The following is a 72,089-nucleotide window of genomic DNA, read 5'->3' on the forward strand; positions in this document are numbered from 1 at the left end:
GACAGACAGACAGACAGACAGACAGACAGACAGACCGACAGACAGACAGACCGACAGACAGACAGACAGACAGACAGACAGACAGACAGACAGACAGACCGACAGACAGACAGACAAACAGATACAGACAGACAGACAGACAGAGAGACAGAGTTGCTCCTGCCAAGCGAGTGAACAAGCTCAGCCACCCGAGCCAGTCAGCCAAGCGGAGGAAAGGCATTGATTGGCGCCTCATTGATTCTTGCCCCAGGTATCTGATTTGTGTCAATCAGGATGACGCGGACACAGACTGTGTAGTGTACCATCCTGTGATGCTGCAGCCATGGCGGCCTTAATATATTCACTCAGTAACTACATGGGGCACTGTGTGGATAACGAAACAATAGGCTACATCTCACACCCTATATGCATGCACAGGTACCAGGGGTGGGGAATCCATGAGCCCTTGATGCAGTCTAATCTGGCCCCCGACCCCGACATCATTTTAATGATATGCAGCTTTACATGAAATATGACATGTTATGTAAAGAAATGTTAGAAATTACATGTGTAATACATAAGATTTAGTGAGGATCTACATCCTAATACATAAGGATCTAGTGAAGGTGCGGGCTGTTGTAAAGGTTGTATAGGCCTAAAGTGCTGGGGGAAATCTGCACCGCAAATGTATAAAAACTGAAGTGGTCCCTGGAATGAAAAAGGTTCCCCAGCCCTGCTATATACAGTAGTGGGTAGTCTATAATGTCCCTCATGTCAGTAATGAGGGATCATATCACACAAAGGCTGACTGTGTGAACTGTACCATTCTTGTGAACGCACCACATTGTTGCACACTGTGTAGGCAACAGAACAATGCAACCCACACCCTATGGACTACAGTATGTAGTGTGAACACATGAACATTTGAATAACGGCCATACTCATAACGGTGACCATAACATGAAAGAGTTAAGGTCCATTTCTTTCATTACATATTTTTTACGGTTCATCCACCCAATGAAAGCAACTAGCTCCCTCATGTCTTTCAGAAAAAACATGTACTGTTCATCCAACCACAACATAAATTTACTCCAGGCCAGGATGATTGCGCTTGCATATTCGTCTTCGCATTGCTTGGGGAGGTTGGGGAGGTTGTAACTTTGTAGGGCAAGTAATTCATAACATTTATTTGGCCTCATTCTCATCCTATCACTGGAGAAAATGGATTCAACTGAACATAAATCCACTAGTAACAACTAGTAAAAAAGACCAACTTACTAGCCACTTTGACCCATTAGTGTCTTTGGCTAGTAAGCATGGCCGTAACTACCATTGAGGACACAGAGGTCATGTCCTCTGTATTTTTTTTCCTGTAATGTAAAATGTATCTATTGATGAAAAATGATATATGATCAACAATTATAAATTCAGTCTGCATACGCCACCCCCATTTATCCTCAAGGCAGTGATTAATGAAAACAAACTTAAGAGTTTGACTGAAGTGTTTGAAGCATTCTAAATGTACAGTATGCAGTACAGCATGCAGTATTTGACCTCGGTATTTGAAAATGTCTGGTTACGGCCCTGCTAGTAAGATTAATATCTATTACCCCTTTTGGCTGGTGATGGAGTTCATTTAGAGCCCTGTACACAGCAAATGTGTGGCGAGACAGCAAGTGACTCACTCCCCACTCAGCGCTTGATGACTTTCTCCTTCTGACCACAAGAGAGCATCTGAGAGACCTCTGATCTGTCTGCTTCACTCTGGCTGCTCTACACTCTGCTTCTTTTCTCTCTGTCTTTCTGTGACATTTTCTCACCCTCTTTCTCTCTCCCACTCTTTCTCTCTCACCCTCTTTCTCTCTCTCTCTCTCTCTCTCTCTCTCTCTCTCTCTCTCTCTCTCTCTCTCTCTTTCTCTCTCTCTCTCCTCTTCAATTTTCTCACTTTCTCTTCTATAATTTCTCCTCTTCCTTTCATATCCCCCTCTTTTCTCTCCTCCTCCTCTCTCTTTTCTATTATTTCCATGTCAGTGCACAGGGTTGCAGACAGGCAGGCCAATCGAAAAAATCCTCAAATGCCACTTCCTCCTCGAGAACAACGAGAGACAGATGAAGTGAAGCATAATAGATTACCCAGCTCCAATGCTTACATTAACACACACACACGCACGCACGCACGCACGCACGCACACACACACACACACACACACACACACACACACACACACACACACACACACACACACACACACACACACACACACACACACACACACACACACACACACGCATATAGCCCATACGCCAGCTCATTTAGGGGCAGATTGGTTTTGGTAATTAGCACAAGGCTCTTAATAAGCTCTGAAGGGAGCTGGTTCATGAACGCCCTCCTGGGGGAAGACTTTTGAAGGAAAAGATTTCTATTCCCCCATCGCATGGCACAGCACTGACTTAACTTATTTATCACTATCATTATATTTTTAGGCAAACCTGATCTTTTTAAAGACTCCCTCCTTCTATTCCTGCAGTTAGGGATTCTATCCACTGGTTAACACACTCACTCTCACACAACACACAAGTCAAGCTGACCCAACAGTACAGCATAACCCAACAACAGAGAAAAGAGGAGTTGTGCACCAGCTCTATAGTGATAGATCTGTCTGGGGCTCAATCCAAAATGCTCACTCCGCCACTGCATAGCCTGCAGTAAGTGCATAATGTACAGTATAGAGAACAAACTATTGTAACTCACACCCTATGATGGGGGGGGGGGGTGTAAATGTGAGAGTGCACATTTTTGGACACGGCCTGCAGGCGAAGAGTAGAGTGGAACAGCAGTAGCAAGCACTGCGGCAATAATGCAAAACAACAACACAAAAATGAACAAAACAATGCAACTCGCGTCCCATGTAGTCGCACTAGGTAGTGTACAAGTGCATATTTTTGGACACGGCCTGCAGGAGAAGAGTGGAGTGGAGTGGAGCAGTCCCAGTACCAGCAAGAAGCAAGAACAAGAGCAAAGCACTGCGGCAGCAGCAGCAGCAGCAGCATATAAAATGGTGATATAGCACCCAGTATTCCTCACACAAAATGGCTGCTACAAAAGCAGCTAAGGGGAAGAGAAAAAAAAAGCACAAAAAAAAAATCCATAGCGCTGACTGAAAAAAATGATTTATACCCTGCAGCGTTTTATTTGTCTGTCAAATATTTAGCAACCACATGTTGACATACGTACAGTCGGTGCAGTGTGGTGTGCACTCTGATTATTTTAATGACGCATGGCACAAACAAGCTCACAAAGCACACATGGATTCGTGACAGATTAACATTCAACTGATTTAAACAGTCGAGAGGTAGGAATACTACGCAATGCGGCACCTTCGCTAGGACCCCGATATTCAGTTCGGAACTTTCCAGCTGCAGTTGCAAACCTTTCTTTTTGTCTCTTACACACAGAGAGCACAATTTACAGAAAAGGCCATTTTTCACAGTCCAGCTACCAGAAAGAAATCAACTCTGACTAACAAAAGTCTACTAGTTGGCAACTTCAGGCTGCATTGCGCAGAGGACAAAATCAAGGTTGTGTGTGTGTGTGTGTGTGTGTGTGTGTGTGTGTGTGTGTGTGTGTGTGTGTGTGTGTGTGTGTGTGTGTGTGTGTGTGCGGTCGGGCGAGTGCTATGTGTGTGTGTGTGTGTGTGTGTGTGTGTGTGTGTGTGTGTGCGCGCGTGCGGGTGGGTACTGTGTGTGTGCGTCTGAATGTGTGTGCACTTACAGTATACTGTGTCCGTGTGTGTGTGTGCCGTGAGTATGTGTGGGTGTGTGTGTGTGTGTGTGTGTGTATGTGTGTGTGCGTGCGTGTGTGTGAGTGAGTGCGGGCGGGCGAGCACTGTGTGTGTGTGTGTGTGTGTGTGTGTGTGTGTGTGTGTGTGTGTGTGTGTGTGTGTGTGTGTGTGTGTGTGTGTGTGTGTGTGTGTGCGTGCGGGTGTGTACTGTGTGTGCCCTTAAGCATGAATGTATGTGTGTGTGTATGTGTCTGAATGTGTACAATTATACTCTGTGTGTGTGTGTGTGTGTGTGTGTGTGTGTGTGTGTGTGTGTGTGTGTGTGTGTGTGTGTGTGTGTGTGTGTGTGTGTATTTGTGTGTGTGTGTGTGTGTGTGTGTGTGTGCGCACGTGCGCGTGCGGGCGTGTACTGTGTGCGTGTGCACATGCATGTATGCGAGTGTGTGTGTGTGTGTGTGTGTGTGTGAGAGAGAGAGAGTCTGTGAACAAAGGAACCTGCAGACTGGTAGGATTGGCTGTGGATTAAAAAGGGGGATCACTGCGCCTTTAAGAGCTGATGCAAGGCTTGCGAATGGAATTATATGGAAATGAGAGACGATGTAAACTGCAGAGTTTTTGCAGGCAGACCCCGCCGCTGGCCCTCTGTAAAAGAAGGAGAGAGTAAAGGGGAGGAGAAGAGGAGGAGAGGGGAGGAGAAGAGGAGAAGAGGGGAGAAGAGAGAGGAAAGGAGTGGAGGAGAGCGGAAATGAGAGAGGAGAGGAGAGGAGAGGAGAGGAGAGGAGAGGAGAGGAGAGGAGAGGAGAGGAGAGATGAGAAAAGCAATGGAGAGGGGTGGAAAGGAGAGAGAGAGAGAGAGAGAGAGAGGAGAGGAACGCAGTGGAGAGGAGAGGAGAAGAGAGGAGAGGGGAGGAAAAGTGAGGGGAGGAAAAGTGAGGAGAGGGGAGGGGAAAAGAGGAGAGTTCAGGAAAGGAGAGGAGAGGAGAGGAGAGGAGAGGAGAAATCAAGCAGGTTGGTGCATAAGGCAGAGCACTAGTCATGGCCCACAGTTACCTACACACAAAGTGCAGAGGGATGTGTGTGTGTGTGTGTGTGTGTGTGTGTGTGTGTGTGTGTGTGTGTGTGTGTGTGTGTGTGTGTGTGTGTGTGTGTGTGTGTGTGTGTGTGTGTGTGTGTGCGCATGATTGTGTGTGTGTGTGTGTGTGTGTGTGTGTGTGTGTGTGTGTGTGTGTGTGTGTGTGTCTTTGTGTGTGAGAGAGAAAGACAGGCAGGGATGAGGAGAGGGAGGGATGGAGAGGGGGAGAGAGAGAAAAAAAGGAAGCTGACATTTTTGGTCTAGTGTGTGAGAGTCTGCTCTTTTCATCTATTTTTCACCCTAAAGTACTACTTCAATATGATACACCTGAATATTTCTCATACGCTTCGCCACCCAACCCCCCCCCCCCCTCTCTCTCATACATACTGTACGTACGTATACAGACACCCACACACACCCACACATGAATACCATGCACGTCGGGTCAGTTAGAGATGATGTTACGTAGTCATTGGAGTGGAAGGGAGGCATGTCTGAGTTGGTCTGGTCTCCACAGGAAATGCAGTACCCGGAGTAATGGAGGTCGGTAGCCTGCTCTATACCAGGCAGCAACCATCCTCAGCAGCCCTCCCCTCCAACCTAACCACCCTCTCTAACTTCCTAGGACTACACGTACACAGTACATTTCAAGTGTTCTTTCAACATGTAGAGAGTGGTGAGACCAACCAGAAAAATGTTAATGTCCACAGTCGAAAGTGTTGTATTAATCAGGCACCATCTCCAGCACCACTCTCACTCTCTCTCTTTCTTTTTCCCTCTCTCTCTCTTTGTTTCTCTCTCTCCCTCTCTATGACTACAAATACTCTCTGCCCTTCTCAACCCCCTCTCTTGCTTGTTCTCTTTCAGCCTTCCTCATCCTCTCTTGTTCTCTTTCTCACCCACCCCACCTCACTCTCCCTAGCTTGAGGTCCTCTCTCTCTTCTCTCTCTCTCTCTCTCTCTCTCTCTCTCTCTCTCTCTCTCTCTCTCTCTCTCTCTCTCCTTATGACTACATATACAGAGTCATTTTTATACACAGTGTTAATTCAACACTTGAGGAGTAGGACCAACTACATAGGAGTGTTACATTTTGATTATCTAAGTGCAACATTTACTGCGTCCTGAGGCCTAGGTCCACCTGCCAAAGACCATCCTAAATCGCCTTTGAAACAACCAGACCCTCAATAAACCAAGTCCTGTCATTTTCTTTCTTTCTACTTTTTTTTTTAGAACAACAATTGTACTTCAGGCTAACCAATGACGAGCTGTACATTACGTACGATCCGAGTTGCCATGGCAACAAGGAGCCAATGAGACGGGGGCAAAAGCTTATAGCTTTGTCTGTGTGCATGGAAGGGGGTTCACTTCGGTACACACAAACCCAGTCTGCCAGCCAGCCTCTCTGCCTTGCTGCCTGCTCTACTCTGCGTGTCTGTGTCTGCATGCTGACTCTAGTGATTTCTCTCTCTAATGGAGTGGCCAAGGCTGTGTACTGTATTTGGGGCAATCTCAAGTTAGCACTTTTTGATAATTATATATAGGAAGCACAAGCACCCACGTATGTAAAGGTCTGTCACACAGTATCCCAGCAACCCCCTCTTCAATGCTTTCAACCAGACGATCCCATCTGATTTCAATAATGTTTTATTTAAACTCAGAGTCGTGTGCGTGTGTTTTCTATATTCTATAGTTGGGATATTGAGCTATATAAATAAATTAGATTGACTGATACATTAGCATAGAAACAGTGTCATAAAAATATTCAGATACACACTATCAATAATCATGTGCAGGAATCAATACATTGCCACAGTACTGGTACATGGCTGCTGCTAGCACAGGCTCACTCACTCACTCATATGGCTATTATTGTTGTCATATTCATATAAACACCATGTGTACCATAATACTAATACTACGGATATACCTGATAATAAGCTTACTTGTGTATCATTATGAGAACTATATAGGTGGTATCATCAAATAGTATAGTATATCACGGTATAATAATAATAATAATTATATTATTATAATTGTATTATATATATTGTATCATCTGTTACAGTGTAAAACCATGTTAACAGTGTGACGTGCGGAAATGTCATCGGCGCTCTAAGTTGGTGGCGCAATTACAGCAGAGCCCTCCCTCCCTCCTCACATAACAGAGTCTTAGGGAGGGTGACAAAATGATTAGCCCCCTGGTTATTAATAGCCGATAGTGTACCCTTTATGAGCCACCACTTAAAACAAGCTATGTGATTAGTTGTTAACTAGTTGACAGTTTCCTTGAGAGATTTTGGCCCTTTTCTCCATTTCAAATTCTGGAGCGGAAATGTCACCGGAGCCTCAAGTTGGTGGCACAATTACACACCGCATGCAGCCGCTCCCTCCTGTCCTCACATAACGGAGTCTCAGCGAGGGAGGGTGGTGACAGAAGTGCCATGGCAATTAACAGCTTAGGAAGTGGGGGCTTGGCAACCTTCCCTCCTCTTGTAACATGGGCAGGCCAACAGCCTACCGTGCTGGAGTGGTTCCCATTTCCCAAGCCCAATCTCGACCCAGTTGATGCGTTCACGGCTCACGCTGAAAATTTGAGCGTTCACGATGCGATGCAAATAGAAAAATACTTGTTTTTTTCTCTATGAACTGTGTCAACAACCTGGACGTCTGTGGGTTCATCTGGGCGACACATGGTCACATGGGGAATAGTATACACCCAAGTAGGTGGTTCGCAGGAAAGCACTTAACCCGTTAAGACACGCCATTATAAATTTGCTGTTACCAGAATGGCAATGATCAAGTTGCAGTGCATTACTAAAGGCCTTGTGTTACCTCATGGATTTGTAGTGCTATGGTACTTAACTTTTCAATGTTTATTACAGTGGGCCACTGGACGTACGGTACGGCATGCATTAAGGGGTTACGTTCCAAGCGTAACTGGTGCAGGAACGGGCACCAGCACCACTGTGACTGGCCTGAAAACAGTAATGGAGTCTCAGCAAGGGTGATGGCGGTGCCATGGCAATTAGAGGCTTAGGAAGTGGGGGCTTGGGCCTGAATGGATGGCACTGAGCCTGGGACAAAGTCAACTCAGAGGCCCCACCACCCCGACACACACACCACACCACCCAATACATATACAATGCAATGAAGACCCACTTCTGTCACCCCCTCTGCATGGGCCTGGGTAAACTGACCCCTTTGTGGTGCTGGGCCTGGGACAAAGTCATCTTGAATTCCCCCCCACCCCGACCCTAAGATCCAATGTAATGGGGAGCCAATTATGGGCCTCCCTCTCCCTGGGCCTGGGTAAACTGACCCCTTTTTCCCTCACTGCCTGCTCCCCTGGTGACAAGGGTGCCATGCCAATTAGGGGCTTAGGAAGTGGGGGCCTGGCTGGATGCTGCTGGCTGGCTGGTCGGCACAAAGCATCTTTATCCACTGGCTTCCTGCTCCTGCTCCAGCTCCAGCCTGCTGGCATGGCTCTTTGTTGCTCTGCCACACACACACTCATACGCATGCATGCACACACACACACACACACACACACACACACACACACACACACACACACACACACACACACACACACACACACACACACACACACACACACACACACACACACACTCTCTCTCTCTCTCTCTCTCTCTCTCTCTCTCTCTCTCTCTCTCTCTCTCTCTCTCACACACACACACAGACACACAAAGGCACACACTCTCTCTCACACACACTGTATCATCATCTCTGTACACACACAGACAGACAGACAGACACACACGTACCCATGCACACACGCACACACACAAACACACCTCCCTCTCTTTTCCTCCTTCTGTTGCTCTAGCTTGTATTTTATTCACAAAAACGTTCTTTCTTGCCATTGGACTTTTAGATCTTAATGTCTCATGGGGTTTGCCTCTTGTTGTTTCCAGTGTTGTTCACACATACTCTTGCCACCCTGATCATTTACTCTGCCTCTGTGCAGCCATGTGTCTGTCTCAGTCCCAATAGGTCGGAGGCTTGGTAGGGTGCTCAGTGCCTGCCCTGCCTTACAATTAGCGCACACTGCACAGAGCCTGCTCCAGAACCGCTGTCCCCCACTGACACGCACGCACGCACGCATGTGCGCACACACACACGCACACACATACACACACACACACAAATACATTGTGCGAACACATCACTCCAGTCTACACACCGACTTGTAAGCAAACTGCCCATCTTTTCTAACTTGTTCGTCGCTGTGGCAACAGGTCACCTTAACACTTGGCACAAAAAATAGATCCTTTCTGTTTTTGGGAGATATATTTGGCATCCCAGCGTACCTCGGAGAGTTCGATTTACTGAGTGCCAAAATAAAAGACTCGTCTCTTGCCAAGAGAGAGAAGACCACCCAGGCTTGTGCCAAGGTCCGTTAACTTTAATATCTGCTGTAAATACTTCTGAACATTCATGCAGTCAACTGGACAAAGTGGAGTTTTGCTTTTGAGATCTATATATGTATGCTGTGTAGGCGATCCGTGTTTGGTGGCCCTTTCATGCGGATGGGATCACCAGCGATTGCATTCAACATCATAACAACATTGCTATGCCATTGCAGAGAGTCATAAGTAACTGATTACTTCTGATTGGTCATCATCATTTTGTTGACAATAAGGTTATAACAGAGCGCATGAAAGGGTTCACTCCTCTGCTGGGTGATCTGTATAGTGTTCTATAGAGAGAATGACCTATGCAGTGTACAACAGTACGCTACTGTGTTGCACTAATATATGCCTACATACAGGAAACTACTGTACATTGTGAATATATTGTGAATGACTCAACGTTTCGGACACAGCCATGGACATACCCAAAAGAGGACAAGAGGCGGTAATAGGGCCACATAGCACATTCACGTGCACAGCATTTGAAGCCCAATTTATGCATCCTACAAAACATATTCCGCAAGATCAATTCTTCCCCGGACAAAAAAAAAGTTGGTTGCTTTATCTCCCCGAGCCAGTACCCAATAATGCTCAGCTTGACCCAGGCTCATTATCGGTTGCTGGGGCAACACAGTCCTGAATCAGATTCATTATCGGTTGCTGAGACTCACTACATGGTCCTATAACAGTCCAGTCCGGAGCATAGCTGGATTGGCCGTATGGCACACAGGGCATTGGCTCGGTGGACTGTTGATGATTTTGGCATGACCCTATCCTCAAAGGTAACAGTTCTCATGCAACTACAGCAGGTCCATCCGAAATAGTCAAATACAAAAACAATAATTATCAAAAACCAAGAATTATTCTGGGTGCTGCGGTCAAAATAGCTCCTATTACATGACTGAAAATGTTGTCACAGGCTTCATTGTCTCTCTCAACGTCTAGTAAACCGGTCTTGGCTGAAAATGCCCGGCTCATTCTTTTCACCCAGACCAGCCCAGCCCAGCGCTGGTTCAGGGTCAGACTGAAGATCGATATATTGTGGTGAAGTGCTTTGTCATGGACACTCTGCAGAAGAGAGCAGATACGCTTAACATGGCGGGGTCTTACTAGGTCTGATTTCAACTCAGTGTATCATTATTTCGCTAGTCTTAACTGATGTAACCTACTCGGACAACTACCAGTTTTCTGGTTATTGCTGTACATTTAGCTGTTAATGATTCTATTAGTGTTCTGCTCAAAAAATCCCTTCTATCATTCTACAACTACATTCTACATCCTTCTATCTTCTACATCTTCTATCATTACACAAGACATTAGCAAATCTTCTCAGCTGTAACAGCCACAGTAGCAGCAGCACTTGCAATGCATACACAATATAATAAACTACTAGTGGAGCAGCAAAATGCAACAAGCAGGATTCTGGTGTTTCTCTAGCTGCATGGCCAAGGGTCTAATTGCATGGAAACAACACTATTCCCTGAGAGGGGGGATATGAATTTGTGGAAGCAAGCAAGCCAGCACGCATGCATGTTTGCATTTGGTGATGTTGTGGAGTGACTCAGCGAATGTATGTATGGTGCAGGCGGGTGGGGTTTAGAGAGGGGGGGGGGGACTAGTCTATGGGTTGCTCTGTGTGCTTAAATTCGGTTAAGCGCTGATTTCATTGCAGCGGTCTCAGAACATTAAAAGCAGCTTATGCAAGAGACTTGGATTATTTAACGGCACAGGGTGTGCTTGTCCTATATGCCTCGACCATGTCCTAGAGCTCCGAAGCAACTACCGGTACATACAGTATTTGCCCTTGTCATCCATAAACTAACAACTAGACTTATTTAAGGCTTGTACATGTTGCACAGCTTGTTCAGAAGACTCCCTTTGGTGCAGGTCTAATTCATCATGGATAGTACGTGCAAATCCACACACAGCTCCAGAAACTGGTCCAATTACAGTAGATTTTTTTTTACAAAATTAGGCAGACAGACAGACAGGAGAGGGGGGTAGGGAATGCGAAGGGAAAGCGAAAGAGAGACAGAGTGAATGATGAAGAGAGTGAAAGTGAGACATCAAAAAACAATAATAGAGAGAAGAGGGAATCAGAGAGAGTGAGACAGGGAGAAATAGTCATAGATAGAGACAGACAGACACAAAGAAGAGAAGAGAGAGAGAGAGAGAGAGAGAGAGAGACAGACAGACAGACATACAGAGGGAGAGAGATGAAGGCCATGTTAGTTTCCCTTTAAGCCACACTCGTGTATGGATTACCGATAACGATCCCGCTAAGCAGCCCTGTGCTGTGCTGTGCTGCGCTAGCTAGCTAGCCCTGTGTGGTGCAGAGTGCTGCCTACACACAGAGGGGCATGCAGGGATACCTCAGCCCTCACTCCCCTGTAAAATGGGTCATCCCGCGGCGCGCACAGTCAGACAGCACAGCCCAACACAGACTACTTGAGCCTGACCATACCAGACTGCTGAGCAGGCGCAGAGAGAGAGAGAGAGAGAGAGAGAGAGAGAGAGAGAGAGAGAGAGAGAGAGAGAGAGAGAGAGAGAGAGAGAGAGAGAGAGAGAGAGAGAGGGAGGGGGTGGGAAACAAGAAATAACCATGCAGTATTTGAAAATGAGAAAAAAAACTAAATGGTGACAGACTGGATTACCTTCTGCCCAATGTCACTGGTATGAAAAAGGCCAGCTCTTTTGCTCTTGTACTATGAAAAAAAGAAAGTGGTAAAAGAAGAAGAAAAAAGCTGGGGAAGGACAGTGAAAATTGCTAAATGAATACTGTGTGGTGTTAAGGGGACGAATTGAGGCCTTCCCTTTCCCTTTTGCAAAGATAACAGCTTTTAAAAAGCGTCCGTGTGTAATTACACAGCAAATTAGGTCATTGCCATCTGTAGTTATGCAGTGGAATTACACAAATCACTTTGAAATAAATCTTCACTGCTTGTGAAGGCTAAATTACCGCCTACGCTATTTACAGGGAACTGCCGCAGTCTGCCTGCTGTTTGCTTCGTGAATGGTGAGAGCCTTGTCTAGGTATCCTGCTGAGAAAATGCATGTGAAGGGACATTTATGCTCTCTAGCTAAAAAAATAATTAAAAAATGTCTTTAAAAAGGACCGGCACCTCATTTTGGTTATGAATAGGAACCGATCGCTACAATTTTGTCAGCACTGCACACTGCACAAAACCTGCAAGCAATGCTAATCATGGTGTTTGTAACTTTTCCATGGTTGTTCCCCTCTTCTTTTTTAAAGATTTTTTTTTGCCTTTTCATGCACGAAATTTCCTTGCTCCTAGTATTCCGCATTCAGCTGTCAGCTTTATTAAAAGAAAATGAAAGACTTTAACTCAGCCACAAAGTGGTAGGCCACATGAACTGACAGTGAGGGGTCAGTGGGATGCAGAGGCAAATAGTGCAAAAGAGTTGATCGACCTTCTGCACAGTCAATTGCCACAGAGCCCAAAACTACATGTAACCTTCAGATTAGACCAAGTACGCAGAGAGCTTCATGAAATGGATTTCCATGGCCCTGCCGTGGCCAACCAGGGCACTCGTCTACCATGCGGCTGACCCGGGTTCGATTCCCGGCCCGGGTCCTTTGCCAACCCCTCCCCGTCTCTCTCTCCCCATTCGCTTCCTGTCCACCTCTCACACTGTCCTGTCAAATAAAGTCAAAAAAATCTTTGAAAAAATTAAATAAATGGGTTTCCACGGCTGAGCAGCTGCATCCAAAACATACAGTACATCACCAGTGTAATGAAAACCGTTGGATGGTGTTAAGCATGCCACCACTGGACTCTGGAACAGTGGAGACATGCTCTCTGATGAATCATGCCTTTCCATCTGGCAATCTGATGGATGAGTATGGGTTTGGAGGTTGCCAGTAGAACGGTACATTTTGGACTGCATTGTGCCGATTGAGAAACTTATAGGGTTTTCACACCTATGCATATGTGAACGCTCCAAAGTGTACCCAGAGCCCTCGGAAGTGAACTGTACTGAGACCTTTATCAACGATTGTCTCAGTACAGTTCGCTTATGTGTCCTGACAAGTTACAATTGTGACTGGGTGTATTCACTTGAGGAGAGCTCTAGAGGACCTGGTGTGATAAAAAAAAAGGACTGACACACCATAAAAGCCTAACTGGACCAGAAAGAGCAGCCGGTTCTTTTTGTAATACACTCACAGTATAAACAAAAACAGAACTAAGTCCTTCTGCTGTCGGTTCACTTTTTGGTCCACTTAAAGAGGACTGAGTTTGGTTCACTTTAAGGGGACTAGCTATGAAAATACCCTTAGTGGAGGAGGAATTATGGTGTGATGTTGTTTTTCAGGAGTTGGGTTTGGCCCCATAGTTCCATTGAAAGGAACTATGAATGTCTCAGGAAACCAACAACTGACATGGGACCAACAATTGACATGGGACAATTCCTGGCATGCTCCCAGCGTTTTGGAAACCGTTTGGAGAGGTCATATGTGAGGCAAGCCAGGTGAGGGAATACTTTTGGTAAGATAGCATGTTCTGCTCTGATCTGAGATGAATACATACAGTACATACATTGTAAATAGTATATACAGCTCCATTTTGTATCTGCATAACTGCATTTCCAGGTTTCATTTGTGTAACTGCACTTGGATTGTGTAAGCACTAATCACACAAGCAACTCAAATTGGAAAAATGTGGAAGAGCTTGGTCAGTTCAAACTTCAGCCGTGTTTGGTACTAAATGTCAGGCTGGGTGAGCTAAATGCTAAGTAAGTAACGCCATACTCTAGACCAGGGGTCAGGAACCTATGGCTCTAGAGCCACATGTGGCTCTTTTGGGAACTGTATATGGCTCTTGCTTATCTAGGGTTTACAGCCATCCCTTGAAATACAGAATCGTCCCATATTTATAAATAAAATTATGGGTTCCATATTGAGTTGAAATGGGACAAGGGAGGTTAAAAAGTGTTAAAATGCACGAAATTACATCTAAGAAATACAATATTTTCCCAGACCCTTGCCATAATGAAGTTGACAGTTGGCATTACATACCTGTTATCAATAAAACTAATAACTTGACAGTACACTCTAAAATTGTTGGGCATATTTGAAATACATGCTTTTAATTGCATTCAGTGTTTTTTAAATGATATGGCTCTCATGAAAATGTCCTTTCAAAAATTTGCCGTTTATGGCTCTTTCCACCAAAAAGGTTCCCGACCCCTGCTCTAGACGGATTACACGTACAGACTAGAGACCAGAGGTATACATATGAACTTGTCTCAGATCAGACAACAACATATTGGAGAAATGGAGGACTATTGACATATATTGTTTATTAAAGCAAGGCTCTAAATTAAGACTAGACAATTGGCCAAATGCAGGTGAAAATTCAGTTTGGCTAGTAGAAAATTAATTTAGAGCCTGGATTATATTGTTATGATAGGCCTACACTCTCAATGTGGTGTACTGTTCCTTTAATGTAAACACAATAACATCTGAGGTTGTTATTTATGAGTCAGTCAGCCACTCCTGAGTCTCTTTCTCTCCAGGATGATGGTGTTTTAGGGATGCTCTATGTGAGGCTGTCTTGTTCCTATCAGTCCAGCCTCCAAAATGACTCATAACAGATGCCAACTAGCAGAGTTTGGCGGTAAAATGTTATTAAACCTCTCTCCTGAAGCCTCAGTAGCGGTAGTAGTAGTAGTCGGTAGTGTTGAGCTATAGCTCAGCGGTGTCGTGACTTGACTGATAGGGTAGGTTGTGGGTTCGAGCCCCGAGTGGCAGAATGCGCAAGATGACCTCGGTTACACTCAGGATGGACACTGCATTCAGCTCACGTCCCAACTTATCTTCCACACCTGCAGGGTGTAGTAGTGACTAATCAGATTTTTTTTCTTTTCTTTTCTCTTTCTTTCTTTCTTTCTTTCTTTCTTTTTTTCTTTTAAAAAAGAATTCATATGAAAATAATACATGGCATTGCATGAAAAGTCTGATGAAGAGCACATGCTCAAAAATGTTGGTCCCCTATGCCAATCCTTACTGATAGAAATATATTTGCTGAGGGAATGGAAGTGAGCCAAGTTCCTTTTTTCTTTTTAGATGCTTCTACCCTGCCCACTCCTTTCTATAATAGATGTTTCAACATTTACATTTATTAGCCATGTCCACAGTATAAAAATACAGTTGCCAGGAATGTACTTTGGTGAGCCCACACATTCAACAATGCAAATAGACAACACAAAACTTCAGGGCTTCAGGATGTTAAAGCCCTTTTACTTTATGCATCCAGGACATCCGCCTCTAGATAGGAGCAAAACCTCAGAGCACATCCCTAACACATCAGCATCCTGTACATGTACTAAGAGACTATAGGAGGGGCTCTCTCAGAGATCACGGTCTCAGATGCTATTGTCCTTACATTAAAAAACAGCAAATAAAACATTTCAACAATCACACAGCTCAGTCCCTTAACGTCCCTCCCCATACAACGTTTGCGGAGCTAACAAAGCCGAGATTTTTCATCAATGCAAGAAGACCAGTACATTCTTGGCTGCCCAAAAAAGGAAGTGCTGCATTGTCTAAGTGCTGCCTGGCAAAGAATCCTTTACACAAAAGACCCGCAGGACAGTTTGAGTACATGCAAAAAAAGAGAGATTTGTGCCTTTATGCAATTCAATTCAATTCAATGTTAATTCAACTCCTAGAGAGCTAATGTAGGTTGAGTGTTGGTCCCACAGTACTAAGTGCTGAATTAACACCGTATATACTGCATATATATTACTGTGGAGCATCAACGTAAAAAAAAAACACTGAATGGAATAACAGAATCAGGAAACAGAAGAAAGCACAGATTTAATCAAGGTTTTGCAGGTTTTACACACTCATACACACAATGAAGCCCATTCACCTGCTAGGCCAAAACAAGGATATCCTGCTGGGGGGGGTTTGGGGACGACCTTGTTACGAAGGGATAGATCAAAAGCACAATGTGACTGTGATTCTGCTGCGCACTTGTTTGCAGCCCAGCTCAGTTCGCCCACGCGCATACATGTCTACACACTATACATGCAGAAGACACACATGCACCCATAGACATAGAGTACATACATAAAGACATAAACACACACATAAACACACATACACACACACACACACACACACACACACACACACACACACACACACACACATACACACACACACACACACACACACACACACACACACACACACACACACACACACCACACACACACACACACACATACACACACACACACACACATACACATACACATACACATACACATACACATACACATACACATACACATACACATACACATACACACACAGTATATACTGTATGTACACACACACACACACACACACACACACACACACACACACACAGCACTGTGCATAAACTGACTACTAGGACTGAAGAAAAAGAAGGAGTCCTGGATGAATGCCAAGCGGAACTATTAATCACATAGAGTCTCAGTCCCTTCAGCAGCGGTGGACAGGGGTCTTTATCCCCGGAATGCAATAAAAAGTAAGGCCACGGAAAAGGTGGGAGGAACAGCAAAGGGAGAGAAATGCTTCTCTCTCTTTCTTCCCCCCCCCTCGCTTTCATTCTACCCTCTCTCTTTCTCTCTCTCTCTTTCTCTCTCTCTCTCTCTCTCTCTCTCTTTCTTTCCTCCTTCCCTCTCTCTTTTATTCTACCCTCTCTCTTTCGCGCTCTCTCTCTTTCTCTTTTCAGATCCTCCTCTATAAGTCTTTGCTCAGGAAAAATGCAAAAGAGAGAACCGATGCACTGCACTGCACTTTCTTTCACTCTTTCTTCACAAGTCTTTCTCAGGAAGAATGTATCGCAGCTCTTTTTATTTTCTCACTCTCCTCATCCCTCTCTTTCTGTATAAGTCTTTGTCAGGAAGAATGCAATGCACCCCTCTTTCTTTCCTCTATCCTCATCGCTCTCTTTCTCTTTCTATATACTGAGTCTTTGTCAGGAAGAATGCAATGCACCTCTTTTAATTTTCTCAATCTCCTCATCCCTCTCTTTCTGTATAAGTCTTTGTCAGGAGGAATGCAATGCACCTCTCTTTCTTCTTTTCTCTCTTTCTCTTCATCCATCCCTTTCTTTCTCTATAGGTCTTTCTCAGCTCTCCCAGCTGCTGAAAGAGCCAGTGCTCTCCGGAGCTCTTGAGGTGTGACAGGCAGAAGTAGAAGGTCCTTGAATACTAATGGGATTTTCTTCCCTTCCGTCCGTCCATCTCTCTCTCTCTCTCTCTCTCCTATTCCGTCTCTTTCTCCCCCCCTTCTTTTTCTCTTTCATTCATTCTAGCCATTGCCACCATCGCTGCTGCCTGCTGTCTCTCTCTCTCTCTCTCTCTCTCTCTCTCTCTCTCTCTCTCTTTCTCTCTCTCTCTCTCTCTCTCTCTCTCTCTCTCTCTCTCTCTCTCTCTCTCTCTCTCTCTCTCTCTCTCTCTCTCTCTCTCTCTCTCACTCACTCACTCACTCACTCACTCACTCACTCACTCACTCACTCACTCACTCACTCACTCTCTCCCTTTTTTTCTTTCTCTTTTTTGTTCATTCTCACCATTGCTATCGCTGCCCGCTAACTGACGGATTGAGGGGCAGTGAAGCGAGCCCTCGTGATCCCTTTCAGGTGGCCGTGTGAGCAGGCAAGCAGGGCCCCTGTGAGACCACCACTCTGCTCTACTCTGCTTCGGAGGGAACACCCTTTCTCATACCCCACTACACCACCCCACCCCACCCCACCTTCCCCCTCTCCCTCTCCTCCTACCACCCTCTCCTCACTACCACCTCTGACTCCACAGGGAGCTGTTGGACACCTGTGCCCAGAGGTGACAGCAGTGGTTGTAGTAGTAGCCCACCAGCTGCGGTTGACTGCTTGTTCTCAGGTCAGCACTCCAACAGCCCACCACCCCTCCTCTAATCGCCTCACCAGTCCCCTCCCGCCCCCTACGCCACAACCTCCTCATCCCCTCCCCACCTCTGTGCGCGCCTCCACCCACCTCCTCCTCCTCATCTCCTCACCAGTCACCACCTCTGTACCTACCTACCTCCCTCATCGCCTCACCCCCCACCCCGTTCCCCTCCCCTCCTGGACAAATAGAATGGGAATTACCGGTGGCCCGGCCGGCCAGAGAAAAAAAAGCGTGGCTGCCAAAGCACGGCTGACAAAGGGAATAATTGCCCGGAGAATAGAGCGATTCCAGACACAAGGAAGGCACTGTTCAGGGTCGGTGAGAATTCCCTCGCCCGAGTCGAGTCCTGACTGAGGTTCTCTCTCTCGAAATCTCTTTTTTTTCTCTCCGCTTGCTGTATGCCGGACTTCTTCTGGGACCTGCCCGGATTTGCACTGGCTAGCAACGGCAGTGACCCCCACCGTATCCCAAAGGGCCAAACTCTCTGCCTGCAACTGATAAACGGATAAAACTGACACTAAACTGAGCTCTTCTCTACAAGTTTTTTTCTTCTTCAGGGCATTTCGAGATGAACCTATTTCTGTGGAGTAACTTAATAAAAATACGCGTCTATATATATAGACAGAGGACTGGGACTACTTAAGTGATCTCTCAACCTTGTGCGTAATATAAACACATTCCGACCATTACTCCGAAATCAAAACCACCTCTCCTTCAGGCTCCTTCTACTTGAAAAAGCAATGGAATGAGAAAATATAGAGGAGGAGGAAAGAACGAAGGAAAGAAGAAGAAAGAGCAAAAGAATGGAAGTGAAGAAGGGAAGACTTCCCTGAGCCAGATAGATGGGTATTCTGACAAGAGGGGCAAAGCAAGCACAGCACACACTGGCTTTATTTGCACATGTATATTGCGAGGCAGTGTAGTGGATCTTTGCTTGCTTGCCTTCTCCCCCTGTGCAGTGGTGTGCTGTGCTGTGAGGAGGGATAGTGGTGCAGGCTCCGCATTCCAAGCGGGTTATTGCATGGAAATCAAATGTTTTCCTTCGTCTGGTCAAAATTGAAACACAAGATGGAATAGAATGGCATGCATACAGATCACACAATAATGAATCTCTGTGGTGGTGCATTTTTTTCCCTTGTTGTTGACCGAGAACGTTTAAAGGGGATTAGAAAGTGCACTGCTGTGGTATATGAGGTTTCTTTTTACTCTCTCTCCTTCATTTAAAATAAACAGTGACCTCACACAAACATTTCAGACATTTTTTGGAAACCTGGCTAGGCGGAGCGACCTAGTATGAGCCGTGCAGCATGTAATGAAAACAATATCTTGAGTGGGGTTGTGTGACACTGGTGATAGATTTCCCCTTATGAGTGTGTGTGAGTGTGTGTGTGTGTGTGTGTGTGTGTGTGTGTGTGTGTGTGTGTGTGTGTGTGTGTGTGTGTGAGTGTGTGTGTGTGTGTGTGTGGCATGCACGTGCATGCGTCTGTGTATATGTGTGTGTGTGTGTGTGTGTGTATGTGTAATACTGTGTTTGTGTGTTCCATTTATAACCAGTGGAAAACGCATTCACTTTGCGAAAGGTATGCAGCACATACTGTATGACTCAGTCAATAGGTGAGTGGTGTTCGTGTGTGTGTGTGCGTGTGTGTGCAGTCGAAGCAGACCTAAATCCCTTTATGTGGCCTGACACTTTGGAGCCACGGTCCTATTTTAAGATGTAGCTTTTTGGAGGCTGATATGGATGGCACTGCACTGAATCTGAGAGCAGATGAACACTTGATTGGTTGCAGTGATGGGCAACATTAGCTAAAATCCAGGCCAATTCAATCCACATTTTCCAAATGACCTGTTTTTACCTGTCCAATTGAACTAGGTGGTTATTCAACCAGAAAATCACCTGGTTGCATTGGACAGGTAAAACCAAGTAATTTGAAATATGTGGAGCTGGATTGCAAGTACTACATGCAGGTTGGCTGGTTGGTTGTGGCAGTGGTTATTAGGGTGAAGGGGATATGGGGATCAGAATGTTCTTGCGGTGACTTGTGACTATCATTGTTGTAAAGGCTAGGTTGGAAAGTTGCATGTAAAATCACAGCTGAGCCCTGTCGTGGCCCGACGGTGGGGCGCTCGTCTGCTATGTGGCCGACCAGGGTTCGATTCCCGGTCCAGGTCCTTTGCCGGCCCTTCCCCGTCTCTCTCTCCCCACTCGGTCCAGTCACAATCCTCACTGTACTATCATAAATAAAGTCAGAAAGACCAAAAAAATATCTAAAAAATAAAATAAAATCACAGCTGAAGTGCACATGAGCATTTCTCCAGGGACAACAATCAAATCAATACCCTAATGTATCTAAATAACTGTTAGCCACTTTGTATGAAAGTGTCAGCGGTGTAATGTTGGCTGTGATGGTATACAATGGAGTGAGATGCAGTTGTCAAATCAAATCATTCTTTGGCTGACTGGAAATTGTGAAAGCCTGACCAATACAACACAAGCCTGGCTGCCGAGTCCCCAGTCCCAAGTTCCTACCATGCATCCATGCAGAAGAGAAGAGAAGAGAAGAGAAGAGAAGAGAAGAGAAGAGAAGAGAAGAGAAGAGAAGAGAAGAGAAGAGAAGAGAAGAGAAGAGAAGAGAAGAGAAGAGAAGAGAAGAGAAGAGAAGAGAAGAGAGTGCCAGTGGGGAACATGGGGCATTCCACACGTCCCTGCCTCAGCAAACACCAGCATGCGCAAGGCAAACTCAGACCAAAGGTCCAGTGTGGGAAAAAAGCCCTTACTACTGTACCACTCTCCTAGACTTCCAGATGAGCACGCCAACGGGCCTATTCACCCTTTGATGAAAACACTCCACTATATTATAACAACATCATTACTACTATGGCATTGTCATTCTGGTGTTTAAGTCTGTTTTGGTGTTAAAGTTAAAGATAGTGTGAGTATATCCAAAACAACAGTTATCAAGGTGCAGTACATAGTGTGAGGGGGTGGTCTGCACACTGAGTGTAAGCTCCAAAAAATACTTAAAATCCCACAAATGGCAATGTTTCGATCCACTACTGGGCTTGAAGAAGATCCCACAAATGGATGGAAATGTTGCCGCTTGTAGAAATAAAAAAGTGCCAACGTTATTTCGGGCCGGGCCATGGTAGTCAAGAAGCTTGACGCTTTCCCCTTACCTATCAATTGCATTAATGAAGTGGTCCAGCTGTGTCTCCTCAGCTTATCATCTTTCTTTGTTGGCAGTTGGCCACACACCTTTGGCAAGCCTTTTAAATTGAACCCTGTTCTCCTCAACCATGTTGCTTGCTAGATTTTTGCTACCCACCTCCTCCCCTGCTCCACCTTGTCATGTAGACTATGGCATGGAATTTTCTCTTGTCATGTCACCTGCTCTGTTCATGGGGGAATATCTATGCACATCTCTGCCTGTCCCTAACAATCCTACTGCCCCTTGACTCTCTGATTTTTCAGGGTGCTAATGGTCAGTCAGGGGACTCCTCTGAACAGAGCCACACCGCCATAGCTTTCAATAAGGAAACTTCATTTCAAATCTTCTCTTGTGTTTCTTGACTAAAATGGTTCTGACAGAAGTATATTTTCAGGGGGTTATAGGCTACCCAGTGTGCAGAGACCACTGGCTCACATTAGTGTTTTGAAGAGAACAAGGTTATGATAGAGGCTCTGCAAGAAAGGGTTGATCTCATGGCAACTGTACTTGTGTGCTTAAAAACACTCGCCCTCACATGTAGGTGAAGATGGTGGTGTGGTGTGGTGTGTGTTCACATGTTCACGATGCTATGTCCTCTTTTAGATAGACGGGAGAGCTGGGGTGGGACTGCACTTGGACTGAGCTCACACAGAGAGAAAGGGAGAGTCTTTGATTGTAATCGGCTACTTTCCCCTGCCAGTAGCATTACATGGGCAATCAATATGATCTCCTTCCTATATGCAATATCCCATAATCAATTTGGAGGGAAAGTGGATTAATGGCCTGTGGTCTTCTTGAACGACTGGAGAAAACCTGATCACGAGAAGCATTACAGTATGCAGACCATGCTGGGAAGATAAGAGAGATATCCTATATATGGATGGCAGGCACACAATCTATCTAGCCTGTATTTCCAAAGGGCTTCAGTTACTGTTCATCAGTGGTCTCCAAATGGCGGCGCATGGGCCAACTCCGGCCCGGGCATGACAAACATTTGGCCCATCATGAGGTTGTAACAAATGACAAGATACTGTATACGTGTGGTATCTGTGGCCATACGCTCGGATGATTTGTTTGGCCCTCAGCATCATTTGCGCTACGTAATTTGGCCCTTGGAAGAAAATAATTGGAGACCACTGCTGTATATCTTCCATTGTTCAATGTAAAAGGGAGTAGCCGTGGCCTAATGGTTAGGAAGGTGGTATGAAGATCAGAGGGTTGCATGTTTGAATCCCACCGCTGCCTCTCCCTACAATTCCATCCAGGACTGAAGTGCCATTGAGCAAGGCACCTATATTACTTGAGGGACTGAAACCAATTCCCTGCAAATAACTGCAATTCGCTTTGGATAAAAGCATCAGTTACATAACATCAGCTAATGTATTGTAATGTAAAATCTTGGAGGATTCCTGCATATAAAACTCTAGATAGTGAAGACAATGCATGCTTTGAAGATGGTATGGCAAAGTGGGGGAAATGCAGCAAGGAGACATAAGTCTATAATAATTATGAATAGTGTTAAAAAAACACTCAGATGTTGCCTTGTAATAATAATAATAATGATGATGATGACAATGCTTAATAATATCAACAGCAATAGGCTACATTTCAATTATTTATTTTTTATTAAAAAAAACACAATAAAATTACTTCAAAACACATTATTTCCATTAGTACCATTTCCCCGTTGAAGCAGCCAATAAACTGGGCTATTCAATTCACCTGTTTTCTACTTCGCACTCCCAGGGCAATTACTCTGTCCAGACAGCCAAAAAGCTGTCTACGTATCGCCAGTCTCGACACCAGAGCAGGCGCAACAGAGACGAGAGCGGTGAAAGCGGTAAGTGTCGGGCTCTGGGGGGAACTGCCTGTCTACGCCTCATATTCCTGTTATTACTGTTCAAGTGTCTACCTCTCGGCAGTCAAGGTTAACAAGCCACCCGTGCCCGCAGTGTCTGAGACTGAGTGCCTGGGAGGGAGGAGGAGGGGAGGATGGGGAGAGGGAGGGGGCGGTTATAGGGCGGGTGAGAGTGCGACTACTGTACTGTATATACTGTAATTATGCAGAGCACAGCATAGCACAGAATTTATCTCACGCGCGCGCCCCGGCAATAGGCTGGCGGCAACATTTTCCCCACCACTGAAATATTGTGCCTAATCATTCCAAGTTATACAGAGTTCACGTCTGAAAATGCTCAAATTCAGGCAACTAGCAGTCGTGACAGGTATTCTTGATAGTTAAGCCCCCACAGTTTTATGCTACGACTTAAAGCTACCCAAATGAAACATCTTAAAAACACTGTCCTTCGCTTCAACGCCTATTCACCTAGGGGTACCAAAGTGGGTTGGGCAGCGCAGTGTTCACTGTGAATGGAGGACAGCCTATACAACGACACAGTGGAGGCGAAAATGTCAAATAGCCTAACTACATAGCTGTTGACGCTAAAAGATGCCACTGTCGCATAACTCCTACCTTTCTCTCCATCGCTGCAATGCAGTCTGTTCTCTCGGCAGCAAGAATGATATGGAGACAAGAGACGGTCTGTCTGGCGGTTGCTCAGGCAATGAAGTTCCTCGCAGATTCTGACAACGGTCTTTCCTCGCTCCCGCTTCTTTTACGCAGTGATAAACGAATGGCTGGCTAGTGGCTCGATAGAGAGAGAGAGGGATGGTGCCGGTTCTGGTGAGACGAAGTGCGGTTGAAAGTGAGGCGCAGGCGCGAGCACCGCTGGAGACGGGTTAAAATGAAATTAAGGCTCAAGAGGGACCGTCACCAAATTACTACCCGTTTTGTACTTTTCCACTCCCCAGATATTTTAGAGATGTAGCAAAATATAGTTGACGAATGACTGAACATACAGGCTCGTGCCATAATCGAGCCACATTCAAATTAATCCGGTGATCTTTGCGCACAAGAAATACAAGGGGTTAAGTAGATGAAGTTAGGGGCTGTCTGAAAAGAGTGGGACGACATACTTTTTTGGGGGTTTCGTGGTGTTCGAGTGGGTCATAAAACACACTTTGAAAAGGGCAGGTGTTCACTTGTCCATTGTACCGCATAGGCTCAATGCGTCTATAATTTATTTTACGTGTTGCATCCAGAAGCCCACGTCTTCCCCCTGACAGTGTAGTGTGGCTATGGACTAATAGTTTGTGCTGTTGGATGAGATGGAGGGAAGGACAGGGGTATGTTTGTATTACCATTCAACACTGGTTTTCCCTATGCATCTTTTAAAAGCACTTTCATCAGTTCAGTCATTGCCTGCCTACAAAAAGTTAGTGCGTTAGGCCTATGTCACATGACATGCACTTTTAGATCAAAACTGAAGTGATACAACGCAAATGCAAAAACATGGAGGCTTTCAATTTCAATAATCTATTTAATCTGTAGTTTACACATAATTCATTTACAGCAGGGAACCACTCGTCGGCTCTCTCACATCAAACCTCCTCACAGTCACCACCCCCTAGTGGTCAGTCTCGGCAGCTCTCGATGATTGCTCAACAGAGAATCCCTCCACAGCCCGGTAATTGCATAATAATTAGACATGCGGAACATTCAAGAGTTTAATAACTAGGTCTCACTAGGGACCCTGTCCTCATTTACAGTGTGAAAACAAAGCACATGGGCTCTGTGTTAAAACTAAATGAAATGTGGCCTTCATATGTGATCAGTGAAATGTATTGGCTGTGGCTGCCGTAGAGCTAAGGCGAGGATGATGTGGTCACTTGATGGAATTTCCACATGACTGTCTTAAGTAAATGCACTACAATCAATGACATGAATGGTACTGCATCATCAACGACTGAAAAAAGTGCCTCACTTATGGAAGATCTAGTAGTGAATTTACAAACCTCTAAATTGGCACCTCAAAATTTGTGCTCATGTTCACTAAACTCAGAAATTACAGTAAGCCATAGTCAATTCAAGTTGAGTCAATTTGTTGGACGGTACCAACATTATTGCAGTGGGAATAGGCTACCATCTGTCAGGACTGCAAAAAGTTGTCTTGGTTGTCCAAATCTGATTGCTGTTGGTTTGGAACATGGGAGACTTTGCTTTCAGAGCAGCTTGGTTTGACGTTGAGTGGTCGATGTGGTTGGTTTGGCCCTCAGTCTTGGACGTCAAAGTAATCAATGGCAGGCTCTTCCTTTGTTGGCTTTAGCCAGCTGATGCTGCTGGTCTCACTCCTACTGCACAGAGTGAAGAAGGAAAAGAAGAAAGCAAGAGGGGAAATCAATTAAAATTGAAACTATGAAAACCATTTTCTCCTCATAGTACCTGTACATATCATAATATTGTGCAAATTACATGTTCAGCCCAGAACCAATATACCAATATTAACATAATAAACAAGTCACAAAATAGCCTCAGCATTTAGTTTAGTTGTACAGGGAACTGTATAATGACAACAGAAGTGTCTTGAAGCCTGCATAGTAAGGCAGGCATGTTGGCATTATAAGAGTGACATTGGAGCTTTTGGAGCATCATTTGTAGCTTTCCATTCGATTAAAATGCCCTCAATTTGCAAGCTGCCACTGCATTTATGTCTGGGTAAAGAATGGCATAATGTGGTAGTTATTGCAGACAATTGACAAGGTAGAGATGAAACATGGGGTTACTCTTCTGGGATCCCTGTAACGTCAGGTGTACAAACCTTTAGGAGACCATCAGAGTCAGGAATGAATGGAGTTCCCTTAGCGCTATGGATGGCGGTAGCAAACATCGTATGCAAGCCGCCACTTAACGCCACAGAAGACAGAAGAAGGAGATCACGCCCCTTATGAGACCGGACTTGATTCCATTCTTTTGCGCTGGTGATGCGTGCTATGATGTATCTAGGTATTCCACAGAGCCATGAAAGTAAGAGTTAGGCTAATCCCATTGACCTCAGTGTGCCATTTTTAAACAAAGATGGTGGCTCACAGAGCCCTTCACACACAGATCGCCATTGACATAGTTCCAAAATAGTTCCAGAAAGTAAGTGTTGAACACAGAAAGAGCAGTAAAGATACATGTAATTCATTTGATTTCATTTTTGAGTCATCTTTGCTTGTTATGTAGTGGTTCTGCGTTAGTCTCTAGCGAAAAGAAAGCAGCTGGCTTAAATTATTTAAATTATTTACGCAAATCACATCACCAACCGAATTACTGTACCCCGGTTGTCACAGGTAGTCACAGGCAGTCATGAGTAAGCGGTTAGAGCGTCAGACTTGTAGCCCAAAGGTTGCCGTTTGACTCCCGACCCGCCAGGTTGTTGGGGGGAGTAATTAACCAGTGCTCTCCCGCATCCTCCTCCATGACTGGGGTACTCTGAGCATGGTGCAGTCACACTGCTCCCTTGGGGCGCCATTGGGGGCTGCCCCCTTGCAAGGGTGAAGCATAAATGCAATTTCGTTGTGTGCAGTGTGCACTTGTGTGCTGTGGAGTGCTGTGTCACAATGACAATGGGAGTTGGAGTTTCCTAGTTGGACTGGAGTTTCCCTTGCCTGGTTAACAACAGACCTAATCACAAGTGAGATTAGGTCTGGGGAGTTGCCTATTGTAAATTCCATAGGGGAGAGAATACTTGGCTATTATGACACACTGCCCTGCTCTCTGATTGGGCAGAGAAACTGTTAAGGTCGGAATGCTTGGATTGTGTAGAACTAAAGGCAGTGTGGGAGTTCCCAGGCTAGAGTTTCCCAGTTTGGCTGTAACTCTGAATTCCATGGCTCCGGTATTCCATACTGATGGTTATTGCTGGTGCTGAGGGGCTGCAACTACTTCCCTGCAGCACGTGGGGCCTGGATAAGAATCGATGCAACCAGGTGATGCCGCTTCTTACAGCAATGAAAGTGATGAGGGGAAGGATTTTGTAAACTTTGAAGAATGCTTTGTGTGTTTTTTTTAATCACATTGTGTAGCTAACATCGAGGTTAATCCTATAAAGCTAGCTTGTCTTAATAGGGGCGGGAGGATCCTTTTAAATCAGGTTGGAGTACATACGACTCGCTGCCTAGCGTGTTTGGCTTACTCACTTGCTGCTGTGCTGCTTGATGTGGGCGATGGGCGGAGGGGCTCGCGCACTGGTCTCCCTCACGATCAGCGCCGTCAGGGTGGAGTTCGGGCAGGCGGACTTCCCCCTGCAGACGAAGGGCAAAGGAAACCAACCCCCAACAACCCGCAAATTAAAGGCTGGCTTGCAGCAAGAGAAAGTGGTGAGCACAACCACTGTCATCCCGCTAATTATGCAGTACTGCACGACACACAGTGACACAAGGTGCACTACCAGTGCAGTGACGATTAAAAGGAGATTTCAAGTCAATTTTAACAATCAGTTGTATTGCTCACGGTACCCTTGACCTGTCAGGAGGACCCAACCGTCCTGACCATTGTAATGGAGGCAAAGGTTTGTTTAAAGTTTTCTTAAAAAAACAACACATAACATACCCCAAATACCATCCCAAAAGTTATTGCTGTGTTGTAAAATGTCGTGGCTTAATTTTTTGTTATGTAAACCCATTTAAACCCACCATGCCAGGGTCTTGGTGAAGGGCTGAACAAAACAAATGCAGCATTGTAGGGCAGTGAGAAGTCAGGGGTAGTGTGGGCACTTCAAATGCATGCTAAAATTGGCAGGAATTCTCCTTTAAGGAACGTTCATAGAACATGAAGATTGAGATTCTTCAATGAATAATCCAAAAGCCCTCTCACCAGTATGACGTGGCATCAATATATTTTGGGAAATTATTAAAATAGCAGCAGAGTGCACTGGTGCACTGTACCAGAAGGTGAAGGTGCTCATTGAAAATTGAAATGTATTACTAAGTTATTATAATCAGGCTAAATATTTAAGTACTGCACAATTCACACAGCACAACATGACAATATTTTTGTTTTTTCTTAAAATAGCAAGCTGATCGAGCCTAAGAACTTTAATTTCAGCTAATGCACAACCACTTACATACATCATGTTTGTGCTTGACGTCTATGCGGCATTATGTGCCTTGCCTTCCACTTTCTATTTATAGCTCAGGCAGCCCTAAAGGCCCCCGGAGTCCACCAAAATGGTACTTTTCTATTTTTACATTTTGTATCAATCTGTGTAACTGCATTACGGGTCTGGGAAGAAGAAGTGTAATTTAATTTCTATATATATACTGCAGCACATTTGTCAGATTTGACAACGTAGAGCCGAGTGTGTCCTTGACTTAAAACTTTGACTTTCACTTGACTTTGCGACTCTTCCCCTGAAGAGACCACTGTGGTGTACAGTTGTACATTATATAGGGTGTGAGCTGCATCATCTCGTTTCTTTTGTAGCACGTTAGGCAGTGAACACTTTGGAAATGGCTTGAGTGTATCTGCTCTTGGACGTAGTGGTTCTGGGATCTGCTTCTCATCATATGAGGACTTCATAATGAGGAGGATGATGTTGGGCTTGGGTTCAGTGTCCTAGCTGACACCAGAGATATTCTATAGAGATATGCCAACATAATAGGTTTCTATGAGCACCTAACGCGACCAGGTTCCGGTCTGCCTAAAGGGGCGTGTCATAATGCTCCTACAATGAATAGAACAGTCCTTAGGTCTGCCTAGGTCTGCCTAAGGGGGGCCATAATAGAACCAGGAAACAATGGGCCAATGGAACCTCTCTCTCTCTACTCTCTCTGCTGACACTCTCCCCTACCATCATAGCCTAGCGAGCTGAACCCCTACAGCTGAAAGCTGACAAGGGGCGTCTAGATTTCTAGGCTACTACCATCACCTTCTAGATCATATTTACAGCTGAATCCTAAAGGCCCCCAAATTCACCAAACGTTACTTTTCTGGATAACACTTTATTTTAAAGGGGCTTTAATTACGGTGTACTTACTCATTAGCTACAGTGTAATAACTGGTGTAATAGCATGTCATTGACAGTATATATTTGGCCATTTTTTGGTCTTTTTGGGTCCAACCTTGGCTCCACTTTTGGCTTCAACAATGAAATAGAATTTTGGCGTCCATTCTATTTACTGTCAATGTAACATGTACATGTACATGTACAAGTACAGCTGTAGTACATGATATTACATCATATATTTTATGTATCTAAATACCATAATGACAACTAGAAATGCACTCTGAGAGTGCAGACCTCCGCCAAGGAAGCTGTTTAATAGAACATTTGACTATGTTTTTCAAAGTCTTTCTGCCTTGTTTTTGTGGAGTTAGAAACGTCAATGTCAAAACTCACCCTATCCCATAAGGGTGAGGAAAAACATAACCTCCTTGGCGGGGGTAAGAAAACCTAACCTCCTTGGCGGTGGTAATAATGACCGTAATGCACTATAAAGTGGTTTTATAATTCTTTGCCAAAGAGATGAATTCTTCCAGGGAGGCAAAGGGCTGAACTGAGGCACCCTTGGTATGTACATACACAAAAAATACACCTTTTTTACCCTTTTCTTTTCTCTTTCTGTATTGGTATTCTAGAACTTTCTTACAAGTGGGCTCTTGGGAGAAATTGACTTCGCTACTCCTCCCCTAAAAACACCACGGTCATGTCCAAAATATTCACTCTTGCACTGCATTGCTTATTATCTACATAGGGACCCAGTGAACACTCCGGCTATGGCCAGATATGCTTCTCACCGTAGCAGCCCGCTCTCGTAGCCAATACCATCACAATGATGGACCTTCTAGCTGTTGGGACACTGTTGTGCGTCTCTTCTTAGCAGTGTTTATATGCCGATGGGTGTTTATCGGCTTCTCACCGTATGGCAGTGATGACGACATTGCGTTTGGGCTCGCTGTCGTAGCTGACGCTCTCCACGGTGTAGACCTCGGCCAGCTCGTGAACGATGCGCCGGTGCTCTCGACTCATGGGAGGGAAACAGTGGCTACGCTTTGGCTGCTTGCCCTGACACACACACACACACACACACACACACACACACACACACACACACACACACACACACACACACACACACACACACACACACACACACACACACACACACACACACGCACACACACGCACAAATAACCACCTTTTAATACATACCAAGTACTACGACTGTATGGCTGTTCATTGTGAGGTATACAGTTTTCTGTATCTCCTACTATAGAAGTCCTTCAAAAGCAACCCACTTTTTATCTTTTTATCTCTAAATTTGGTACTTTTTCATTACACCATACAACACTGAAACGGACAAAAAAACAAAATAAAGCAAGCACCCTATGCCCTTACCTTGTTTGCCAGTTCAACAAGGTTTTTAATTTCCGTCTCGACTTCACTGACAAATTTAAATTCTTTCCTGAGCAAGGGAAAAGACAAGAAGACTATTACAATATGCCGACATGTCTCTGGGTTAAGTGATGGTGAAGGACTACAACACAAAATGTGTGTTCAATACAAATAAAACACACACGCACACACAAACACACACACAAGCACTGATGGACTACAAAGTAGTATGCATGAAGGTTGATATTGGCAAAGGGCAAAAATTAGAAAGATCACATTGTGTACATTTTTCTATTGCGTCAGTGGTTTTCAATTGGCATTTTCAAGTTGGCGAAACCCATGACATGCCATGACAAATGCCATGCAGGATGAAAGGTGATAGAAGAAGTGAAAAATGACCTTGCATCGTCCTTGAGTGAGTCGCTGTACTTGGAGGTGGTCCTGGTGTTGAACGGGTCAACTGATTGGTCAATCTGCAGGGCTTCAGCCAATCTCCTGCAAGCGCACATTAGAACAACAAACTGTACCTGTGTGTGTACACCCCATTCACCTTTATCTATACTGACCCACATGTAGCCAGAACGTGGGTCATGTCTGACATTTCCACTCCCTCAGTTTGCTCCTGGCAATGTGCACTATGTAGTGATCAGGTGTTTAATATTGACAAAGTGTAGTGAATTTCGTCAATATGAAATACTTAACATTTGTAAGATGTCTGAAAAAGATCTATGATTGATTTATCAAGGAATTCCCCTTTAGGCAGACCTAGGCAGACCTAAGGCCTGTTCTATTCAATGCTAGGAGTATTATGACACGCTCCTTTAGGCAGACCGGAACCTGGTCATGTTAGGTGCCCATAGCAACCTATTACATTGGCATATCTCTATACTTAAAGAATCTCTGCAGTGTGCAAATCCTTCCCCCTTTTACACAGTGTTCGTATTGAGCCATCGACTCATTGAGTTACAGTACTTACTTGTTCCTTTCCTGGGTGGCACACTCCTCATCGCATTCTAACCTGTGAAACACACACACAGACGTTTAGGCACTTTGTAACGTTTGTTTTTAGATTACGGTGTTTAATGGTGCAAGCTAAGTGATTTGTCAAACTGAATAGAACGCTTATTTTGAAACGTATTTATTTTTAAAAATTCATAATCAGGCGCTTTTTCGTATTTCGTAGTGGCCTAATGGACATACAGCCAATAATGTTAGAAGTGCGTTTCTTCAAGATTTTACCAAAAAAAGGTAACCAAACATGGGCTAGTTAATGGTAAATGGACTGCATTTATATAGCGCCTTTCCAACACACCGTATACGGGTCTACACCAATACATGTTTGTATAAGGTTTGTATAAGTCTGAGGAAGAGAGCCTCCTGCTGAGATGTTTATTTGTTTAATGAGAAACTAGAGCAGTGGTTCTCAACCTTTTTTGTACAAACGCCCCCTTGACCTCATCATAGGCCGTCCAATGCCCCCTCGACCTCATCATTAGCCTGCCAACGCCCTTCTTGGTATTGAAGAATAAAATAGACTGATGCTCCCCCAATGAGAACTAAATCCCACCCCCACTCAGCTGTATCTTTATCAACGCCCCCCTAAGGCTTCCCAACGCCCCCAGGGGGGCTGTAGCGCCCCCGTTGAGAAACACTAAACTGGAGGATAACCTACTTTGTCTGCTTGACCTCCTTCTTAGGGATGAGCTGCCCGATGTCCACACTCTCCCCCAGCTGCATGTCAGACATCTTACTGGCCATGGCAATGGCTGCATACCTGTGGCCATCACACACACACACACACACACACACACACACACACACACACACACACACACACACACACACACACACACACACACACACGTTATAACAAGTACAATCTTAGAAGTGCTGAGAGGGTGAGAGGAAAGGGAAAAGATGTCATGTATTGTTAGCTGACCTCTGAAAAGAGTTGGTTGCCTCTGTGCATGACACCGTCTCCTTCTTGCGCCCACAGTCGCACTGTAGCACCACCTGCAGGATAGACAGACACACGACATGACCACATCCAAAAAGCCTTTGCCCCACTCTAGTGGCGCATTCAGGCCGACTGAGAACCGTGCTGGTGCCCATTCCTGCACCCAATTTCAAACCGGCAGTCGTGTTCACGCAACAGAAACTAGCGTCCGCGAACCGGAAAGTTACAAAATCCTTGTTTTTTCTCCGCGAACCGTGACGACAACGTGGCCGTCAGCAGGTTCATCCGGGTAACACAGTCACGTGCGGAAAAAGTTCAGATTTCAGAGCACGGTATGAACACTGGCGGTTCGCAGATCAGCAATTTGGTGCCGAACGTAACTGGTGCGGGCACCGGCACCGGCTCCACTCTTGTCGGCCTAAAAACCCTATAGGTGTGCTCAGGCTGACTGAGAACCGTGCCAGTGCCCATTCCCGCATCTAATTTCGATCAGGCCGACCGAAAACAACGTAGACGTTAATAGGTTCATCAAGGTAACACACAGTCTTTTGAGGAAAAGTTCAGAACCCAGTATGACTGCAGATAAGCACTTTAGGTCCTAACGTAACTGGTGCGGAAACAGACACGGTAATGTTCTGGTTGGCCTGAAAACAATAACTCTGCCCTGCCCCTGCACTACAGGTTAGTTGGCATAGGGCTGAGCAGAGGATGACTGCGATTCTGTACAACTGAGGTAAATCACCATAGTCAAGGCCATTGTTTTCAATGGAACATGATTGGAAGTAGTCTCTCAAAGCTAATGTCATCTTTGACAAGAATGCTAATTCTGTAGCTATAATTTCGTAGTGGCCTAATGGACATACAGCCAATAATGTTAGTAATGCGTTTCTTCAAGATTTTACCAAAAAAAGGTAACCAAACATGGGCTAGTTAATGGTAAATGGACTGCATTTATATAGCGCCTTTCCACTCCGTCGAGCACTCAAAGGGTCTAAACGATCTGAATAGTTTCTTTGCCCGCTTTGAAGCACAAAATGACACTCACCCACAGAAAACTCCCCCTCCCCCCCATGATCAACCCCTTTACCTGTCCTCTGCCAGTGTTAAGAGGACACTGGCCACCATCAACCCACGCAAAGCAGCTGGCCCAGACAACATACCAGGCCGAGTGTTGAAGGATTGTGCAGAAGAGCTGAAGGATGTCTTCACAGACATCTTTAACATCTCTCTGGAGCAAGCAGTCATCCCATCACTTTTCAAAGCTGCTACCATCATACCTGTGCCGAAGAAATCATCACCATCATGCTTCAATGACTACCGTCCTGTAGCACTGACGCCCATAATCATGAAGTGCTTCGAACGGCTAGTCCTGTCACACATCAAAGCCACCCTACCCCCCCACCCTAGACCCCTACCAGTTCGCATACCGAGCCAAGCGATCCACGGAGGATGCAATTTGCTCTGCCCTCCATCCAGCCCTCACCCACTTGGACAATAAAGACTCATATGTGAGAATGCTGTTCATTGACTTCAGTTCAGCATTCAATACCATAATACCACAACAACTCATCAGAAAACTGGACAAACTAGGTTTCAGCACCTCCCTCTGCAACTGGCTGCTGGACTTCCTGATGCAAAGACCTCAAGCAGTACGGTTAGGGAACAACACCTCGAGCACCCTGGACCCTGAGCACGGGGGCTCCGCAAGGCTGTGTTCTCAGCCCCCTGCTGTTCACGCTGCTGACACAACGACTTGCACAACGACCCACAGCACTAACCATCTAGTGAAGTTTGCGGATGATACAACACTGGTGGGCCTCATCACCAAGGGCGATTGAGACTCACTTACAGAGAAGAAGTAGAACCTGCTGGCCAGATGGTGCAAAGACAACAACCTCCTGCTGAATGTCAAACAAGACCATGGAGATTGTTGTCAACTTCCAAAGGGTCCATAAAACAACTGCCACCACTGACCATCGACGGCGATGCTGTGGAGAGAGTGAGCAGCACCAAGTTCCTTGGAGTGCACATCAGCGACGACCTCTCTTGGACCACCAACACTACATCACTGGCGAAGAAGGCCCATCAGCGTCTCTACTTCCTGCGCAAACTAAAGAAGGCAAGTGCTACACCCTCCATCATGACAACATTCTACAGAGGAACCATAGAGAGCGTCGTGTCCAACTGCATCACAGTGTGGGGAGGAAGCTGCACGGAGAAAAACAGGAAGACACTCCAGCGTGTTGTGAACACAGCGAAGAAGATCATTGGAGTACCACTCCCCTCCCTGCAGGACATTTACACCACACGCCTCACCCGGAAAGCACTGATGATCATCAAAGACACAAGCCACCCTGCACACAAACTGTTCAGCCTCCTGCCCTCTGGAAAGAGGTACAGGCGCCTCCGTTCCCGTACCACCCGGCTGGCGAGCAGCACAATGCACCAAGCGATCATGATGCTGAACACTCATACCCACTCTCCCTCCACTGTCAGCCTCTAGCCAGCAAGGCCACTGACAAACCCCCCCCCCCACTGTCAGCCTCTAGCCAGCAAGGCCACTGACAACCCCCCTCCCCATCCCCCACCACCATATCTGCGACTGAACATTCCACCTGCACTTACTATACTTGTGAATGAACTTTCAACCTGCACTAACTCAAAACATGCACACACACACACACACACACACACACACACACACACACACACACACACAAGCACACTGCACTTTCTGCACTAAACCCAACATACACACATGACCACACACACACACATACACACACACACACACACACACACACACACACACACACACACACACACACACACACACACACGAACACACACACAAGACGCACACCGCACCTTCTACCTGCACTACACACATACACACACACACACACACACACACACACACACAACACACACACACACACACACACACACACACACACACACACACACACACACACACACACACACACACACACACACACACACACACACACACACACACACACACTGCTGCTGGTGTACTTGACAGACCTTTTTATATTTATTTATTTTCTTCAAAATGCTACTATTACCATGTCAGAACGCTATAAAGGACTTTTTTTAGGAAAAGCACAAAAAACACAACAAATACCTCTTAATGTATGTCCTCTACAAGTCTTCTGTTGTCCAGTCTTGCACTTTAAATGTCTGTATGAGCACTGTCTATGTCCATACTGTCTTAAGTCCATGTATAAGTACTGTCTATGTCTATACTGTCTATGTCCTTACCTTAATTAGTCTATGTCTGTATGGGAAAGCAAGAAATGTAATTTCAAATTCTTTGTATGACCAGTGCATGTAAAGAAATTGACAATAAAACCTACTTGACTTGACTTGACTTGACTTTCCACTCCGTCGAGCACTCAAAGGGCTTTACATTGTATGCCTCACATTCACCCATTCACACTCACATTCACACACCGGTGGCCGTGGCTGCCACGCAGGGTACCACCCTGCCACCAGGAGCAACTTAGGGTTAAATATCTTGCTCAAGGACACAACGATGGAGTCAGGTCGAGCGGGGCTCGAACCTGCACAACCTTTGGGTTGCCGAACGGCTCCTCTACCACCTGAGCTACCAACGCCCTGTTGTTAGTTAACGGTTATTTTCACCGCCATAATAATCCAAACAGTCGTTTTGTCGGGCATCATCTTGCCCTCTTCAGTGACCTGCATACCCCCCCAACCAATATAATGGGGACCCAATGCTGCCATTCCCCTCCCCCGCCTCCTTGGGCCCAGGACAACAGACCCCTTTGTCCGCCCCCGGTAGCTTCCCTGCCTACCTTGGCGGTGCAGGTGTTGCGTGGGCAGGGCTTGCCCTGGTGGCAGGGGGCGGTGCAGGGGTGTCGGCACTCGGGCCGGGGCAGCACGCAGGGCTGGCGGCACGCCTCCCCCTCCACCAGACAGTCGCCGCGGTGACAGAGTCGCTTGCACGGGTGCGAGCCGCACGGCAACACCTTGTTGCACGGCAACCCGCAGGAGATGTCCTGGAGGTGACATGCAATGTTGCTCCTTTGCTGGAGGTAGAGAGAGAGAGAGAGAGAGAGAGAGAGAGAGAGAGAGAGGGAGGGAGGGAGGGAGGGAGAGGGGGAGGTAGAGAGAGAGGTAGAGAGAGAGAGAGAACAATTGTACTTAAGTTCTCATCATGTTTGTAAATTTGTAAAAACGAGATAATGAGAAAAGCTCAGGCCAACAAGATAGGGATAAATGTGTAGAAGCTGAAATGCTTATGAAATCTTACAGTAGAAGTAAAATAAATGTAATAAAGCAATAATGAATCTATCTATACATTCTATATAAATATATATATATATATATATATATATATATGTATATATTCTATATATATAAACTAATAATTCCTTAATTTAATGCATTAATAACAAATAAACTAAATGACCAGCTCACCTCATGCATCCCCATACACCATTTCTTCATGAGGAAAGTACACGGGGGACACTTCTCCTCGCTGTGGCAGTTGTGGAAGACTGAGGAAAAGAAAGGACAGACAGGACAACCTTTTATATTAACCAAAAAAATAAAAACACACACACAGTAGGATGTAAATCATAGAGCCATGGAGGCCATCTTATTATTCGATGTAATTATTTGCGATACTTAAGAACGGCTCACGATACAATAGAATACGATTCGATTTTTTTCCAATTACTTTTCCTCTTCTATTATGCTATGGAGCTAGGGCATTGGGCAGGGGACAGCGATTCGATTATTTTCGATACTTAAGAATGCCCCATGATACGATGCGATTCGATTCAATCCTCAGATTATATCGCGACATATGAATGCATTTCGATTATTATTTACACCCCTAACACACGGCGGAAAACAAAGCCTGAATAAGAGAGTTTTATGATATTAAAGCTCGCACACACACACACACACACGCACGCGCGCACGCGCACGCGCACACGCACACGCACACGCACACGCACACACACACACACACAAACACACAACCACAGACTACTGAGAACCAGATGGAGATGGAGTGCGATCAGGTACTGTACCTGGGTGGTCGCAGTCATGCTGCCGGGCGCAGGGGTTCTTGCACTCTGGGGGCTTAGTGCCACAGGGGATGGGGGGGTACTGCACCGTCTCCCCACAGTGGCACGTCAGCTCATCAAAACCTGGTACACACACACAGACACACAGACACAGACACACAGACACACAGACACAGAGACACAGACACAGACACAGACACAGACACACACACACAGACACACACACAGACACACACACAGACACACACACAGACACACACACAGACACACACACACACACACACACACACACACACACACAGAAACGCAAGTGCAAAAACCCAATACGGCTGTTAGACAAAGCTCTGTCGTATTACACAGAATGAATGTTTGAATGTAAGACATAAAAACACAACTTGTCTTGTTATATAGTGTTGTTCTATTGGCCTTGTTATACGGCAGCTGAGCTAAGCTGAGCTGAAGTGAATGTCTGCATGTCACTGAACTCACTGGTTTGCCAGCAGGGCTGACAGTTTCCACGGTGACAAGGCTCCTGGCAGCGATGCAGACCACAGTTGAGTTTATAACCGCAGATCAAAGAGCACTTATGCTCCATGTCCTGCACACATACACACAGACACACACACACACGATCAGTCAAGCAGTAAAATAACCTCAAAGATATTATATGGCACAGCAGTGGTGCTTTTCTTTTTTTCTTTTTATACTGACAAAAACATAAACAAATAGGATTCAATGCCGACTGGAGTAACCTCGAGCTCGACATGTGCTTTCATTTATGGTAGAGGAATGCTTCCTTTTTACATACTGCCTGAAATGTATGTATGCAAATCATTACGCGGTGTAGAGTGTGTGTGGTAACTGGACTGATGAACACACCATGCTAATTTCATGCCACTTGCAACGTGAAGAGGGATCCATCAAAGTTACTCATCAGATAGGACCAATGACTGTATACTACCAACCAACTACCATCCTTGTAATGCCATGTACGTAGGTGTGTAGGAGGCTGTAGTACAGGGGTCAGGAACCTATGGCTCTAGAGCCACATGTGGCTCTTTTGGGAACTGTATATGGCTCTTACTTATCTAGGGTCGCCAACCATCCCTTGAAATATGGAACCGTCCTGTATTTATAAATAAAAGTGCGGGTTCCATATTGAGTTGAAACGGAACAAGGGAGGTTAAAAGTGTTAAAATGCAGGAAATTACATTCAAAAAATACAAAATTCTGCCAGACCTTCACCATAATGAAGTTGACAAGTTGGCAACGTTATCAATAAAAGCAATAACTTGACAGTACACTCTAAAATTGTTGTGCTTAATTGTACATGCTTTTGATTGTATTCAGTGTTTTTAATATTGTATGGCTCTCGTGAAAATTTCTTTTTAAAAATTTGGCGTTTATGGCTCTCTCCACCAAAAAGGTTCCTGACCCCTGGTGTAGTAGATATGCACTTTGAGTATCTCTATGATGGCACTTTATGCATGTATGTATGAATGTGTTTTTTGTTTTGTATTTTGGCGTCATGTTTATCAGTGTTGTGTGTGTATGTGGCAGCTATGTATGTCCAAGACCAATTTCCTTCTGGACCATTAAAAAGAATCTTGAATCTTGTATGCAGTTGTTGGATAGGACAGATCACTCAACAGTGGCGTCCTCACCGCCACAATTAATAACCTGAACCAATGTCATCAACAGAGGGCGCTAAAACACGCACTCATTGGAAAATACACACTAGTGGCAACATCACATGCATTTAGCATTGGCCAGGCCAGGGAGCCAGATGGCCATCTCGACTTGATTGCTCTTGATTCACTATTGCCTCAGACAGAACAAGAATACGTTTCATCCTTTGAAACCTAATACAGTGAGTGGGGGTAATGCAGAAGATGCCACCAGTACCAAATCTTTCCTGTGGTGGTTGGCAATGCTACTCAACTGAAGAGCTCATTTCATTGGAAATTGGACATGGACAGATGTGTTTCTCTCAGATCAGAGATGCAATGTGTGCTTTTTTCCCCCACAACACCAGGTTGGGAGGTTGAAAATGCCCTTATGCTATGGCCATTTTTAACTTGTACATGTTGTTTGACCTTTGGGTGCCTTGAGACACATATACGCTGCATTCAGGCAATTGAGATTTTAGCTCTTTAAATAAAAATGTGGGTATGTTACAGCTGATTGAACACCTTCTAATGCAAGATGGTGGTCTTAGGGTTTAAATACAATCATGTTTCATGTTTTTATGTGCATCAGAGGCAAAGATATTGAGGTTTTTTATCTGAGGACAACTTTCCCAACAAGGGCTTAGGCATTCAGCAGGCATTTTTTGCAGGTGCTTTAGGCATCAATGCGTTAATTCACAACCTTTCAGTCTTTGACCTTCATCACGTTCTTCATGAAGGTTGCCTGATCTAAGACCGAAGCGAAGCCAGTTGCTTTCAATCTCACTGTACATCTGCATATATGTGTTATACAGGTTTGTAGTGAATACCTTATAGGGCTGGGCAATATGACGATATATATCGTTATCGTGATATAAAAGTGTATATCGTGACCTTTCTCCTATATCGTTTATATCGTGATAGTAATTTTATTAATTTTATACAATTGAATATCATTTAATTACATTTCATGTTGTCACAATACACATTATAAGTTAATGTAACTGTAAAAATAAGAATAAAAAGATCCATTTTAAAGAAAGGTTGTTTTGCGACATGAAAAAATAAAGGGCAAATAAAGAGAATAACTGAAAACGTATGAAATTGTGCTATATCGTGATATATATCGTTATCGTTATATAAAGTAATCCATATCCTGATATTTTTTTTTCCATATCGCCCAGCCCTAATACCTTATATTTCTGTAGTTCATATAGCACATGTGAATACTGGCAATGGAAGGCTTTGTATTCGATTCTATTTAATAGCCTTTTGTGTTCAATTATAATGCTGGTGACTCCCATTCAGTCAGACCCATCGGACACTCACCACACAGCACAGCTCCCCACATTTGTGCCGTCCACACGACCGCTTCTTGTTGCACTTTTTCTCGCAGACAAAACTCATGTCCTCTGAAAATACATACACAAAATCAGCACACAGGTAAACAAACAAAAAATACATATATGAATAAATAATTAGTACAACTAAGACAAAACATTACATTAACTATACAAGTGAAGTGGTGCGAAATTGGCTTTCAAATGTGTGAAAAAAGGAGAGGAAATAGTAAACACACCTTCTGTTTGGATGCTTGAGCACGGCACCTCCTGCAAACGAGATAGGGAGTTGTGGTCATAAAGACATAACTATCTGATTACACAAGACTGACGACGCAGGCTGACGTCAAACCCAAACGAGAGACAACGCTGTTGATGTTGGGTGGGAGCTTGCAATGTACAAACAAGAAAGGAAGTCTGCTCACAGTTTTCTTTTAGCACCTGCCAGATGATGTATTGGTAGGTAGTGCAACTCTCTTGGACCAGTTCAGGTCATCAGACTCATGCAGTCTGCAGGTGCATGGTGAGCACAGGAGCTGAGCTGAAATAGCGTGGGCACATATTCTTTTTTTTAATATTAGTATTTGTTAGTTTGGGGCAGTCGTGGCAAAGTGGGTAAGAAGATGGGCTTTAGATCAGAGAGTTGTAGGTTCGAATCCCACCCTTCCACTCCCTATCTCACCCCATGGCTGAGGTGCCCTTCAGCAAGGCACCTAACCCCACACTGCTTCAGGGACTGTAATCAATACCCTGTAATTAAAAATAATTAATTTGCGTCAGCTAAGTTTAATGCAACTTTTCATAAGCCACCACATACTGTATAGTATTTGGCTTCACCACCAGAACTACAACATCCAGGCCCAGATTGTGTGACATAAGAGTCTGGAAGCTGCAATCTTAAATGGCGTCAAAGAGCAGGTAACATTAGCCAGGCCGTGCCCTCCTAGTGACGCAACACCTTCAGTGTTGCTTATAGTCAGGCCAAGAGTAATACAAATAAACACATTTCAGAGCTCCCGAAAAATCAGGAACTGCTCCCACTTTGTTGAGAAGTATACCACCATTCACAAACCAAGGGAGGCGGGTCGACCATACCGTTTGGGAAATGTTAATTGTTATGCTCTTGGTCAGACCAGGTCTCGAAGAGATTTCAAAGCTGATGATAAAATCAGGCTAGGTAACGTAACATGCATTGGTTGTTAGACCGTGGCCCACGCACCTTGGTCTTGGATCCGCAGCGGCATTTGATGGTGGAGGAGAGGGAGCAGGGCCCACACACATCCTCGTGGCACAGCTTCTCACACATGTGGATGATGTCTGCAGATAGAATACAGAGTTACTCATACATACAGTACACATTGAAACTATTTTGATAACACACACTCCTTCTCACATGTGGATGATGTCTGCAGAGAAGATCACACACTCAGCTGACACATTTAACCTCCATTAGTCAACACACACACACACACACACACGAGACAAACACAGAGTGCAGAGGTATAACACACTACGTTACTCATTCATACACACAATCAGGCTTCAAACACACACACACACACACACACACACACACACACACACACACACACACACACACACACACACACACACACACACACACACACACACACACACACACACACACACACACACACACACACACACACACACACACACACACACCTGTAGATCCGCAGGGTAGTGGTTTCCCGCAGGTCTTCCCGCATGAGGGTATGGCGTCCTGGCAGCTGTGCCTCTCTGGGTAGCCCAGCTCCAGCAGCTTGGCCAGGGCAGTCTGCCCGCAGGGGCACGTGCGCACCAGCCGCGGGGAGCGCGGGCACGACTGGCACGGCCCCGAGTGGCACACCTGGTCACATCTGTGGTGCTGGCAGTCCAGCATCCTGACACACACAAAACACATGCAAACACACACACACACACACACACACACACACACACACACACACACACACACACACACACACACACACACACACACACACACACACACACACACACACACACACACACACACACCAGAGAGGACAATCATTATTATTTGTATGTGGTTGGCAAACTGATAAACCAACGTAAAGCAAACTTGAAACATGTTAAATTACATCGGCTACTTGTTAGCTTTGTTCGGTTTTTGTGTACATGCACAGTTACTTGCAACTTGCTTGCAAATACATATTGGTTTGAGGGGAGGGCAGGAAGGGAGGAAGGACAAAATAACAAAAGATAGAAAGCCCTAACTGAGTTCACAAAAAAAGCTGAAAAGGGTGGAATTCAGTTACTCACTTTCCACAGAGCTTCTGACAAGAGAAGTGTCCAGTGCCGTCAAAGTGTTCCTTGTCTGTTCCGCAAGGAACCTCCCGCAGTACCACGCCACAGAAGCACACTGCAGACACAAGCACACTGATAAGACACCTTTGAAATTAGCAAACACTAGGATAGGATAGGATGAGCCTTTATTGTCTCTTCAAGAGAGAGATTTGGTATGGGCACAGAGAGTCTAAGCGTTTACACAGAGAGCACATATCAACACATTAGACAAACACAAAAACACACTTAACATGCAGGACTGGACCACAAAACATGTAAACATGTAGCCTACATCCAAACATGCACATATACACACAATTATATCATACCATGACTCTTTCAACCCCCCCCCCCCCCCCCCCCCCACCCCCACACACACACACACACACACATACTCCCCAATTCAATAGACCTAGAATAATCCTGAGTATACACCCTTAGCAGCGTGGAACTAGGAAGACCCCCCCCCCACACACACACACACACACCTACCTACTATTTAAACCGGTTTGTCTTACAATTAGGTATCCTAATTCCACTACGCATTTTTTAATATACAGTATTTTGGGGGCATTTTGCAGGACAGTGAAGAGAGACAAGAAAGCAGTGGGAGAGTGATGGGGAAGGATTGGGCAAATGATTAAAGCTGGATTCAAACCTGGGTCCCCATGGGCAATAATGCCTACAGTATACACGGTGCGGCTACACTGTGGCGGTAACAACATCTATGAAAAACTTAGGCAACTGGAGCAAGATGTTTGCGCGCAGGGTTGGGTCACGCCAAAAGGCTAAGCACAAAGGCTAACATTCGTATCCATGGTGCAGCCCTAGCAGGAGTGGGAAGTATTGTTTCTACCTGCCCAGGGACTGCAGATGGAAATGAGCTGTATTAGCTTTAATCTGGCACAAGTCATCTTTTTTACTTTCATAAGCAATGACTCCTGTGTGTGGTCCCCGTTTGAACTAAACTACGGAAAACAGGGGGTCCTGCAGGGGGAGCCCTTGGGGTGTTGAGAAGGACACAGAGGATGAGAGGGGGCAGTCAGTTTCAAACAGGAGGCAATAGTGCAGCTTATTTTGTTTAATTGGGCGGCATTGGGAGGCTTATGATGAGATCGTTGAGATAGATGAGATCTGGGGTGCGTTTCTCATCATCGTTGTTAACTAAGTTAGCAACTTACTTGGTTGCAATGCAATTTCCCATTGGAAACCTAGTAAGTTGCTAAATGGTTAGCAAAGACGCTTTTGAGAAACGGGGTCCTGAGCGTTTGTTCAAAAAAAGTGTTGAGAACCACTGATGTAGATAAATAAGCGGACAACCCCTCACCTTGCTGGACCCGGAGCTGGCAGGGTTGGCAGGGGCCGCTGTGACACACCTGGGCGCAGTTGTGCTCCGAGCAGGTCAGCGTCGCACCACACACCTCATCACAGCGCACCGCCACCGACTGGCTACAACGCACCGACTGGCTGCACGTCCCCACACGCACACACACACACACGCACGCACGCACGCAGGCACACGCATTTCAAAAAATTATTGTGAGACAGATAACTGAGGATTATACAGAAAAAAACACAGATGGACACAAAATGCAAAAGACTTGATTTCATGACAAAATGTTATGTTTATTCCTATGTCCATCTCTTTATTCATTCGGATATTCAGCTTTTGAGTGTGCTTTTGATAATGCTCAAGTAACATCCTGCACATTGAGTGCGTATACATGCAGTTCAGTATCCCGAATATGATCGGGATATTAAGTATCCCGAATTTGCGTTTGCGCATATAAACACTTCAGTATCCCGAATAAGCCCTTATTCGGGATACTGAGAAATCGGGATATGCTAGGTGGAGTTTTCCGAAAGAAGCCGGGATACTGACGCATGTATACACCTTATCCCGAATACAGGGGCTTCCCATGGAACGCTGTTGCTGGTATCCAGGCTACACGCATTTGAAGAGAATTCTATAACGGCCAAGAATGTAGACTGGGATATAACGTTCTGTGCGCATATAAACACCTTATCCCGATTATGATCATAACCGGGATAAGCCTCATATTCGGGATACTGAACTGCATGTAAACGCACTCACTGTGTGTTTGTGTGCTCTACAATAGACCAAAGAAACAAGCTTTGACCAGCGGGAGGAGTGTTAGTATGTTACCTGTGATGATGACGTAATCAACCGGCCGGATATAGATCGGTCGGGCTTACTGCTGTACTGTTCACCCGGTGACTCTCAGTAAGCACTGCACTAAACTGAAACCTCGCGTTTGTGATTCTTGTACCTCTCTCCTAACTGGCGAAGTGTCTTTGTGGCTGTGTCTTGTAGTTCCTTACCTGGTCTTGCCACAAGTACAGGATTTGGACACGAAGGCAGGGCACTGAGGACAAGGCCCTGGATGACAGAGGCTGTTGGATAAGGCAGGAGGGACAGCGAGGGAATAACGAGAGGGGGGTAGACATCAATTATTTGGTTATTCTGCAATATAGCACACAGTAATCTCCTCTTGAACACAGATTGAATGCACATAGCTAGGATGACCCAAATAGCAAAAAGGATCATCTTCACTGTGGTCTGTTGCGATGAGTCGATGGTAAAGCAAAACTGTGTCAACAAAGAGTCGCCAGCATCCTTTATTAGCCAATAAATAAATAAATAAACTAATTCATATAAATGTAGGGTCAGGGTTTGTATCTACAGTTTGATGCATCCAACGGCATACTGTATTTATTCAAGAGTGAGACAGGGAGACCAGACAGACGGGGAGCAGCATCTGAGTCGGCTTGCCAATTTATCTCGCCTATTGACCATTTCAAAAGGAGCACGAGTGCCGTAGTCACGGGGGTTGCTATGGCAACAGAACGTGATTGGAAGAGAGAAGCCAGATGTCAGGTCAGGCCAAGGCCGGGTGAAGTCGGAATTGAGCTCATTCAAGTTCAGGCAGGCACTGCATCAGCTATAACCCAAAACCCCTCCACACCCCACCCAAAACCCCTTCAACATATTTCTTATATTTCTGTCTTCTTTTTCATGATTGGAAGAGATTTTTTTTCCTCAGTGATGTAGATCGTACAGACAGAGGTATCAGACACATAGACAACAAAGGTTACCATGGTGGGACTGGTAGTCGCGGTGACCAGGCAATTTACCATGAGAGGGCAAGCCACTTTTACACTGTCAACTATACAGATGAAAAATATGAAAGAGGACTGATGTTTCGACTTGCACCTTTATAAATACATTTATACCAAGAGTGACTTGAGGTGCCCGAGCGCAGAGGACATACTGCGGTACAAGGGGTTATACCATGGCTAAGACATGCCGTTATGACCCTGAACACAAACACATTTAGCACACAGACTGCCAGTGAATAATGATGTTACCATTTTCAATGAGAAAAGCTGATTAATACGGATTCATTTTGTAACAGAGTATAATGAGGACCACCTAAAGGGGTCTACGTGTGTTGCAATGGCTTGGAACGCGATTCAGCCAATCACAATCAAAGTAACCAAACAAACGGTTCCAGACCGTGTGAGGCTTTAGCACAGGCATGCCACACCAAGGCCAATGCGCTGACACAGCAGGGCTCTTGCAGCCGGGGAGCGCACATGCTATGTCCTCTGTGTTCCTGGCATACCGTTGAAGCACTCAGAGTTACATGTAATAGAAATTGTACTGTAAAAATATAGACTATTGCAATGAATATAATCATTAGGATTATTATTACAAATTGCAGCTGTTATCATTATGCCTGCTATTATAACAATGTTAGAAGTACTACTGCAATATAATATAATATAATATAATATAATATAATATAATATAATATAATATAATATAATATAATTACATGTTGCAGGGGTGATGTTAGAAGTACTACGACTATAACTCTAATATGATATAATATAATTACATGTTGCAGGGGTGATTGCAGTTGGCCCCACTCCTCTTCTTGCCACACATGTCTCCACAGCTGTGAGGGATCTCCGTCCTCTGCCACTCCGGATTGGTCACTTTGCCTATTGAAGAAATAAACCATGATAGTGTGAGCCGCAGCAACAAGAAACTACTTTGAGCTCACAACTACACAGGGCATCAGCTGAATGCAAATACTTGTAATTAGATCCACATTTGAAGACCAATTCAGTTCATTCTCTGCAAGCTACTTTGCACATCTATGGCTGCCTGCATTACATAACCGTTCTTATGGCAATAATGTTAAAAAGGTGCTTCCCGGCTCATTTAGACCATAGAACATGATTCAATGTCTGTTGCAATGTTTTCTCTGACTACACGGTGCAATTTGCAGTGAACAAATCAACATTCAGGATTACGTAGCGCATTGTCTACTGAGAGCTCACCACAGAAGCACATGTAGGAATCTGAAGCACATGTAGGAATTCATTCATTCATTCATTCATTCATTCATTCATTCATTCATTCATTCACCACAGAGTGCACTACGTGGGAAACATTACAATGTAATTCACACTTGACACTAGGGGTGGGCGATATGACGATATTAAATCGTGAATCGTGATATTGAGTAAAAGATCGTCTCGAATCTGCCAAAGTGGAGAAATCGTATAGATCGTCTTGCAGTGAGGATGTTTATTATCAGTATCAGAGTGACGTTTTCTCACTTGTGTTGTTGTCTTCACTTTATTCTTTACATTATTGTATTCCAATTGTACACTTTATGAGAGTCTCATCAGTGTGTTAACATTTTATTGACTGCAAATTACAAATTGCAAGTATATGAAAGTTGTTTTTTGTTGTTTTTATTTTTTGGATGGAAGATCGTGATAAAAAAATCGAAATCGAGATTTCATGTTAAAAAATCGTGATACAACATTTTTGCCATATCGCCCACCCCTACTTGACACCCAAAACAGTGAAAGATGTGGTTAACATATCGGACACGGTTCATGTTGCTATTTGCAGGGCTTCTGAGTACTCACCACAGAAGCACGTGTAAGAGTTGGGCGCTCTGAACGCCACGTGCTGACAGGCTGGACACCTCCATCCCTCACTACCATCTGTGGAATAACAAACAGAATGGAGAAGAACAGTATAAAATGCCTTCTAATGCCACTAAAAACATGTACATCAAAAACTAAATAACAAGATTGAGAGCAATCTCTCTTTATCAGCGCAACATGGAGACAGGTCAAAAGTCTTTAGGGCATTATTCTCTTCAATGAAATAATAACTGAAAAACAGCATTTTATGTTTGCTTAAGTCATCCTTGTTTATTGTTTTTATCTGTTTGTTTATCTCAAAATGTGATAAAAAGTAAAACATCAGTAGGGGGGGAAACATCTGCACGGCGCTGAAATTAATTGGTTAATGTTTACCATCGGCCTGTGAGGCAGGGGAGCGCGCCCACTTCTTGATGCAGTTGAGGTGGAAGACGTGGAAGCAGTTCTGGCAGCTCCAGACGGGAGCCATGACTCTGATCACCTCGCAGCACACCATACACTCATACTTCTCCTCGCTCAGCTGCTCGATCAGACAACCTGGACAACAGAGTTAATACCATGCGTTATAATATCCATGATGATAACTCTCTTCCTGCATTTTAGCCCCTCCTGACTCTGAGCACACGAGGTGCTCAATACTCATACTTCTCCTCACTCAGCTGCTCAACCAGACAGCCTGGAAAACACAGAGTTAACGCAAAGACGCAAGCATTATAACATACATATAATCAAGGCTCTAAATTAACACCAGCCAACCGGCCAAATACTGGGGAAATTTCAGTTTGGCTGGTGAAAAAGACCAACTTGACAGCCACTTTCACCCATCAGTGAGTGTGTGTTTGGCTAGTAAAATTAACATATACTTGCCATTTTGGCTGGTGATGAAAAAAGTTAATTTAGAGCCCTGCATATAATATCCATATTACTCCCTTCTCTCCATGACCAGCTTACACTGACACTCATCACACAATACACTCTTAATTCTCTTGAATCTATTTACCCCCAAAACTTCCCACCCCCATCTGACTACATTCCACCCCACATTACCCATTCTAGCTCCTCTTCAAGTCGCCATCCTACAACTGCATTCCATTAAAACCTTGATACATATTACACTCCAAATATGACATTGAAGTGCTCCTCAGACCTGCACTTAACACCTTCCCGCAACATAGGCATAACAATCCAATAACAGCGTAATAACATATCTATATCTATATATCTCTATCTCTATCTCTATATCTATATATATATATATCATAAGCAAGCATATAAGAATAATGAGTGAGTTTAAGACTGCACGTAAGAGGGAACAAAAGTACATTCCTATCATCATTCACCCATCTCTTTCTCTTTCATTCTGTCCCTCTTGTTTCCCTCTGAGCTCTCCACTTTTCCACCGTCTCGCCTCACCTGTCTGGGTCTCCTTGTTCTTGGGCACATGATCCACACGCCTCTTGTGACCACCACCACCACCACCACCACCTCCAGCTGATACTGATGATCTGGTCTCCGCTCCCCCAGCCGAGTGCCTCTGTCCTCGGTCGTGCAGCGGCACCCGTCTCCCATTTCCATGTCCATGGCCCTGGCCTCTCCCAGCCCCAGCCCCACCGCAAGCCCTCCAGCTGGGCTCCTCCTGGGAGTTAGGCAAGGGGCTCCTGGGGGGAGAGGATGCCCCTCTCTGGGCCCCCTTGTCTCCTCTCCGCGGGCCCCTCTCCCGGTCCGACTGGGGCTGCCGCTCCCTCCAGTTGTCCCTGTTGTGCCGCTGGTCCCGGTCCCCGGGCTTCTTCCGGTAGTCGGCATTTGGTGCTGTGTGCGCGTTCCTGTTGGGAGCTCTCCAGCCCTTGTGGTTCCTGTGTGGTTCTGGGTCGTCATCGGAGATGGAGGTTCTGGCTCTCTGAGGTTCCGCAGCAGGCTGAGGAGCGTCCCTCCCAGAGTCGTTGCAGTTCTCTTGGTTCTCGTCACGGTCTCTCAGAAGCGGAGCTCTTGCTGCGCCTCTCTCCCCGCGTCCTCCTCTCCTGGACTCTTGGCTGAACTTTCGGGGCTTTTTGGGACGCGTGTCCCGGGCCTCGTCGTTGCTCACCGCCCCCGTGCTGTTGGGGAGGACCACCGATGGCTTCTGCCATCGAGGTTCCTCTATGCCAGGCTGGGCAGTGGGGGTCATTTCTTGTGGCACCGGGGAGTTGGGAGCATCTCCCTGGCTTCGGGACAAGGGCCCCCTTCCGTTTCCTGGCTTGTGCCATCTTGGATTCTGGCCCCTGGCGCCGCGTCCTCGACCAGTGTGGTCGCTGCCGTCACTCTCGCTCACATTGCCATTGCCGTTACCGTTGCCATTCCCTCGGTGTCCACCTCGGCCTCTCCCTGACCGTCCCCTGCCCCTCCTGTTGTCGTCGCTGTGAGGAGAGTAGGGGTGGTTGTAGGGTCGTGTCCAGTTCTCATGGCCGCGAGTTCTTCCCCCGTCGTGATGACGGCCGTCAGAGTTGAAGGCGTGCTGCTGATGTTGATGCTGGGCTGAGCGGTGTTCGATTCGACTCAGCTCGGCGTCCGAACGTGGCCGACCCCTCTTGGGACGATGCTGGTTCTGTCTCGCGCGGGGCACGAACTCCGGCGTGTCTGGATTTAGTTCCAGAGTCTCTGCACAAGAAACAAGAAATAGAAATCGTAACGCACCTGGTTACGTAATATGCTAGTAACAACAACAGGCGCACGGACAAGCATCACATACGTACCTGACATTGATGTGCAAACTGCCACCACCACAATGAAAAGAAAGAGTTTCGCAATACACGTCAACCCACAGAACTTTAAGTTTCATTTTCCCATATGTGGATTATCGCAAGCAAAGGTTGTTATTATTCATCACATCAAAACGAACGCCTTGTTATTACGAGGTGACAACACATGCGACAGTTCTGTTGTATGCTACGTTTGTGAAAATTCAGCTAGTATTTTGTGGCTAGTGAGAGCGTGGGATCTTCAAACTTATGGCGACCTTCTTTTGAACAGCTCAATACTCAATTGGCTAACGCTATTTAACTTACATAAACTTAATGCTACTGTAATCTGGTAAGCATTTCAACGGCATTGACCTGCTACCGATTGACATACTCTGAGAAGTCTAAGATATTGATAATTTAGATTCGTGTGTACAACACAAATAATTGAAACACTGGTCAAAGGTGATATGCAAAGCTATCGGACAGTGCTGGGCAACTGCTTTGCTAGCCACGGTGTAGTAAATATAAACCAATGACAGCAGGCTAAGCTAAGCTACAACTAGCTAGATGACCTAGCAGGTGGAATACTGAATATAGAATCAACTTTACCAGTAAGAGAACCTTCGGCCATTCGGCCACGCCGTTCTGTAGCCCTGCTGTAAGCCAGCAGTGCCCCACTCCCTTTGATCTATTGGTTTCACTGGTTTAGGCTAAAAATACACCACAGAACTTCTCACTCGTGGTTTGAAAGCTGAACAACTTCCTTGTACACAATTTACTTCTCATGTGTCCTCCAATGAAAAGCCATGTTTTTTTGACGTCAGTCATGTGATTACGTATGTCACTCGGGGTAAAGCAAACCAGGCTGGAGGCAGAAAAGGACTGCATACTTGGATATGCCCAAATAGAACTATTAGTAAAATGATTATTTTGTACAAAAAACTAAAACATTTCATATAAGCTACTTCCAAGCCCAACGCTGTCATGCTTCCATTAGACCTAGAGCTCTACGCCCACAAGGTGGCGCTCGACCTATGCATATATATATCTCTATATACGGCTCTGGCATTGGCAAAACGTGACCTATTTTCAGGCGTGACGTCATCCAATTGAATGACTACAAGGTTCTTTCCTCCTACTTTTAACATCTCTGTTGAGTACAGTATCTTTTTTTCTTTCTTTCAGGTCGTATGTCCATATAAATTAATGCTCGCATTAACAGCTGCCTTCTGCTTGCTGAATCTGTGCATTCAGTAGCCTAAGTTTAGGCTAAAGACCTTTCAGTAGGCAGTGTTGGGAAAGTTCATTTTGTACGTGAACTAGTTCAAGTTCACAGCTCTCAGAATGAACTAGTTCGTTCATAGTTCATATTTTTTTCAAAATGAACTAGTTCATTCATAGTTCACAAAATAAATGAACTAGTTCATTTCAGTTCATTCCCCCCCCCCACCAAAAAAAAATTTAAAAATCAAAATTCATTGAAAAAGCCCATATAAATGCTTCACAGATAGCCATTATTTAATGGGTTAATTAGTGTTAACAATGACATTGCTGGATATAACGGTATTTTAGTTGTGCATTAGAGCAGCGGTTTATTAGTAGTAGTAATATAGAGTAGGCCTAGAGTCCTTAACTGTGTTTTCTGCAGCGTTGGGAAAGTAAATTTTCTACTAGTTCATTGTTCAGTTCACAGCTCACCCCCCATGTTGAAAAAAAGGTGTAGGCCTAAAGCCTAAATTAGTTTTAACAATGAGATTGTTAGATATTAGTCTACTGTATTTTAGTTTTGCATTAAGAGTGGTTTATCAGTAGGCTGTAGTCCTTTAGAGTGTTTGTTGTTTAGACACTGTGTGCTGAGCGATTTCACTTCTTTTCTGTTACTGTATGGACTGGACTTAAATCGGGTGCGTGGACTAACGTTTTCCTGCACTGTTGTTCTCTGTCTCATGCGCAAAATTTGCCATCTAGACGAGTGCATTTATGAGAAAAATACACCTAACCCCAAAAAAATTCTAACAAAAGGTTTCTCAGTGGTTTACAGTACTATCAGATGTACTTAACAACATACTAAAAATCTGCCAAAATCTGACTTCAGGAAAGGCCTCATTTTCAAGATGGCCGCCACAGGGCCCTTAAATTGACTCTGGCCTTAAAATTGCATTGAAATGACCAGGAATAGTGGTGTTTGATGCATGTTTCAACCTTGTAATGTTGTAATTAGACTATGTCCTTGATATATATATGATTATTAGTGCAGTTTGCAGTTAAAAAATCAATTTACAACTGTATGGTACTATAATATTAGACAAATTAGGCCTGGCGGTTAGGCTAAATAGCGCTAACCTCTTCTTTGTGTGCATTTTAGTTTTTTTTTTTAAATTATGATTATTTTTTACATTAATATTACATGTTTTGCATTTGCATGTTTTAAAATGTACTTATTTATTTTATTTTGTCTCTGACGATCAATGGTAAAAAGCAAAAAAAAATCAAAATTTCACTTTTCACTGGGTCCTGTATGTATAGACAAGAGATGACTGTGGCCATAAAATGACATTGAAATGACCAGGAATTGAGGTGTTTGATGTGTTTTTTAACCATGTAGTGTTGTTAGAATATTTCCCTGATATTATGAATGGTTATAAATGCATTTTGATTTTGTTTTGATTGTACTGTGATATTAGCCATATCTGCTCTGGCATACTGTATGTAGGCTAAGTACTGCTATCCTGTTTCTTTGTGATTATAATTATTTTCACTTTACTTTAAAAAAAATATCTGTTTTTACATTTTATTTATTTATTATATATATTAATTTATGTATTTATACTGTATTTAGGCCCGATGACCGTAGCCTTATAAAGACCTTGAAATGACCAGGAAAGGTGATGGTTCACATTTGTTTGACCAAGTAAAATTAAAATAACATTTTGGGGATTAATTTAGAATTATCCACATCATACTGATCCCAATAATATTAAATTCTGAACTCTTCAGTTGTGCTGAAGAATTTGAATTTGGAACAAAATCTGTTATTTTTTTAATTTAAATATAATACAACATCAAACAGGAAATTCATCCATGACTTCCATTGTGACTCTGGCCAAGCTGAAGTGTGAGCCATGTTCTTAATGGTGTCTGTCACAACCAAAACAGACATTGAGTAATTGTCAAGCAAAGTGCATTGCGTTTCCAAAATTTGGGCAGTGCTGAAATGGCACAGATGAGCAGCTTGACCAGATTGACTTGATCTTGAAATATTGTGCAGCATCATGGTAACAGGCTAAATCACAGTAGCTGGCTAAACATGATGCCAGAGAATTCCCCATCCTGCTAAAATGAATGTGACCTGTGGCCATCATTATGAAGTACTTTGAATTGCTAGTTATGTCATACTTGCAGTGAAAGGCAGTCAAGCTATGATGCTACCAATGCACGTATAACTCTTTGGCAAGAATATGCTTAATCTTCCAGTTAAGTCTGTAGGACTTGGATACAAGCAAGAGAAGGCCCGGCTGGTTTTAGAGTGGATGGAGCCAGAGATCGCAAAGTAAAAGGAGCTGCTGTAGCTATCCAAACGGCGCAAGTGGAGTGGCCTTGCAAGATGTCCAACCAATAAATTACCCTATGGATGCAGTACTCCCACCGGGTCCATGCCCCTTGCTTGCCCTGGGATACAGGCAGAGCAGGAGCACCACCTTGTCAAGACTGAGTCACTGCTTGCACAATCATGCTCAGCCTTCTGCTTTTCACCCTGCTAATAAATGACTGGACGTCAACCTACAGTACCACGCCAATCTTGTTAAGTTCACAGACAATCAAGAGGGACAAGGCACACTACAGGAAAGAGGTAGACCATTTGAGCAGCACAAAGATGAGATGTGGGTTTGGCCTGATTATCATTGACTTTCAAATCTCTTCAAGACTTGGTCTGACCAAGAACATAACAATCAATATTTCCCAAACGGCATGGTCAACCCACCCCCTTGGTTTGCTAATGGTTGCATGCTTCCCAACAAAGCATGCTTCCCAACAACCGGGAGGAGTGCCCAGTTTTTCCGGAGCTCAGAAATTATATGTGTATTGCTCTTGGCCTGACTAGAAGCAATGCTGAAGGTGTTGCGTCATCAGGAGGGCATGGCCTGGCTAGGTTTGGAAATCAATGATGACCTATTCTGGACCAACACTGCATGTCAAGAAGTGTCTCAACTTCCTGAACAGTCAAGGCAAGTGCTTTCCCTATCATGACCACATTTCAAAGACAAACCATTAAGTGCAACCAAGATCATGGGCCTCATTTATAACGGGTGCGTACGCACAAAAGACTGCGCACGCCAAGTTCACCGCAAGGTTTGGTATTTATAGAAAAAGAACTTGGCGGTAAACATGCGCAGCTCCACGCAAAGTTTGACCCATGCGTAGGCACTAAACAAAAGACCAAACGCGGAAAGCGCGACCTCGGGAGGTAGCTGGAAGAACGACCCGAAATTGGTTGAAGAAAAAAAAAATCAAAGGTCACGTGTCACGATAGCCACTTTACCACTAAGGGCGTTCGTGATGGCGTAATTTTGACGAAGTTGAAAATTTGCTAAGCAGCGAGCATGCTCAGTGTGTCCGCGTGAAGCATCATGGTTAGAATTTGCCGTTCAAGACGCAGTTGAAGGGAGTGACCTCTGCGCGGCAGTCGTGTCACATGGCGTTGAACCATCGCGGGAACAAAAATTGTCAAGCAACTCCGCAGTAGCAGAAACCTACTGCCGGGCAAGAAGACCTCCTCCATGATGTGAGGAATCTGCCGTGATTGGTGTTCATAGCTCATGTGGTTCATGTGTGTGTAGTTGAACGTGCTTCATTTTCTACATGCTGAAATGCATTTCATGCACAAATGCAGCATACTCAGATTGGTATCATCCATATGTATGGTCGCCAGAGGTGGAAAGAGTACAGAAAATGTGTACTCAAGTAAAAGTATCTTTACTTTGCCTAAATTCTACTCAAGTACAAGTAAAAGTACCTATCTAAAAATCTACTCAAGTAAAAGTAAAAAGTACTTCACTTAAAATGTAATTTGAGTAAAACTTACTTAGTTAATTTTAATTAGCTTTCCTCTTGAGAATGTCATGTTTATTTTTCTTGAATATCGTCCTCCATAACCTCTATCTCTTGCTTGGCACCAGCCATCATCCAATACATTGATACAAGATAGTAAAATAGTGGAAATGCTGTGTGCCATCCTGCACAATCTTTCATTTCTGGCGGATTGTGGCATTATTGTGCATGGCATTTTGTCTCTCAGTCATTTTTTTTTACTCAGTACTCAGGCCAGGTTCCAGTGTAATTGAGTAAAGTACTTGGGTCAAAATGTACTCAAGTACAAGTAAAAGTATTAATTTAAAAAATTACTTAAAAAGTACAAAGTATTCATAAAAGCTACTCAAGTACAATATTGAGTAAAAGTAAAAAGTTACTTTTCCACCCCTGATGGTCGCACAACCCACTTACAACAGTAAAAAAAAGAAACAAACCACCCTGTCGTCAGATGCTCCATCTTCGCCACGTTAGGAGTGTATACCGTAGGTTACAAAAGCAGTACTATTCCGCGGGCCGCCTGCTCGACGGTTAGAGTAGTGGTTGCGCGCCTGACTTCCATTCATGAGGTCCCCGGTTCGAAACTGCACCGAAACACGGAGAGTCTTTAGTTGCTGATGGTTAATGTGGAAACAGACCAGTTGCGAGAGACTTATCTTGTCTTTTATGTATGAAAGTGCACGAAACAGAGTGGCCTTTGTGGTTGGCGCGCCATGGTAAAGCTACATATTGAACACCTGGGTTCAATCCTCGCAGCATGGGTTGGCGCTGTTAAGTACTTTTAAAACGGTCCTATCTGAATGACGACTTTGGTCCCAAAACACAAAATGAATAGCCTAAAGTGAGTACTAATTAACTGAATTATTACATGGAAGTGAAGCCAAATCATCACATAAGACTTGTTCCATGATTCACTGAGTGGTAACCTGTATCTCTACCACAAGACCACCCGATTTCTCTCCGAGACGCAGAGAGAGTCTCGCATTTCACAAGCATGTGCCGACGATGGTAAGCACGTCATGGAATTAGCGCAATGATTATTTAATTCCACGAGAGGGCGCCCTGGTACACCCGCTGTCAAAATAGGTAGATCCACCCACAGACCTATAGATCCACCTTCTTTGCCGCTGTTGAAATCTCGTCGTCCTGATGTGTCCAGCTTGGTTGCGACGCAGTTATCCCCTCCTTTTTATGACCAAGCAAATCACGTTTTGATCAAATCTTTTGCTGCGTGATTGCAAACGAACCTATTAAGGGCGTTCATGACAGCGTCTTTCCTGCGAGGTTGAAAATTTGCTAGGCAGCGAGCATGCTCAGTGTGTCCGCGTGAAGCATCCTGGTTAGAATTTGCCGTTCACGATGCAGTTGAAGGGAGTGACCTCTGCGTGGCAGTCGTGTCACATGGCGTTGAACCATCGCGGGAACAAAAGTTTTGTCAAGCTGCCACGCAGTAGCTGAAACCAGAAATGTTCTAAGCTATGAGATAGCCGTCTCTCATTGGCTCCCATTATAGCCCCGCTGGCGCACGCAGCCAAGTAAAAGATGAATGGGAGCCTATTGGGCTAAATGGCTCAGCAGGGATTTGTGACGATTCTGTTCTCTGGTTTGTAAAGATGTGTGCACATTCTGTACCTTATCATGGAAGTTGTATTAGAAGTGAAGTTAAAGGTTCCTGACATGGCTTTGTTCTCCCAAAGACGTGTTAGTTTTGTCCTGCAACACGCTAGCATTCGGCTAATACCTGCTGGCTGAGGAATCTCTGCGACTATTCGCGACCAGAGCTGACGAGAGACGTACTCTGACTGATCCTCCTAGCAGAGACATCTACGGTCACACACCTCAACCCCCACCACCGTCCAACATGTTAATTGAAGGTGCCCAAATTCTTAAGGATGAGCGCAGTCATTTCCTTTACCCCATGTACACATGCCGCTTTTCCACCACCTTAAATGCAATAAATAACAGGTGTCCGCAACAATCCTAACATAACTTTAAACACATCGACATCTGAAGTCAGACTTAAAACTACAAAACAAATGGCGTATGCCGTAAAGTCGATTGTCACGTGTTATGTCATTGCTATAGTTGAAATAAGGGTCATTTTCACGAATCTAACACTTGACAAGATGCAAACGTGCCGGCAAATGCTTTCACTTACTCATATCTATCGAACGCGACTTCATTGTTTCCAGGGAAAAAATCACACGGGCAGATAGTTCTAAGAGAAGCGTACAGCCCCATTGGCACCCATTCATTATTTACTTGGCTGCGATAACATAGCTGCAGTGCCACTCCTGGCCACACCAGCTAGTTGTCGTTCTTGTACAAGATTCCATTTTCTTTGCTGAAACCAACTGCGCTGGGCAGAAGACCTCCTCCATGATGTGAGGAATCTGCCGTGATTGGTGTTCATAGCTCATGTGATTCATGTGTGTGTAGTTGAACGTGCTTCATTTTCTACATGCTGAAATGCATTTCATGCTCAAATGCAGCATACTCAGAGTGGTATCATCCATATGTATGGTCGCACAACCCACTTACAACAGAAAAAAAAAGAAACAAACCACCCTGTCGTCAGATGCTCCATCTTCGCCACGTTAGGAGTGTATGTCGTAGGTTACAAAACCCGTATTATTCCGCGGGCCGCCTACTCGACGGTTAGAGTAGTGGTTGCGCGCCTGACTTCCATTCAAGAGGTCCCCGGTTCGAAACTGCACCGAAACACGGGGAGGCTTTAGTTGCTGATGGTTGATGTGGAAACAGACCAGGTTGGCGCTGTTAAGTAATTTTAAAACGGTCCTATCTGAATGACGACTTTGGTCCCAAAACACAAAATGAATAGCCTAAAGTGAGCACTAATTAACTGAATTATAACATGGAAGTGAAGCCAAATCATCACAAATTTAACTAAGAGTTGTACCATGACTCACCGAGTAACCTGTGTCTCTACCTCAAGACCATCCGATTTCTATCCGAGAGGCAGAGAGTCTCGGATTTCACAAGCATGTGCCGACATTGGTAAGCACGTCATGGAATTAGTGCCATGATGATTTAATTCCACGAGAGGGCGCCCTGGTACACCCGCTGTCAAAAAAGGTAGATCCACCCACAGACCTGTAGATCCACCTTCTTTGCCGCGGTTGAAATCTCGTCGTCCTGATGTGTCCAGCTTGATTGCGACGCAGTTATCCCCTCCTTTTTATGACCAAGCAAATCACGTTTTGATCAAATCTTTTGCTGCGTGGTTGCAAACGAGCCTATTATTTAGGGTGAACTAAGGTAATTTGGGACATCAGCCAAAGTGGGACAAATAAGGTTTTGGGTTGTTTTCTTTCTAAATATTAGCAGCCAATCACAAAATGGGATGTAATATTGTTACTGCAACTGTCATGTATAAGGAACAATAATTTTATTTGGTGTTAAGTATCATAAAATAAATGAGCAAAGGTTTGAAGTGACAGTGGATCCAACACTTGTCAGTTTAGCTAGCTGACATGTCGATTATGCTATCAGATCATAAGGATATTATGGCTGAATTAGTGATTATATGGTACAAAATATGATTGAAATATATGTTGTTTTACTAAAGGTTTAACTCAATATCAAAACATTTACACATTTCTCTTTACTTTATTAAGGAGACATACTTTAAGTAAGTATAGTGGAGTGAGCTAATTTGGGACAATATTTTAAGCTAAAATGGGACAGTTTTCTCATAGCAACAGAATGGGCTTCTGTTAGCTGTTAGCATAACATATTAGCACGCCATAGGCCTGTATTGTAATATGCATCCCACATGCTAATGGCCATGGCCACAGTCACACATGCCATACTCCTTCAATATTCTCTTGAAATGGAAATGTTTCAGGGATGTTATATCATTTTTTAAATAGTTAAGATCCTAGTCTACTGTTAACAAGAGAAAAACGATATTATTCTTCAGTTTGTGCAAAAATAATGATAATCAAACAGACTGTCCCATTTTACATTAAAGGGTGTCCCAAATTGCCATAGCATTTTCTCAAAACGAAGTTGGTGTCTCACTGTCTTTAAATGTTAATATATTATAAAATATCATACTTCAAAAACTAATTCCTACATGGAAATGTACCCAAGACCCATATGAAGACATACAATTACTAAATGTTGGTGTATTTTAAACTTAAAGTGGGGTTTTTATGCGATCTACCAAAAGTGTCCCAATTTACCATAGTTCACCCTAATCTAGTTCGTAACGAAAACGCGGTTGTTTGTTGTTTGGTAATGGTGGAAAATAATAAGTAGGCTTACCTGGCCTATCCATAGCCACATGCATGTAATAGACGCTTCAAATTGTACGTTTAGGGTAGGCCTACGTCACATTTGGAAATACCCTACATTAGGCTATATTAACAATAACCACGGACCTTTCCAGTATCGGGCTATAATCGTATCGGTAGGCTATAAAGTGTTCCGAGTCTGCAAGGAATTACGTCAACATTTAAGCCAGTTGCAGAATCATCTGCTCAAGTCCCAAGTGCATCTGTAATGTTTGATTTTCTCAGCCATACAGGCAAGCGCAAGTGCCAATGGACAGCTTCGTTTCTCTTGTTGCATGTCATTTCTTTTCCATGCGGTTATTCGTCATCAAAGCAGATGTGTGCATTTGACAGCTGGTCTCACTGATAATGTACGTTTATAATACACACATTTACTGTAATAAATACAGACTAGAAAATGCCCATATGTCATGCTGTCTGTGGATATGTCGATCGACAGTTGGGGCGTCGCTTTGAACTGAAAGCAGACAGCTGCGCGCAGTGACCAACGGCAATTGTTGAAAAAAGTTTAAACCCGGTGCATATGAGGTGCGATGAGACAGCGAATAGATTTTCTACCGGTGAATTTCACATGGGGACATGCCATGTGAGATGTTTCCTTGACGCAGCTATTTTTCCCTTTGTTCACAACTCAATTAATACTAGCCTACATGTCCATGACTTGGCAGGTTCATGTCCATGCCATCCTTATTTTATGTATTTTTACTTCTGGTATAGCGTGGCTTTTGCGAACATAACCATCCACATGCTGCAATTCAAGGTTTTTGTTTTTGTAGCCTAGCCTACGACTTCCCAAACTTAACCGCTCCACTTTGCCCAACGTTCTCTAGGCCTATCTAATAAAACTGCTCCACATGTGGTAAATAGGCTATCGCGTCTGCTTTCCGCACGCCGTCCACAGATATAAATATTCATTTTGGGCGTTTCACTGAATATTCATAGATAATTATGGGTGTGTCCACAGGTGCGCACATTTGCCGCAACTTCAGAGTCAGTTGGGATTTATAAAGGGAAGTCGACGTGGAACGTGCGTGCGCCATGCTTTATAAATCTGAATATTTTCTTGCGCACGCACATCCTGAGTTTCGTGCGTGCGCCATCTTTTGGCGCATTCCTTCCGCAAAGTTTTATAAATGAGGCCCAAGGAGAATGAGTGGAGTTGAAAGTACATTTAGGAAACTGATCCCACTTTTTTGCATTGGTGGCACAGGGTATGATTTAGCTTGGTTACCATTGTGATGGAGTGACCATCACTAGTATTGTGAGTGTGTTCTGACTGTCATGCCAACGAGTTTGGCTCTTTGGTGTAGCGGTCAGGGTTCCAGTTTACTACCCCAGAAGGTCTGGGTTCAATTTCTCGGCTGGGCAACTCTACTCCCCTTCGCCACAACCATATTGAATGGGTTTTTATACACCACCCACAAAGTGATCACAATAGTGATGCAAGCCACTCAACAAGCTTCTCTTCTGGCACCACCAGTCTCAAACAGACTGTAAGGATGCTGAGTTCTTCTCTGCACCCAACAGGCTGCCGGAAAAATCTGCATCTTTCCAAATAACAATTGCACCCAGACCCCCCAGAAAAGACTTTTCCCACATACAACTGTACTATGTATGCCTGTTGCTCTAAACAAATACATAATAAACTGTCTTGTGCTCACAATCTCTTGTGTTTTACTGGTGCTAATACCTGATCTGACTACTGTGCGCGTATGTACAATTTAATTCATTTATTTATGGTTACTGTAATGTTTTGGTATTTTGTGTGTTGTGGCAGTGTACTTAGGATAGGTTAAGATAAGTTAAGATGTATTATTGGTTGTTCCTGTGCATATAGATGTTATGCTAATAGATGTTAATGTTTGTCATGTCTTGTCTACACGGGAGGCAGTGAAAAGTGACATTTTGAATCCTTCGTATGGATTCCTTGCTTTTTACCATTGATCATCACTATCAAAATAAAATAAATAAATATATTTTAAAACATGCACATACAAAACATGTATATTAATGTAAAAAATAATCATAATTGAAAAAAAAAACCTAAAATGCACACAAAGAAGAGGTTAGCGGTATTTAGCCTAACCGCTAGGCCAAATTTGTCTAATATTACAGTACCATACAGTTGTAAATTGATTTTTTAACAGCAAACTGCACTTATAACCACATATATATCAAGGACATAGTCTAATTACAACATTACAAGGTTGAAACATGCATCAAACACCACTATTCCTGGTCCTTTCAATGCAATTTTAAGGCCAGAGTCAATTTAAGGGCCCTGCGGCGGCCATCTTGAAAATGAGGCCTTTCCTGAAGTCAGATTTCGGCAGATTTTTAGTATGTTGTTAAGTACATCAGATAGTACTGTAAACCACTGAGAAACCTTTTGTTAGAATTTTTTTGGGGTTAAGTCATAACTGCACTTGACTACTCCTGCAACATGCCAGCAGACAGCTTTCTCTTGTTGTTGGTGCTGCTCGTGGCGCATTTTAACTTAAATAGTGAAGCGAAAGCACTCCACACTTATTCCGAACGCCCAGAAGACGGTCGCTAGAGGCTTTTTAAAAAGTCACCGGAAATCAGAAAACTCGCACACTGCTAGCTGGTTGCTGGCCGCTATGACTGTTAGCGATGCCTGCTGTTTGCTTGGTCCCGCCTCCTTGCACGAGACTAAAGACAGTCGGACAGAATGGTGTCTGACGCTAAGCTCATACGACTTCATTGCGAGCGTCGACGTTGCGCAACGGACGTCAGCGAGAACTTGTTGTCACGATGTGGGTGTTATTAAATACAGCGCATTTAAAGTCGGCCACAAATATGAACGAGACGATGAGCTCGCACCGGTTTGCTCTACTAACACACCACGTGTGAGGAGTGGGGGGACAGGCAGTGAGGAGGAGCTGAAGTGAGGACCTGCGCAAACTTGTGTAGAGGTGTGAGACAAGACCCATATACACACGTGAGTGAGTTGTTGACCAACCAGTTCATGGGCGCGTGACCTCGGAGGCAGTCCGTCGACGAGCGTTGAAGGGGATAAGCAACTGCAGAGGTTGCAAGATCTGACTGCAGCCGCATTCATCCCGCGATAGTTTTACACCATGTGACATGTCACCTCGTCAACGCAACGTCGACGAAATTTCGAAGTTTGACAGGAAATCTAACCGTCATGCAGCATTTTCCATCCAGGGTGCATTGCTGTCTAAATGTGCATGCATGCGTTGACACATCTCGAATGCACCTAATATTACACTATCTGACATTGTGTTCAGTAGCGGTTTCTGCAGGAATATTAATGAAATCTGGTAACTACGGAATGAACGGAATGAAGAACTACTGAACGTTCACGTTCACGCTCCAGATGAACGCGTTCATAGTTCGTTCATCATCTAGAAAATAGCCTACTGTCCGTTCAGTTCACGTTCGCTCAAAATATGAACTCGTTCATGAACTTTCGTTCATTGAACGCGTTCGGGTACATCACTGTCAGTAGGCCTATGTTGTAGCCTATTGCTGAAATGTTGCTCACTAGGTCCATACCTCATAATATAGAACTTTTGGACCAAGCAGATTTGTTGGTATCAGGTGCTTTTTCCACGTAGCTGGATATTTTTATATGTGGATATTTTTTTCTCCTGGTGGTTGCATTGGTTTTGCATTGGTTTTGGCCTTCCGTTTCCACGTACTGTATTTAAGATACAGATATTTAAAATCCAGGTATAAAAAGCAGGAGAAAAAAATATCCTTTTTAGGGGGCTGAAACGCATTTGTTACAATGGAGGATTTATTTTTATCCACATGTTGCGTTTACACCTAAACAGGGGAAAAAAATATCCTGCTAAAAAAATATCCTGCTACGTGGAAACAGCACCTCAGCTAACATAATTAGTCATGGGCAGTCATGGGTGAGCGGTTAGGGTGTCAGATTTGCATCCCAGAGGTTGCCGGTTCGACTCCCGACCCGCCAGGTTGGTGGGGGGAGTAATCAACCAGTGCTCTCCCCCATCCTCCTCCATGACTGAGGTACCCTGAGCATGGTACCGTCCCACCGCACTGCTCCCCATGGGGCGCCACTGAGGGCTGCCCCCTTGCACGGGTGAGGCATAAATGCAATTTCGTTGTGTGCAGTGTGCAGTGTTCACTTGTGTGCTGTGGAGTGCTGTGTCACAATGACAATGGGAGTTGGAGTTTCCCAATGGGCTTTCTTTTCACTTTCACTTTCACTTTCACTTTCGCTTTCACTAATAGACCAAACAGTCACTCATAACTCGGGGTAAATGATATACAAAAGCCATTTTATTTTATGCCATGCTATTACTTTATACAGAAAACAGGCCTGAATGACAGATGACAGGGCAGTCGTGGGTAAGCGGTTAGGGCGTCAGACTAGCCCAAAGGTTGCCGGTTCCACTCCTCACCCGCCAGGTTGGTGGGGAGAGTGATTAGCCAGTGCTCTCCCCCATCCTCCTCCATGATTAAGGTACCCTGAGCATACCGTCCCATGGTTTGGCTCCCTTGAGGTGCCATTGAGGGCAGCCCCCTTGCACGGATGAGGCATAAATGCAATTTCGTTGTGTACATTCTTCACTTGTGTGCTGTGAAGTGCTGTGTCACAATGACAATGGAAGTTGGAATTTCCCAATTGGGCTTTCACTTCACTTTATTGCATCTGATGTCATTTGAGGATCTGACCAGCTTCATATGAGGATAGGCCTACCCTACCATTTGGCCTTGCTAGCACATAGAAGTATACAACAGTAGCCTACAACTATACATCATGGGAATATGCTATTTGCCAAGCTTTAAATATTAAGTGTGTGTACTGTATGCATGATTTCAGCGCATTTTTGAATAGACTAAATACGTAGGCTATCGAATTCGGCCAGCAACTTCATCCCAGATTTTTGATTTTGGCCAGCTTTTTTTTCGAGAGACAAGAGAGTGGTCATTGGCTTTCTCAAGCGCCTTGGTCTTCATCCGAGTTGTTAATTCCAAATACAGTACAGGCCAAAAGTGTGGACTCACCTTCTCATTTAATTAATTCTCTATATTTGTGTAGTACAGAACATAGTACATTTTCAGGGAGGACATCAAAACTGTGCATGAACACATGCATAATTATGTGCTTAATAAACAAATGAAAATATAAAAAAGAATAAAAACAATTAATAAAAAAATATTTTAAAAAATGCCAAACAGTGACGTCAACACAGTAAAACTGAGGGGCCCACACATTTCAACAAGCTTATTTTTCTGTCCATTTTAAAGTAAAAACACACAGTCAATCAAGTCAATCTTAATTGATACAGGCAATACAAGACATTTTTTCTTGATCTGATAATGCATCACTTGGTCAAACATAGCTGGTTATCTAGGTGAAACAGTGGTACAAAAACAAAAACAAAAGTGAAAAACCATGCCACAGACTCCCTCCAACACAGGTTTGACCTCTCCAAGTAACTGGCTGTGACTCAATATCAGATCAAGAAAATGTCTGTAAAATGCTTGTATTGGCAAGTGTTTAAAACTAGATTTTAGGTCTAAAAACTAATTCAAGCTAACAATTCTAGTGAGTTATTGGAGGACTTTAACGTTCAAGTAAGATTGACATGACTAACTGGGCATTTTTACTTGAAAATAGCCCCAAAAAAAGCTTACTGAAATGTGTGGGGCCATCAGTTGTGCCGTGTTGATGTCAGGTGGATAAACAGCTGACACTGCTGTTGGACAACAGCTAGAATGTTATTTTTTTAGTGAGCACATAATTCTACATGTGTTCATGCACAGTTTTGATGCCCTCCATGAAAATACACACTGAAAATCTCAGAAAATAAAGAGAATGCATAAATGAGAAGGTGAGTCCACACTTTTGGCCTGTACTGTACATCCATCAAATTAAATGTGTTAGGGTGTCCCTTTCAATTTGTTCCCCTGTCCTCTTTATCTTGATGTCCACATAACCTCATGTGTAACACTAGCCGGTGTGTTTGTACCAGACAGAGTGCGTACAAGCAGGGCCGTCGCTAGGCATTGGCCTAAGCAGAGTGCTTAGGGCCTCAACCACTTTGCCCCCAAAATTGGGCCCACCTAAATTGAGATAGATTGAAAAGCGTTAAAATTATTATAATTATTATAATTATTATAAATATTATTATTGTTTAATTATGAGGGGGCCCTCCTGACCAGTTATGCTTAGGGCCTCCAAAACCTTAGCAGCGGCCCTGCGTAGAAGTGCTTTGGCTCTTCATATTATCAGATAAGACTGTCAAACAAGGCCGCTTTAAAAATGCATTTCCACTGACCGTAAATGATGGTGTTTAATTTACATGATGAGCTTACTTAACTTTTCCGTTAACTTTTGTTGAGGAGCCAGGTTTGGTTTAACTTTTTGTAGGGCATGCTCAACTATTTGGTAGGCAGTTGAGCACAGTTGAAATTGAAATTACATGCAGCTTAACTGGATGAATATTAAACACTAAAATGGATAGAAGCATATTTTTGTCAGGCCGTAGCATACATGTATTACTGGTAGTTTGTATCGTGTGAAATGTTGTAAATTCAGCTGTCATACCATTCATCAAATACATTTTTCGATGTGTTCTAAGGAGGGAAGATTTTTCCTGGCCTTTTAATCTTGATGTAGCCATAACCTCGAGCATAACACCAGACAGTATCCTTACTCCGAAAGTGCTCCTTTCCCTTTGCTTGATCAGATAAGTCTGTTAAACATGACATCTTTTTTAAAAAATCTCAGTGAATAATGGTGTTTTATGTACTTACATGATGGGCTTACCTTTTACTCTTAGTTACCTTAGTTGTGGAGCCGACATCACTTCAAAACATTCTCTGAGAGAACACTGAGCAAACATCATGTACTTTGTTTTGACCAATGTCATTTCACAGAATTACAGGCCTACTGCTTTTGGTAGGCTACATTGTGTTTCTTGCCTGTAGCTGAGGTTTGTGTTGTTCTAGGGGAAAGAGCACCTCTTGATGTAAGTCTGCAAGCTTTTAACACCAACATGACTCGAAAACAGGGACGTTGGAGAATTAGATTGATGTGGGAAGTGTTGCAAGTTTATTAGCTGCATGAAATATGTATTGCTTTTTGTGTACGTTGTATGTTGAAGTTATTGTAAAGATTTCCAGCTGTGTTTATGATTGTGCTGAAATTATATTTTTGTGTCCAGGACAGAAGTAAGATGACCACTAATGGCTGTTATTACTCCATGTACACACACTGACATCATCCAGCATGCTTCTCTGCAGGACATATGGAGTAAGCTGACGCCACACTGACCGATGACTGTATGCACGTGCAAAGATTCATTGAGTGTCCTTGTCATAAGTGAACCTAGCATGAACGTGCTTTCCTCCACTATCCTCATCCTCTTCACATTCAGGAAGTAACAGGACATACACTCTGATGTGTATAGACTTAAGAGCTGATTGAGATGATGCAGACTTCCATACTTTGCTATTATTACAGTTACCTGGAATTCTGTCCAAACTCTACTCCTTTTTCAAAATGTTATATTGCATTAATAAGCTCTTCTTAGGTATCTCCCATGATTGTACACATCTGCAGTACATAAGACTTTCTACAATAAAGGCAACAATGAGTTAGGTCTACAGCTATGAACTTGTTTAGTGTGGTTTTACCTCGTACAGTAAAAAAAGTCAACTTCAGAGTAAAATTTGAGTCAAAAGTCAGTGTAAAATTTTGCTGGCTCTAATTTCAACTCTATAATTCTTAATATTTACACAATATTATGTAGAATTAACTTTGAAAATGTTACACTGTCTAAATAGGTAAAATTAAAATTTCGTATCAACTTTTAAAGAGCTTTTTTAAAATTGGTATATTTTAATTGTGTAGTGAATTCAGAAGTATAGCTACCTATCATCCAAGTACAAGTTAATAAACCACGGTGAATGACTTGGGAAACAAGCTACTATTTGAAGTTTGCAAAAACTACTACTGTACTCAGAGATGAATATGGAAATTGCAATGCTCTGAGTCTGAATGCAATGAGTCTAGACTCATTTTGTCCTCAACTTACCTGTCTTCTCATGGCATTGTTTTTAACTCTTACCAGCGACTTACGAGGAGCGACTTTGGAAATATTATTTGTAATTGTAAGAAGCTATACCGCCTATAGAGACATAAATGGAAATCGAAATGCACTGCAGGGTACTTGTGTCCTTGTCTCACCTGTTCTCTCATGTCACATATTTAACTCTTACCAGTGACCTACTTCTGTCCTGCCTCTGTTTATGATTCATATGTCCCCAATCCCATTTGTTTATCAAGTGGGTGATCTTTATCTTGGTTTATGTTAATCTCACAAGTTTACAGAATGACACAATGAGTGTGTCTCTGTGTAGGATTCAGCAGCGGAGTCTCTCTAAACACACAGGAGTGCAGGGCTGGCCTGGGCCCACAAACCGTCCCGGGCATTTTGATATAGACCAGCCCATCTCCCCCACCCCATACTACAATTATACAGTCCACTGTACAGTATACTAAGGATGCACTGATTGTGCCACCCCATGTAAATGGTGGGTCAGTCTCGGAGAGATTTTTTTAAACAAACAGAAGCACCGGCCCTCGAAGCATCAGCCCCTGATGACTGTTTGCCCACCGGGAAAATGCCCTATATGCCAGATTACCAGTCCAGCCCTGCAGTGAAATGGAGAGAGTGTGTGACAGATCCGAACAAGACATGTTTTAGACTTCTGATGAAAATATGTGAGTCTTGAGGAGAGAGGAAGAAAGCACTTTTATTTCACACTAGTTGTAACCTCACATAAACACACGCTTAGACAGTGAGAGACAAGAAAAAACAGAGAGAAACCAACAGACATAAAAAAAATATTGGTTTCTACCTCGTGGGTGCTTGAATTTGGCTGTATGTTTATAATGTGTCTTTGTATAAATGTGTGTGTGCTATGTGTACAGTATGAACACACACACACACACACACACACACACACACACACACACACACACACACACACACACACACACACACACACACACACACACACACACACATACACGTGTAGCCTATGTGTGTAGGCTACATGTGCATGGGCCTACAATAAGGAATTCACAGCCTTTCATATTTTATGTTGTGCTTGTGTAAGTTATTTATCCTTATCTAGCCTACTAATAAAGGTTCTGACCTGTGTGAAATATGCCTTAATTTGGCCCTACTGTGGTCTAACGGGCACTTGTCTACTATTCGGCCGACCCGGTTCGATTCCCGGCCCGGGTCCTTTGCCGGCCCTTCCCCGTCTCTCTCTCCCCACTCGCCTTCTGTCACCATCTTCACTGTACTGTCACAAATGAACTCTAAAAGACCCCAAAAAATATAGCCTATATATAAAAAAGAAATATGCCTTAATTAACACATTAAAACCTTTACATTTGCCTGAAGTCCTGCCGGAAATTTGCTAATCGATTTCACTACACACACACACACACACACACACACACACACACACACACACACACACACACACACACACACACACACACACACACACACACACACACACACACACACACACACACACACACACACACACACACACACACACACACACACAATAAGGAATTCACAGCCTTTCATATTTTATGTTGTGCTTGTGTAAGTTATTTATCCTTATCTAGCCTACTGAAACACTAGCTGCTCTTCATGATATTGACTAGCAGATAACATGTAGTCAGACAAGTATAACCGCATCATCATAATGCCAAATTGTCAATGTTGGCCAAAAATGTTTCAGGGATAGGTTTATAGTATTTGCTTTTTTCATTGTAAAATAACAGTGCAGCCTTCATGAAGCCTTAACCCGTTAAGACACAGCGTTATACTGTAAGTTTGCTGTTACCAGAATGGCAAAGACCAAGTCGTCGTGCATTACTTAAGGGCCTGTGTTATATCATTGTAGTAGGCTACTATGCCAGATAACTTTTCAATGTCTATTACAGCGTGCCACTGGAGGTACGGCGTGCACAAGGGCGCCGGAACGAGTTCTAAAGTGGTGGTGCATTTGTGAATGGGGCAGGCAAAATGAATTCTGGAAATAAACTCCTAAAAAATTGCACCATGCATCTTTAAGTGTATGGCTATTAGTATTATCATAAAAAAACTGAAATCTATACAAAGCATATACTCTGGAGGCACCGTGTGTATACACACAACCCCCCAGTTCAATTCAGCTTGATTCACTAGAGTTCTCCCTTGACAGTGAGTCAGTTGCATTCTGCGTACAGTCTGCACATGCTGTCCTCTCATTGGCTGCTTTGTGGCCACAATGGTGTCTTTCGGAACAGTCTCCAGCAGCATCGTTTAGCTTGGTGATGGACTCCTGCAGACACAGGATTCTAAAAAGGTTCCATTTGCGTGGCTGCTGGGTTCTGTTCTTGGAACTCTTCCTAATATTGAGGGGAGGGATGAAGGAGGAACTGTTGGTTCTCCGGGAGATGGACGGAACCCGGAGCAGTTCTACGAAGGCCCGGCGGAACTCTCTGTTGGAGCAGGGGTAGATGAAGGGGTTGATGCAGCTGTTGGAGTAGCCCAGCCAGAAGACCACCTTGAACACGGCGTCGGTCGGCTTCAACAAGGTCGGAAACAAGGCACCTGCTCACATGCACACCATGAGCATGTGTACAGACACACACGCATGCGCGTGAGCACACACGCATACACACACACACACAAAAATACACACAGAAACATACACACAAATATAAAATTTAGACTGAGCTCATTAAGATGCAGATGGACAGATCACGACAAAGCTGTAACTGCCAAACTTAACACTAGTTTCACCTGGACAATTAGAGGACACAAAAGAGGACTAAAATGTTGCCCAGTGCTCTGCGAACTCAAATCCAAATTGTATATATTTATTTTTATATGTTAAATATTATATATGTATACTGTTTATGTGCACAGAACAAACAAATGGTAATCATACTCTGTCGCTCACAAAGATGTGAATGAATGAACATTTCAGACATAGCCAAAGTCTTACAGAAAAAGGATTTAACGGAAAGCCTCTCAGTTAATTGTTACCAAAATGCTAATGACCAAGTCTTCATCGGTTACTATGGACACTCTGCATTGTCATAGCAATGTTGTTAGGATGTAGTTGAGTGTTTTCAGCAAAGAGTGAATAGTCCAGTCGACGGTCCATGCATCTGTAGTAAGAGGGTACTGCCTTGTTGACGTTTTGGCCATGTGGCTATTCTCAATGCTTGGTGCTTTCAGCCACATGCTTGAAATGTCTGCTCCGCACGGAATGTAGCCTAATGGCCGCTCCTTTTTCTAAAAGACTTGGTCTGGTCATTTTTTGTTCAGAACAGCGTGCAAACATTTCTGGCCTACATGTGTGGTATGCACTGCAGTGCAGAGTGAGAATTGGAATCGCCCATTAGAGAAAAAAAAACTAGAACCCTTTCACGTAGTCCAGTGGTTCTCAACCTTTTTGGAACAAACGCCCCCCGGACCTCATCCTAAGCCTCCCAACCCTGTCCAGAACCTGCATGGTGGTTGCATTTTGGAGTGCACTGGATCTCGATCTAGGGGTACTTTACCCTTGCCTTATACATTCACGCCAACCCACCCATTATGTAGAACTATGATGGAGGACTACAATTGTAAAGGGCCGAAAAAGTCAGTAAAATATACAGAGCACATTCTGAGTTTTGTATGGTAACAGTATTATGCCTGTATTTCTTTTATGTTCAGGAATTCCTCATTAATGAGAAAAAAATCACATGGTTGATACTGTCAATGTCTAAACAGGGGATGTATCGATATGAGCCACCTAAGGTTAGAGTTACACAATACCAGTGTGAATGTAACTCTTAAAGAGTTGAAATGATCTATGTTTCAGATAACCATTGGCCCCACTAAAAGCAGTGTTATTTTTACTCTGCGGT

General features: G+C 44.1%; 2 protein-coding genes across 3 annotated transcripts in view; both read right to left on the reverse strand.

Annotated features, from left to right (window-relative positions):
• Positions 1-24,973: 24,973 nt before the first annotated feature.
• Positions 24,974-51,481, reverse strand: nfx1 (nuclear transcription factor, X-box binding 1). 2 transcript variants are annotated; one of them, XM_063207045.1, is made up of 24 exons: positions 51,333-51,481; positions 49,420-50,640; positions 48,382-48,543; positions 47,986-48,063; positions 46,938-47,043; positions 45,358-45,429; positions 44,342-44,481; positions 42,991-43,090; positions 42,373-42,590; positions 41,906-42,003; positions 40,926-40,956; positions 40,676-40,758; positions 38,169-38,277; positions 37,683-37,802; positions 37,063-37,142; positions 36,438-36,671; positions 32,578-32,651; positions 32,311-32,412; positions 31,615-31,656; positions 31,038-31,133; positions 30,642-30,708; positions 30,163-30,308; positions 27,442-27,546; positions 24,974-25,611 (listed from the first exon to the last, which is right to left on the reverse strand). In XM_063207045.1, the coding sequence occupies exons 1-24, from the start codon at positions 51,352-51,354 to the stop codon at positions 25,533-25,535; spliced, it is 3,585 nt and encodes a 1,194-aa protein (XP_063063115.1). In that variant the 5' UTR covers positions 51,355-51,481; the 3' UTR covers positions 24,974-25,532. The 2 variants fall into 2 exon arrangements, with proteins under 2 accessions (XP_063063115.1, XP_063063114.1); XM_063207044.1 differs by having other exon boundaries at positions 24,974-25,614.
• Positions 51,482-70,306: 18,825 nt separating this feature from the next.
• LOC134455134 (alpha-1D adrenergic receptor-like) overlaps positions 70,307-72,089 on the reverse strand; it is a 4,445-nt gene continuing 2,662 nt past the window's right edge. Inside the window, exon 3 of the mRNA XM_063206182.1 lies at positions 70,307-70,782. Within this exon, the coding sequence (XP_063062252.1) occupies positions 70,358-70,782 (425 nt within the window). The 3' untranslated portion in view covers positions 70,307-70,357. The remainder of the gene's footprint in view (positions 70,783-72,089) is intronic.

Source organism: Engraulis encrasicolus, chromosome 9 (assembly GCF_034702125.1).
Source record: "Engraulis encrasicolus isolate BLACKSEA-1 chromosome 9, IST_EnEncr_1.0, whole genome shotgun sequence".
Classification (NCBI taxonomy): domain Eukaryota; kingdom Metazoa; phylum Chordata; class Actinopteri; order Clupeiformes; family Engraulidae; genus Engraulis; species Engraulis encrasicolus.

Coding starts and splice junctions, on each gene's coding strand:
- nfx1 (XM_063207044.1), bottom strand. CDS start 51,354: ATGGCCGAAGGTTCTCTTACTG. Junction 47,044..47,985: donor CTCTTACACGTGCTTCTGTG/GTGAGTACTCAG, acceptor TTTCTTCAATAG/GCAAAGTGACCAATCCGGAG. Junction 30,309..30,641: donor TTGTTGAACTGGCAAACAAG/GTAAGGGCATAG, acceptor TGTGTGTGTCAG/GGCAAGCAGCCAAAGCGTAG.